This window comes from Triticum aestivum, chromosome 2A, assembly GCF_018294505.1.
Source record: "Triticum aestivum cultivar Chinese Spring chromosome 2A, IWGSC CS RefSeq v2.1, whole genome shotgun sequence".
Classification (NCBI taxonomy): domain Eukaryota; kingdom Viridiplantae; phylum Streptophyta; class Magnoliopsida; order Poales; family Poaceae; genus Triticum; species Triticum aestivum.
The window spans coordinates 548530970-548603058 of NC_057797.1; positions in this window are offsets into that span (position 1 = coordinate 548530970).

Below are 72089 nucleotides of genomic sequence, written 5' to 3' on the forward strand. Positions count from 1 at the left end.
CCGTGATGTAGAACCACTCCCGTTGCCTCAATTCAGACACCTCTGGAATGGAACCTTTGATCCATGGAGCTCCCGTCATCTTGCATATTGAGGCACCTCCACACGCTTCATGTTGCCCCCCGATCATCTTCGGCTTTACTTCAAAGGTCTTGAGCCACAGGCCAAAGTGAGGGGTAACCCAGAGGAAGGCCTCACACACGACAATAAATGTCGTGATATGAAGAAAGGAGTCCGGAGCTAGATCATGGAAATCTAGCCCATAATAAAACATCAAACCCCTGACAAAAGGATCCACAGCAAGGCCTAGACCTCGGAGGAAGTGGGAGACGAACACGACGTTCTCGTTGGGTTCGGGGGAGGGGACGGCCTGCCCTCGGGCAGGCAGCCGATGCAAAACCTTGGCGGTCAGATATCTGGCCTCCCTTAACTTTTTGATGTCTTCTTCCATGACGGAGGAGGGCACCCATCGGCCTGGAAGGATAGATCCGGACATGATTGAAGGTTCGGAGCACCTGACGTGAACTTTGGGTGTTTGAGCTTGAGGTGGGGGAAGGACTCGATTGAGCACAGGAGGGAATAAATAAAAGCCTTGTCCCTTTATAAAGAGGGTGAATATCAAGCGTCCTCTCCGTGGCCGTTTGGACTTGCCTACAGTCTAGGAGTCCTAGAAGTGGTTGGGTTACCCATGCCCGTATTGATGAGAATCCCAGAATAAGGGGACACGATCTCTGCTTCGACGAGACGTGCCAAGGAAACCGCCTTGCATGACACGCTGAGGTGGGACAATAAAACGATTTGAATAAAGGCTTGGCCGTGGTGCGATGTCACAACTACGAAATACATCAGCAGATTAGATTTGTGTAAATATTATTCTCTCTATGGCAATATGTGGAAACTTATGTTGCTGAGCCGGACACTATCTTTGTGTTCAAAATCTTCTATGAAGTACTTGTAGGAGGAACCCGCCTTGCAATGCCGAAAACAATCTGCGCGCCGGACTCGTCGTCATTGAAGCCTGGTTTAGGGGCTACTGAGGGAGTCCTGGATTAGGGGCTGTCCGGATGGCCGGACTATAACTTTAGCCGGACTCCTGGACTATGAAGATACAAGATTGAAGACTTCGTCCCGTGTCCGGAAGGGACTTTCCTTGGCGTCGAAGGCAAGCTTGGCGATACGGATATGTAGATCTCCTACCATTGTAACCGACTTTGTGTAACCCTAACCCTCTCCAATGTCTATATAAACCGGAGAGGTTCTAGTCCGTAGGACAACATAAAGAACAACAATCATACCATAGGCTAGCTTCTAGGGTTTAGCCTCTCCGATCCCGTGGTAGATCTACTCTTCTACTACCCATATCATCAATATTAATCAAGTAGGACGTAGGGTTTTACCTCCAGTAAGAGGGCCCGAACCTGGGTAAAACTTCGTGTCCCTTGCCTCCTGTTACCATCCGGCCTAGACGCACAGTTCGGGACCCCCTACCCAAGATCCGCCGGTTTTGACACCAACATTGCTATACAGAGTGAGAGAGATAGAACGGAGAAACTTCTGGCAGAGGCGGCGGAGAGGCAACGGGAGTTGGAGGAGAGGACGACAAAGATGTTGGAGGAGGAGAGGGCACGGAATGACATGTAGGCAAGGGCCATGTACGAGCTCCTTGTGGTAAGTTTCTTCTGTAGATTAGCCAAAACATTCATCTAGTGTTTGTCTCATTCCTAACTAGTATGACTGAGTTGTAAAAACCAAATGTGCAGTCTGTGTGTGAGAAGTCCGGTCAGACCGCTCCGCCGATGCGAGTGATTGCTCCTGGGACCACGGTGAGTTTAATTTGAATGGACATTACTTGCTAGTCTTAACATTTGAGTGTCATCATGCTAACGAGACATTGAAAAATGATCTTTGGTGCAACATAACTCTAGACAAGCATCGCAGGATCCTTCTCCAGCTACCGGCACGAGCCAGCCCGCTCCTACACCTCCATGATCACGGTAAGTTTCTCTAGTGTTTTGCTTAACAAATGCATAAAGACCTAGACTTAGATTTATTTCCTCCAATATGCTTACCATAATGACCTAGAGATAGCTTCTTTTCCTCCCAAATAACTTAATAAGCTTACTGACCTCCAAAACCATCCATTTTACCTAAGTTAGCTCTAAAATGATCTGTACTTAGCTTACTTATGTCAAAAATTGCATAATTAGCTTAGTTAGCTCATAAATGATCCATTTTACCTAAGTTAGCTCTAAAATGACCCATTTTACCTTAGTTAGCTTATAAATGATCCATTTTATCCAAGTTAGCTCTAAAATGACCCATTTTACCTAGATTAGCTCCTAAATGATCAATTTTACCTACGTTAGCTTTAAAATGACCCGTTTCACCTAGGTTAGCTCCAAAATGAACCATCTTACCTAGGTTACCTCCAAAATGACCCATCACACCTAGGTTAGCTCTAAAATGATGCTTTTTACTAAGTTAGGTCATAAACGATCAATTTCAACTAAGTTAGCTCATAAACGATCCATTTTACCTAAGTTAGCTAAAAAACGATCCATTTCTCCTAAATTAGCTCTTAAATGATCCATTTCACCTAAGTTAGCTCATAAACAATCAATTTGAACTAAGTTAGCTCATAAATGATCCATTTCACCTAAGTTAGCTAAAAACGATCGATTTCACCTTAGTTAGCTCATAAACAATCCATTTCACCTTAGTTAGCTCATAAACGATCCATTTCACCTTAGTTAGCTCATAAACGATCCATTTGAACTAAGTTAGCTCATAAACGATCCATTTCACCTAAGTTAGCTCATAAATGATCCATTTCACCTTAGTTAGCTCATAAACGATCCATTTCACCTAAGTTAGCTCATAAACGATCCATTTCACCTTAGTTAGCTCATAAATGATCGATTTCAACTAAGTTAGCTCATAAATGATCCAGTTCAACTAAGTTAGGTCATAAACGATCCATTTCACCTAAGTTAGCTCATAAATGATCCATTTCACCTTAGTTAGCTCATAAATGACCCATTGCAACTTAGTTAGCTCATATATGATCCATTTCACCTAAGTTAGCTCATAAATGACATATACTTCTTGTTCTAGTCTTCTTCTTGTTCTAGTCTTCTTCTTCTAGTCACCTTTTTCTAATTTTCTTATTTGCCATTTTGCAGATTTGATTCACTTCACGGAAGCTAGCTTGCTATGATGGAGTGCTTGTTTTTTCATTCTCTTCAAGTATTCTTCTAGCTTGCTATGATGGAACTTGCTATCTTGATGAAACTTTGCATTGTAATATGTATGGATGGAACAATGTGTATGTGCAACTTGATGGAACTTGCTATGTATGAATGGATGGAACTATATATGTATGTGTGATGAAACTTATGTGCTGGATATGTCATATGTTTGCTGTTAAGTAGCCCTGTGAAATATATATATATATGACATATATATTTGCTGTCAAAATTGTTGCATTTAAAAAAATAGAAAAATGAGGCAAAGCAGGATCTTTGCTGTCAGCCACTGATGGCAAAGCCACCTTTGCCTACAGCCGCGGACGGCAAAGCAGCCACGTGGCGGCCACCTGTGCCTCCTGGGAACTGACCCATTTGGCCAGTTTGCCTACAGCGGCGGATGGCAAAGGTTTTGCCTATAGTGGCTGACGGCAAAGGCCTGCCATGTAGTGACGTCCAGCTGACATCATTGGGCAGACGGCAAAGGCCGAACAAATTTTGCCGTCAGCGGCGGACGGCAAAGGCTGCCGTTAGCCACCTAACGGACTAACAGCGTAATTATTGCCGTCTGCTTTCTTCGCCGTCAGCTGCTGTTGGCAAAGGCCCCTTTGCCGTCAGCCGCCGAAAGTAGATGGCAAAGTAGCTCTTTGCCAATCCTTACTTTGCCGGAGCCTTTTGCCGTCAGCGGTAGACGGCAAAGACCTTTGCCGTCCGCCGTTCCTGCCTTTGCCGTCTGCCGTGGCTGATGGCAAAGTAGCTGATTCATGTAGTGTATCATCTTGAAGGGGTTCCACATCTTCTTGTCCACGCCACTCCATATGTTGAACTTATGTGAAATATACTAGATAAAAACATTAGTGCAACAAGAGATATGTTGACATTAATTACCAAAACCACCCAGGGAGCACTTGCGCTTCCAATCTCCCCATTTTTGGTAATTGATGACAACATACATCAAAGTTTTAGATAAAGATATAGAGAGTAGCAAGTAAAGCTTTGGAAAGACATGTAACATGCATGGACTCCCCCTACATGTATGCAATCATGTCAATATGGAAAGTAAGAGCATGTGAATGCATAAACATGACAGAGCAAGCAATGTGTTACATGTGTCTTGGCTATATGCATCAGAGCAAATGATGTGAGTATATGAAGTTGTAACTTCATGCCCATGATTCCTTCTTGCAAACAATATTTACATTAGCAAGAGATCCTCATGCACATGAGTGTGATGCATATACTTACCTTGTGGTCTTGAGCTAGCTTTGGAAGAGATGAACCTAGGTAAACAAGGTTAGATAACACAGATACATCTACTAGACAGAGCAAATGAAAGAACCACAGGAGTACCAAGACTGGGATGACATGTAGAGAGTGAGTACTAGGTACTCTATAGGTAGACATGTCCCCAAAGGATAAAGATATGCAATGAATTCAACAATTTCCTTCCCTTAGGTGTCTTGCTCCCCCTGAATCTTGTATGGGATACTGGGAGAACATAGGGAAAGAAAATCAGAGCAAAACAGATCATAAACAAAACATAGACATGTCTTTCCCCTCTTAAAGACATGTGACTTCTCTCCTCTTGAACACCAAGCATTTGGGGCCTTTGATGTGATTACCTCTCTCTCCCTTTTTTTCTCTCTCCCCTTTGAAGAGAATAAACTTTGATGTGATCTCTCTCCCCCTTTGACATCAATTTCCAAGAAGGGATCTTCTCGAGTGTGAGTCCAAATAGGTTTGGTCCTTGAGTCATAGAGCAAAGCAACATATAGATTGTTATGCTTGTAAAGGACAAGAATTGTCGAGTGGAGCTGGAACAAAAATACAAGAACAAGTGGCAAATTGTTTTCTCTACAGTGAAATTGGTGACACCGAGTTATATTTTTCGGTTGCACCAAAATGGTTTGGCGTGACCGAAAGAGACGAATCGATATGACCGAGTTCCAGACAGAGAGAACATTTGTCACCTTAGCTCACTAGGCAAATAAGATTTCACAAAGATATGCAAGGAATCAACTGAAGGATTTGCAATGAATTGGATGCAAGAGATGCAGAACAAAAACAAAGAAAAAGAAAAGAAATCTAGATGAAGGGAAATAAATATGCAAGAGACAAATGCAAGAAAAACATAGAAACACTAGAGAACTTCATCTAGAATTGGTCAGCGATAAAGTCACCTATGTTAGAGTATATTGAATGAGGAGTCAAGTGAGAACACTTGATCATAGGTCATACTCATTTTTAAGCTCAAAATGGGGTTACCATTTATCGTTTAAGCTTTTGATGTATTAACATCTTGTTGAGTTTCTTTGACCCATGACTCGGGGTAAAGCTTCTCTAAGATGGAATAACATACCTTGGGTGGTGGTGTTGAACTTGATCATCTAGTTGAACTTGTATGGGTTGCTCAAGGTTGATGTAGCTCATCAAGAGTTGGGAGCACCACTTGTAATTGGAGTTCATCTACCTACATGGGTTAGTATTTCAAGGAAGAGCACTTGTGTATCCAAGATGACAATCATGAAATTTGATATAGAATTTTTTCAAATGATACGTTGAAGGATTTCATGATCCCTTTTCTTCAACCACCATGGAGTAGAGACTTGGTGTTGTAAAGATTGCTCAAGATGTGAGTGAGTTGCAATCTCATGGATTTAGATTCATCCAAGTACCTACAAGGGTTAGATAGCATGCAAGGGTGCAAATATATCCAAGACATATGATCGTCATCATACGAGAACAAGTCAAGGATTAGTCAAAGGCTTATGCCTTGCATGTATCCGATTGGGGTTTCTACTCCAAGTTTGAAGCAGCAATGATGTTCAATTCACCTCTCAAACAACAAAAGGATTTCTCATCAAGTGGTTTGGTGAAGATATCCGCGAATTGCTTATCGGTACGAATATGCTTAAGATCAATGTCTCCTTTAGCAACATGATCTCGAATGAAATGATGATGAACTTCAATATGCTTAGTTCGAGAATGTTGCACGGGGTTGTGAGCAATCTTAATGGCACTTTCATTGTCACAAAGCAAAGGAACATGTTTCACATATATCCCATAATATTTAAGAGTTTGAGTCATCCAAAGTAATTGAGCACAACATGAACCAGCGGCAATGTATTCCGCTTCGGCAGTGGATAAGGATACCGAGTTTTGTTTCTTGGAAGACCAAGACACAAGAGATCTACCAAGAAATTGACAAGTACCCGAAGTGGACTTTCTATCAACCTTGTCTCCCGCATAGTCCGAATCGGAGTAGCCAACAAGATCAAAAGGAGACCTCTTAGGATATCAAATGCCAAAAATTGGTTTATGTATTAAGTATCTCACTATCCTTTTCACAGCCTTAAGATGACATTCTTTGGGGTCCGCTTGATATCGTGCACACATGCACACACTTAGCATAATATCAAGACGGGACACACATAGATATAACAATGAACCAATCATAGAGCGATAAACCTTTTGGTCAACCGGTTTGCCATCCTTGGTCAAGTCAAGATGTCCACTAGTAGGCATGGGAGTTTTCATACCTTTGCTTTCTTGCATGTTGAACTTCTTGAATAAGTCCTTGGTGTACTTTGTTTGAGAAACAAAGGTACCTTCCTTAGTTTGCTTGATTTGCAAACCAAGAAAGAACTTGAGTTCACTCATCATAGACATCTCAAACTTCTCCGACATAAGCTTTCCAAACTTCTCACTAAAATGAGGGTTAGTTGAACCAAATATGATATCATCAACATAAATTTGGCACACAAATAATTCACCATTAACCCTTTTAGTAAAAAGAGTAGAATCTATTTTTCCAATCACAAAGCCTTTTTCAATAAGGAACTTGGTCAAGCATTTATACCACGCTCTAGGAGCTTGTTTAAGACCAAAAATATCTTTGTGAAGTTTATAAACATGATTAGGTTTCTTAGGATTGACAAAGCCTGGAGGTTGCTTAACATAAACTTCCTCCTCAATTCACCATTTAAGAAAGAACTTTTAATGTCCATTTGGTACAAGGTGATATCATGGTGATTAGCATAGGCAAGTAAGATGCGGATGTACTCAAGTCTAGCAATGGGGGCATATGTCTCACCGTAGTCCATACATTTGACTTGAGTGTAGCCTTGGGCGACAAGACGTGCTTTGTTGTGGACGACTTGACCATCTTCGTCTTGCTTGTTGCGAAACACCCATTTGGTACCAATGATGTTGTGGTTGTTTTTGGGCTTCTCGACCAATGTGCACACTTGATTTCTCTCAAAGTTGTGTAGCTCTTCATGCATGGCATTTATCCAATCCGGATCTTCCAGTGCTTCTTCAACCTTCATAGGTTCAATGCTAGAGATGAATGAATAATGTTCACAAAAATTAGCCAAACGAGATTTAGAGCGACTGATTCTCCCGGTTTGGATATCATTGTAGATTTGCACGACGGGATGGTCTCTGGCGACTCTTGCTCAAACTCGTGAGAGCTTTTGTTTTGTTCTGGGTGGAACATTTTCTTCATCATCTTGTCCTTCTTCATTGTTGAGAAAGCATGAGGAGTTCCGCAATATCAAGCAAGGAAGCATCTCCGTGTACCAATACAACATCCAGTTTGAGAAACTTGCTCACTTCGCAAGGCAGGATGTTCCTGATGAAAAGAGCATGATCTATCACCTTAGAGGTGGCCTCAAAGAAGATCTACAGTTAGCTCTCGTGCTTCTTGAGCGTACTAAGTTTGGTCAATTCTATAACATGGCCCTCAAGCAAGAGGGTGCTCAACTCAAGTGTGAGGCATCAAAGAAGAGAATCAGGGATGCAGTTCAGTCTTCTTCTTCCTCACAAGTGGCAGCTAAGCAACCTAAGTTCTGGCTTCCTCCTGCTCCATTTCGTCAGCCCTACCAGCAGAAGAGCAAAGGTGGCCACGGATCTTCCCACCCACCCAACCCAGGCTATCAGAATAAGTCTCAGACTCAAGCTCCAAGGTCAAGTGCTCCTTATCATCGTCCACTCTCAGAGGTGACTTGCAACAAGTGTCAGCAGAAAGGTCACTATGCAAACAAGTGCTTCAACCAAAGGCGCCTTCCACCTCCTCCTACCGTGAGATCTTCTAGCAGTGTAGTGGTCAAGCATAGTCCCAAGGTCAACATGATGAATGCAGCTCAGGCAAAGGATTCTTCATATGTGATCATGGGTAATCTTCCAGTTAATGATATTCCTGCAAAAGTATTGTTTGATTCTGGTGCATCACATTGTTTCATGTCAAGACCATTTTTTGCCAAGCATGAATTCACTTCTTCACATTTGGGTAGACCTTTGGCTGTCATTTCTCTAGGTAAAATGATTGAGCTCTAGTTTGATAGCTCATGATGTTTCTACCAAGATGGGAAACTATAAATTTCTGTCTTCTCCAATTGCTCTTGGTGACTCCGATATTGATCTAATTCTTGGCATGGACTGGCTTTCTAAGCACAGGGCTCAACTTGATTGTGCTGCCCGGGAGATTCGATTAGCACACTCTTCTGATGATGTGATCATCTATGCCGCTCGGGATGAAACCATTAAACTGTTTTCTCTCTATGAGAGGGCGAGTTGGATGCAATTTCATAGATTCCAATTGTTTGTGAGTACCAAGACGTCTTTCCAAAAGAGCTTTCGGGAATGCCTCCTCATCGGCCAGTTGAATTCGTTATCGATCTTGAGCCTGGCACTGAACCCGTTTCCAAGCGTCCATACATTCTTGGACCAAAGGAGCTGAAGGAATTGAAGAAGCAGCTCGATGAACAAGAGTGTCTGGGTTTGATCAGACCGAGTTCATCTCCGGGGGGTTGTGGTGTTCTTTTTGTCCAGAAGATGGATGGCACGGACCGACTATGCGTCGACTACCGTCCATTGAACAAGAAGATTATCAAGAACACGTATCCACTTCCCGACATCAATGAGCTATTTGAGCAACTTAAAGCTTCAAAAGTATTCTCCAACCTTGACCTCCGTATGGGTTATCATCAGATTCACATTCGTGAACAAGATATTCCCAAGACAACATTCAGAACAAGTTTTGGTTCTTATGAATATACTGTCATGTCTTTCGGCCTTGTCAATGCTCCTCCAATGTTCTCTCGCATGATGAACTTCATCTTCAACCCTTACACAAATGAATTCATCCTAGTGTATCTCTATGATATCTTGGTTTTCTCCAAGAATAAGAATGATCATGCCAAGCATTTGCGATTGGTGCTCGACAAGCTCAGAGAGTATCAATTCTATGTGAAGTTTTCCAAATGTGAGTTTTGGTTTAATGAAGTTCTTTACCTTTGGCATATCATCTCCGCCAAGGGCATTGCTGTTAACCCTGAGAAGGTTTCTGCAATTGTGAATTGGGAGCCTCCTCAGAAGGTCAAGCAGCTCTGCAGTTTTCTTGGTCTTGCAAGCTATTACCGAAGATACGTTGAGAATTTCTCTAAGATTGCAAAACCTCTTTCCAACCTCCTCCGGAAGCATGTCAAGTATGTCTGGACACCTGAGTGTGACATTGCTTTCAACACCCTCAAAGAGAAGCTAGTCTCAACTTCTGTCTTGACTCCTCCTGATGAATCCAAGCCATTCGAAGTTTTCTGTGATGCCTCGTTGCAAGGTCTCGGCGCTGTGTTAATGCAAGAGAAGAAAGTTGTGGCTTATACCTCTCGCCAGTTGAAGCCCAATGAAAGAAACTACCCCACTCACGATCTTGAGTTGGTGGTAGTTGTCCATGCATTAATAACATGGAGACATCTCTTGTTGGGAAGTCAAGTGGATATTTTCACCGATCACAAGAGCCTCAAGTATATCTTCACTCAACCCAACCTGAACCTTAGGCAAACTCGTTGGGTCGAAATGATTCTAGAGTACAACCCAAGTATTGAATATACTCCAGGCAAGGCCAATTTCATTGCAGATGCTTTGAGCAGAAAGGCTTATTGCAACAGTTTAATTCTCAATCCATTCCAACCGAATCTTTGTGAAGCTTTCCACAAACTCAACCCCCAAGTTGTTCCTCAAGGTTTTCTTGCCAACCTCCAAGTCACTCCAACTTTGGAAGACCAAATTCGTGAGGCACAACTCCATGATACCATGGTGAAGAAGGTGAAATGCGGTATTGCCAAGGGCCAACCCAAATACAAGTGCTATTGCATTGATGACAAAGACACTTCATTCTTTGAGGACCGGATTGTAGTTCCTAAAGGTGATCTAAGCAAGGTCATAATGAATGAGGCACACAATTCTCTTCTGTCCATTCATCCAGGCAGTTCGAAGATGTACCATGGCCTCAAGCAGTCGTATTGGTGGACTCGAATGAAGCGAGAGATTGCTCAATTCGTGAATGAATGTGATGCTGGCTGAAGGGTGAAAGCAGAACACCAACGACCAGCTGGTCTCCTCCAATCTCTTGCTATTCCAGAATGGAAGTTTGACCATATCGAAATGGACTTTGTCACTGGATTTTCCAAGTCCAAGCATGGGAATGTGTAGCGCCCCGTGACTGATGTGCCAGGTGTCTTCCAGTTATTCGCTGTTGTTGCCTTGACATTGCTTGCGTGTCATGCATCTCATATCATTTCATCATGTGCATTGCATTTGCATACATGTTTGTCTGATGCATCCGAGCATTTTCCCCGTTGTCTGTTTTGCAATTCGGCGCTCCTATGTCCTCCGGTGTCCCTTTCTACCTCTTTTCGTGTGCGGGTGTTAAACGTTTTCGGATTGGACCGATACTTGTCATGCGGCCTTGGTTTACTACCGGTAGACCGCTTGTCAAGTTTCGTGTCATTTGGACTTCGTTTGATACTCCAACGGTTAACTGAGGGAACGAAAAGGCCTCGTGTGTGTTGCAGCCCAACACCTCTCCAAAGTGGCCCAAAACCCACCTAAACCTCTCCCATCACCTAGGCCGTTCGATCATGATCGCGTGGCCGCAAACCGCACCTCATTTGGACTCTCCTAGCTCCCTCTACCTCTATATATAGGTCCCTCTTCCCCAAATTCGCGATCTAACCCTAGTCTTCCTCTACCTCGCGCCACCGGACGCATCTCCGTCACCGCCGGACATGTCCGCGTCGCCCTCCTCAGCCAATCCCCCACCGCCACGTCATCCTGCCGCCCTCTCTCTCCTCCCGCACCCCGCCCGGCCCGCCGGGGCCCGGATCGGGCCCCCGAGCCCATCTCCCGCGCCGCCACGCTGCTCGCTTCCTGTTTCGCCGGCTCTCTCCTCCGCCGCACTCGCCCGCCGTCTTCGCGCCGTCGCCGGCGACCCACTCCGGCGACCGAAGCCCGTCGTCCTGCGCCGCCGTTCGCCGCGTGGAGCTCAGATCCGGCCGTCCCCGCATCTCCCGTCGTCGCATGGCCCCGGATCTAGCCCCGCCGGACCGGATCCGGCCATCCCCGCATCTCCCGGCGCTGTCCCCTCGCTGGCTCGTCGCCCAGCCTCGCCGGCGTCACGCCGGAGTTGCCACCCTTGCCCCGATCCAGGCGGGATCGGGAGGACGGCGCTGTCCGCCGTTGACCACGCCTGCGCCTCCACTGTGGGCCACGCATCCAGGCCCAGCATCACCGGCCCGCCTCGGCCTGCCTCTCCGTCCTTCTGGGCTCGGCCCAGTGGTGAGCACCCTCTATACCCCGCCCTGAGCATGCTTTAGTTATTCAGCGCCCGCCTGTTTTTAAAAAAAAAATCGACTATGTCCTGAGATTTCCTGATTCATATGCCTCTGTTCATCGCATAATAACTTCCTCACCGCTGCTCCGATTCGTGCGTGTGGCATATCAAAATGTTTGTCTCAAAGAGTACATCATTTCATCTTATTGCATCATTTTAATTTGAGCTCATCTTGATGCCCGAAATGCTGTTGGAAGAGGGATATGTGATGATAGTTTCAGATCTGTTTCAGCAAATGCACTTTTGTCATTTTTGCCATGATTAATGTGTGCATGCTATGATCCTGAGCTCTACATGTGTTTCGAAGTATGCCATGCCATCTTTACAGGGGTGCATGCCATGTATTTTTTTGATCTTTGTGGTGACTAGCACAAGCATGCAAAGTAGCTTACTCAATGATGCTGATTTTAGGGACTTAGAATTTCACTAAGTCCTTGCCCTGTCATTATTTTTATGCCATATGTTCATGTTCTTTCCTAGTGATCCGTGCCTCTTTTGGGCATGATCAGTAAGGATGTTTTGTAGACAATGTTGTGCTCTATCCAAACACGTCTTTGTTTGCATTTATGGAGCACCCTAGCTTGAGTCAATCAAGCTCTACTTTTGCTATAAAATGTTCCTGGCAGATTGTTAACATGTTTAGCAATTTTGCCGAGCTTATTGTTGTTGATCCGTGCATGCTATGTTGTCGTTCTTGCCATGTATAGCTTCTATTCCATGTCTACTTGCTGGTTGTATGCTTAGTTTGTCATGCAATGCCTTGTGGTGAGTGCATCGAGCTCGTAAACATGCCTACTTGTTATCTGTTTTGCATGCTCCAGTTTTTCACTAAGTCTGAATCTGTTTATGTTTTTGCTATGTTGACATGCTTGCAATTGTATTTTCCGATCCCTTTTGACTCATGGTCACTAAGGGACTTTTGTTGTATGCTTTGAGTAGCTTCATGCCATGACTTGCTTTGCCATGATATGTTCCTGTAGCATGTATTTTTATGCTCTAAAGATTGCTTCCTGATGATAAATTCCTGACTTGTTATTTTCAGCAAGTCTGAAACCTGTCATCGTTTGCTCTTTTGCCATGATTGTTTGAGCCTGCTATTGATTGAATTAGTCGTAGCTCAGTGTTCATCTTTTGTCAAGCATCATGACTGGATCCCTGCCATGTATTTTGTTGTCATGTTTGATTGCAGTAGCTTATTTATGTTGATGCATTTAGAAGGCTACTTGTTGTTAATCGCAGACCGGTGCTATATTTGTTTTGCTTGCCATTTCCAAACCGTGCATCCGATTCCGGTGAGCTTTATATCGATTTCAACCGAAATCACCTCCTCTTTCCAGCGGCACTCTTGGATTTCCAAGTTAAGGCCAGGTTCAATCATTCCTTTCGACATCATGCATATGCATCACATATCGCATCCCACTTATCATGCCATGTTCATGTGTTGGTTGTTTACTATGTTGTGTGCTTCTTTCCGGTATTGCTTCTTCGGGTTAGTTCTGTTAACGTCGCGTTTGTGAGGATCCATTCGACTTCGTCCGTTTGTCTTCTTCATGGACTTGTTCTTCTTCCTTGCGAGATTTTAGGCAAGATGACCATACCCTCGAAATCACTTCTATCTTTGCTTGCTTGTTGCTCGCTCTTTTGCTATGCCTATGTTGCGATACCTACCACTTGGTTATCATGCCTCCCATATTGTTAAGCCAAGCCCCTAACCACCTTGTCCTAGCAAACTATTTTTGGGCTATGTTACCGCTTTGCTCAGCCCCTCTTATAGCATTGTTAGTTGCAGGTGAAGATTGGAGTTTGTTCCTTGTTGGAACATGGATATTTTGTTGGGATATCACAATATCTCTTATTTAATTAATGCAGCTATATACTTGGTAAAGGGTGGAAGGCTCGGCCTTATGCCTGGTGTTTTGTTCCACTCTTGCCACCCTAGTTTCCGTCATATTGGTGTTATGTTCCCGGATTTTGCGTTCCTTACACGGTTGGGTTATAATGGGAACCCCTTGATAGTTCGCTTTGAATAAAACTCCTCCAGCAAGGCCCAACCTTGGTTTTACCATTTGCCTCAGCACCACCTACTTTTCCCTTGAGAGTCGCGCTCCCGAGGGTCATCTTTATTTTAACAGCCCCCCCCCTGGGCCAGTGCTCCTCTGAGTGTTGGTCCGAACTGAGCTGCCTGCGGGGCCACCTCGGGGAAACTTGAGGGTTGGTTTTACTCGTAGTTAGTCTCATCTGAGTGTGCCCTGAGAATGAGATATGTGCAGCTCCTATCAGGATTTGTCGGCACATTCGGGCGGCTTTGCTGGACTTGTTTTACCATTGTCGAGGATGTCTTGTAACCGGGATGCCGAGTCTGTTCCGATTGTCTTGGGAGAAGGAATATCCTTCGTTGACCATGAGAGCTTGTGATGGGCTAAGTTGGGACACCCCTGCAGGGATTGAACTTTCGAAAGCCGTGCCCGCGGTTATGGGCAGATGGGAATTTGTTAATGTCCGGTTGTAGAAAACCTGAAGTTTATCTTAATTAAAATACATCAACCACGTGTGTAGCCGTGATGGTCTCTTCTCAGCGGGGTCCGGGAAGTGAACACGGTGTTGGAGTTATGCTTGACGTAGGTTGTTCTAGGATCACTTCTTGATCATAGTTATTCGACCGTGCTTTTGCCTTCTCTTCTCGCTCTCATTTACGTATGTTAGCCACCAAATATGCTAGTTGCTTGCTGCAGCTCCACCTCATACCTTTTACCCTACCTACAAGCTTAAATAGTCTTGATTGCGAGGGTGTGAGATTGCTGAGTCCCCGTGACTCACAGATACTTCCAAAACCAGTTTGCAGGTGCCGATGAAATCGTGCAGGTGACGCAACCGAGCTCAAGGAGGAGCTAGTTGAAGACCTTATTCGTTTTGTTGTTCCATTTCCAGTTGATCAGATGTGGAGCCCAGTTCGGATGATCGGGGATCTGTGTAGCATTTGGGGTGGTCTTCTTTTATTTTGGTTCCATACTCGGACCTTGATTGTATCTGGATGATGTAATTCTTTATTCATGTATTGTGTGAAGTGGCGATTGTAAGCCAACTATGTATCTCTTTCCCTTATGTATTACATGGGTTGTGTGAAGATTACCTCACTTGCGACATTGCTATCAATGCGGTTATGCCTCTAAGTCATGCTTCGACACGTGGGAGATATAGCCGCATCAAGGGCGTTACAGAATCATGCTATTTTCATTGTCATTGACAAGCTGGCAAAAGTGGCTCATTTCATTCCAATCAAAGAATCTATCATGGCAGCTCCGTTGGTAGAGCTATACACCTCTAGAATTGTCTCCTTGCCCGGTATTCCGCAATTGATCTCTTCAGACTGTGGAAGCATTTTCACTTCTAAGTTCTGGGACTCCTTCTAGAAGGCCATGGGCACCAACATTCGCTTCAGCATAGCTTTCCATCCTCAAACAAGTGGGCAAGTCGAGCGAGTCAATCAAATCCTCGAAGACATGCTCAGGGCTTGTGTCATCTCTTTCGGTATGAAGTGGGAAGATTGTCTCCTGATGACCCACAAGTATAGGGGATCTATCATAGTCCTTTCGATAAGTAAGAGTGTCGAATCCAACGAGGAGCAGAAGGAAATGATAAGCGGTTTCCAGCAAGGTATTCTCTGCAAGTACTGAAATAAGTGGTAACAGATAGTTTTGTGATAAGATAATTTGTAACGAGCAACAAGTAACAAAAGTAAATAAGGTGCAACAAGGTGGCCCAATCCTTTTTGTAGAAAAGGACAAGCCTAGACAAACTCTTATAAGATGTAAAGCGCTCCTGAGGACACATGGGAATATCGTCAAGATAGTTTTCATCACGTTCATATGATTCGCGTTCGGTACTTGATAATTTGGTATGTTGGTGGATCGGTGCTTGGGTACTGCCCTTACTTGGACAAGCATCCCACTTATGATTAACCTCTATTGCAAGCATCCGCAACTACAACAAAAGTATTAAGGTAAACCTAAACATAGCATGAAACATGTGGATCCAAATCAGCCCCTTACGAAGCAACGCATAAACTAGGGTTTAAGCTTCTGTCACTCTAGCAACCCATCATCTATTTATTACTCCCCAATGCCTTCCTCTAGGCTCAAATAATAGTGAAGTGTCATGTAGTCGACATTCACATAAAACCACTAGAGGGGAGACAACATACAGCTCATCAAAATATCGAACGAATACCAAATTCACATGAATACTAATAGCAAGACTTCTCCCATGTCCTCAGGAACAAAAGTAACTACTCACAAAGCATAAACATGTTCATAATCAGAGGGGTATTAATATGCATATAGGATCTGAACATATGATCTTCCACCAATTAAACCAACTAGCATCAACTACAAGGAGTAATTAACACTACTAGCAACCTACTAGCACCAATCCCGGACTTGAAGACAAGAATTGGATACAAGAGATGAACTAGGGTTTTGAGATGAGATGGTGCTGATGAAGATGTTGATGGAGATTGCCCTCTCCCGATGAGAGGAGTGTTGGTGATGACGATGGCGATGATTTCCCCCTTCGGGAGGGAAGTTTCCCCAGCAGAACAGCTCCGCCAGAGCCCTACATTGGTTCCGCCAAGGTTCCGCCTCATGGAGGCAGAGTTTCGTCCGAGAAGATGGCTTATCATTTTTTCCCATCAAAAGACTCCATATAGCAGAAGATGGCCACCGGAGGGCCACCAGGGGCCCCACGAGGTAGGGGGCGCGCCCTGGGGGGTAGGGCGTGCCCCCCACCCTCGTGGGAAGGGTGTGGCCCCCTGGTGAAGTTCTTGCTCTCAGTATTTTTTATATATTTGGAGAACATCTTCCGTGAAGTTTCAGGACTTTTGGAGTTGTGCAGAATAGGTCTCTAATATTTGCTCCTTTTCCAGCCCAGAATCCCAGCTGCCGGCATTGTCCCTCTTTGTGTAAACCTTGTAAAGTAAGAGAGAATAGGCATAAGTATTGTGACATAATGTGTAATAACATCCCATAATGCAATAAATATCGATATAAAAGCATGATACAAAATGGACTTATCAACTCCTCCAAGCTTGGACCTCGCTTGTCATCAAGCGAAAAGCCAAAATCGAAAAATATGTCCACATGTTTAGAGATAGAGGTGTCGATAAAAATAAAATACGGACATGAGGGCATCATGGTCATTCTTAGAACATCAACTTATATAATTCTTGTCATATAATCTCTAATGCTAGAGTAATAATTCAATCGCAATATCAAGTATGAATCGTAAACTTCATTGAAAACTAACAAACTACAATATCAGTCATTGAAGCAATTTTAATTTATCATAACATAGGAAAGAGTCAATGTATAAGAGCTTTTCAGCAAGTCCACATACTCAACTATCATATAATCTTCCACAATTGCTGACACTCATGCAATACTTATGGGTATGGAGTTTTAATCGGACACAGAGAAAGATAGGGTCTTATAGTTTTGCCTCCCAACATTTTAACTCAAGGGTAATGTCAACAATAATAGTTCATGAAAACTCACATCCAATTAGCCATATATACCAGGATCTTTCCAATATATTGTGCTTGCCAAATGATAAAGTGTAAAAAGGAAGGGTGAAAATCACCATGACTCTTATGCAAGGTAGGAGATAAAAGTAAAAGATAGGCCCTTCGCAGAGGGAAGCAGAGGTTGTCATGCGCTTCTATGGTTGGATGCACAAAATCTTAATGTGAAAGAACATCACTTTATAATGCCCCTTGTGATATGGACCTTTATTATGCAGTCTGTTGGTTTTATTACTTTCATATCACATGATCGTATAAAGCTTATTTCCTCCACACCAATCAATCATACATATTTAGAGAGCAATTTTTTAATTGCTTGCACCGATGACAACTTACTTGATGGATCTTACTCAATCCATAGGTAGATATGGTGGACTCTTATGGCAAGACTGGTTTAAGGGTGTTTGGAAGCACAAGTAGTATCTCTACTTGGTGCAATGAATTTGTCTAGCATGAGGGGGAAAGGAAAGCTCATCATGTTGGAAAATACAAGACAATATAATTCATCTCAGATGTAAGAAAACATAACCCATTATGTTGCCTTCCTTGTCCAATGTGAACTCTTTAGCATGTCATATTTTAATGAGTGCTCACAATCATAAAAGATGTCCAAGATAGTATATTTATATGTGAAGACCTATCTTTATTTATTACTTCCTATTAATTGCAAAGATGACCAAACTGTGTTTGTCAACCCTAAACAACTTTTATTCATCATACTCTTTCTATGTGAGCTCATTACTCTCCATAAGACTCACATGATCTCTTTGTTTCTTTTTATTTCTTTCTCTTTTCTTTTATTCACTTAGGATCATGGCAAAATAATCAAGCCCTCGACTCAACACTAATCTTTATTATATAGCTCATGGACTCGATTACATAGAAGGATAATAAAGCAAAACTCACAACTATATCATACTAAGAACTTCTATTCTACTAGATCAAGATATTACCAAAAGGATCGAATTAAGAAAAACGGTAAAGATAAAAGTGATGGTGATACGGTACCGGGGCACTCCCCCAAGCTTGGTAGTTGCCAAGTGGAGTGCCCATACCAGATACTCAATTCTTTTTTGTTGGTGAAGAAGGTGAAGTTGTTGATGATGGATAGTCGCACATCGTCTTCTAACTTGCGGATAATGCCCTTGAGTGCGATGATATGCTCCTTCAACAAAATATTTTCATGTGTGAGATACTTATTTTGTATACAAGCTAACTCAATCATCTTGAGAGCTTCCATTTCTATTGGGGTAAGAAGATTGTGATCCAGTTGAAGGGTGTCTTCTGTTGCCAGAACTTGGTCTTCCATGGCCTTCTTGATCCCTTCATCCTTGTTGATCTCCATAGGTTCTTCTCTCTTCAGCTCTATCTTCATTAGCCAAGCATCATTGCCCTCATGGTTGGAGGAGGAGGGAGACGACATAGTGCCTGGCCTTGACAACCCTGACAGAAAACAGCTCGAAACAAAGACAGGAGATTTTTGCATGATACGGGAGTCAAAACCCACAAGCTAGGGGCCGCGCCCAGTAGGGTAGGGCGCGCCCTCCACCCTCATGGAGCCCTCGTGTCCTTCCCGGACTACTGCTTATTTTTCTATTTTTCTAAATATTCCAAAACAGAGAAATATAGCCATAAAACTGTTTTGGAGTCGGTTTACTTACCGTACCACATACCTATTCCTTTTCTGTGTCTGAAATGTTCCGGAAAGTGTCCCTTATGTATTCCTCTGGGGTTACGGTTTCAATAACATTGGTTTCAACATTTATGGGATTACCTGAGATATAATGTTTCATTCTTTGACCGTTCACCACCTTCGGATTTGTGCCTTCGAAGTTGTTAATTTTTATGGCACCGGAACGGTAGACCTCCTCGATAATGTAAGGACCTACCCATTTAGAGAGAAATTTTCCTCCAAAAAATCTTAAACGAGAGTTGTATAGCAATACATAGTCACCTATATTAAACTAACGCTTTTGTATCCTTTTGTCATGCCATCTTTTAACTTTTTCTTTAAACAACTTGGCATTTTCATAGGCTTGAGTTCTCCATTCATCAAGTGAGCTAATATCAAATAACCTATTCTCACCGACAAGTTTAAAATCATAATTAAGTTCTTTAACAGCCCAATAAGCCTTGTGTTCTAGTTTGAGAGGTAAGTGACATGCTTTTCCATAGACCATTTTATACGGAGACATACCCATAGGATTTTTATATGCAGTTCTATAGGCCCATAATGCATCATCAAGTTTCTTGGACCAATTCTTTCTAAACCTATTAACAGTCATTTGCAGAATTAATTTGAGATCTCTATTACTCAATTCTACTTGCCCACTGGACTGAGGGTGATAAGGAGATGCAATTCTATGATTAACATCATATTTAGCAAGCATTTTACGGAAAGCACCATGAATAAAATGTGAACCACCATCAGTCATTAAATATCTAGGGACTCCAAATCTTGGAAAAATAACTTCTTTAAGCATTTTAATAGAAGTGTTATGATCAGCACTACTAGATGGAATAGCTTCTACCCACTTAGTAACGTAATCAACAGCAACTAAAATATGTGTATAACCATTAGAGGAAGGAAAAAGTCCCATATAGTCAAAGCCCCAAACATCAAATGGTTCAATAACAAGTGAATAATTTATAGGCATTTCTTGACGTCTACTAATATTACCAATTCTTTGACATTCATCACAAGATAAGACAAACTTACGGGCATCCTTGAAGAGAGTAGGCCAATAAAAACCAGATTGTAGTACCTTATGTGCAGTTTTATCTCCAGCATGGTGTCCTCCATAAGCTTCGGAGTGACACTTGCGTAGGATCTGTTCCTGTTCATGCTCAGGTACACAATGTCTAATAGCACCATCTAATCCTTCTTTATAAAGATGTGGGTCATCCCAAAAGTAATGCCTCAAATCATAGAAGAACTTTTTCTTTTGCTGGTATGTGAAAGTAGGTGGTATAAACTTAGCAACAATGTAATTAGCATAATCAGCATACCATGGAGCAGTATGAGAAGCATCTATGACATTTAATTCCTCATCAGGAAAGCTATCATCAATAGGTAGTGGGTCATCAAGCGCATTTTCTAACCTAGACAAGTTATCTGCAACGCGGTTCTCAGCTCCTTTTCTATCAACAATATGCAAATCAAATTCTTGTAGCAAGAGAACCCATCTAATAAGTCTAGGTATAGCATCTTTCTTTTCCATAAGATATTTAACAGCAGCATGATCAATGTGAATAGTTACTTTAGAATCAACAATATAAGGTCTAAACTTATCACAAGCAAATACAGCTACTAAGAATTCTTTTTCAGTAGTAGCATTATTTCTTTGAGCATTGTCTAAAGTTTTACTAGCATATTGTAGCGACCTGACCCGAATGGATCAAGTCTACTGTGCTCCGGTGTCATCCCTGGATCAGTAATGCTGACACCACACATTACATCGAAGGACTTATAGCAGAGTGGCAATCACACACTTATTACATCGCTGTATCAGAAGAGAACTTATTACAATAAATATGGCTTAAGGCCATCTAGTGTCGATAACAGCGGAAGACTTGGAAGATAAATGGGTCCATCAACTCCAACGGCATCACTGAGTATAGAACCACGACCTAAAAACACCTTAATCATCGTCTGAAAAGTCTGCAACATGAGAAGTTGCAGCCCGAAAACGGGTCAGCACATGGAATATGCTGGCAATGTAACACATAGAGAGTAATGGAATGAAACAGCTATACTATATGCATATTTGGCTGGTGGAAAGCTCTATGGTCACAGTTTTGTGTAAAGCCAGTTTTTCCCTACTGCAAAGGAATAAATTTATTTAACTATCATGGTAGTTGTTGAACATCGAGAATGGTTGACAGCATTCCGATCCCAATTAAGTGAACAATTAAAACCCATCAATATTAATTAGAGTAACATGTTGAGATTCACACAATATTCAAGTACTAGATACTCAAGTTGTCCATAACTGGGGACACGGCTAATCATGATTAGTTTATACACTCTGCAGAGGTTTGCGCACTTTTCCCCACAAGACTCGATCGCCTCCGTTTGGTTTCTCGCACTACATGGTGTTTGAGAAGACGGATGACCGAGACACAGTCTTTCAGAAGCGCTAGTACCTTACGTCCGGGTAGACCGGTACACCTACTTTCCCCTACATCTGCTAGTCTACCACTATAAGAGTTCGCACGACTTAGTCAACTATGCCAGAGCCCATAATGGCTTGTGGCTGCACACGGAAGTTTCTAGCATGAAAGATCTTATGATCCCTTTGAGCCTGGGTGGCGGTCCAAAATAAAACAGGCAAGTCCTGATAGACATCAGGTGCCTCAATCCACCCAGATGTGTGTTTAAGTTGCCACCTTATATAAACCATTAAAATTATCAAATCACATCTGTCATGGATATCACTCACCCAATCCACGTCTACTAGCATAGCATGGCAATATAAGCAAACGTAGAAGTAACTCCCAAAGGTTTCATAATAATACAGGTCATAGGTACTACCTCATCTACTTCCCATCCCACAAATTAATTAGATCCTAATCATGCAATGTGAGAGGATTGATCTAATGCAATAAAACATGGGTTGTAGAAAAGGTATGATCAAAGTGTTACTTTCCTTGCTGATGATCCGCGAGTCCTAGGGTTTCGAAGTAACAAGCGGCGCAATCCGGGTAATCTATCGCAGACAAACAACAAGCACACAATAAGTACTCAACTAATGCATAGGTAAAACTAGAACAAGAGAACGAACCAGAAAGTTCAACTTAAGAACTCCGGTTGAAAAGAAAGAACGAACCGAACAAACGACGGAAAACGGCGGAAGAAAACAACTCGGTTCTAGCAAGTTGAAACTAGGTCAAATTTTACTGTGGAAAAAGCTTGTTCAAGTTGATTAGACGGAACGGCGGTTTCGAGACGAAACTCCAGGCGCTTGAATCACCTGATTCTGATAAATGAGCGAGAAGAAAGACTAGAACAAAGATCGGATCTGAGATCGCGATCGCGGAATAAATCCGACGAAAAGAAAGAGACGAACGGTTAAACGAACGGGCGTCGTTAACCCAGGATAATCGGTGATCACGTTTGTTGAGACGAAGGGTCCGAAGAAGAATGAAAACCGATCTAGGGTTTTCGGAGAAAAAGACCGAAAAGAAAACGGAAAACCGATCTAGGGTTTTCGGAGAAATACCGAAACAAAGAACGAAAGAAAACCGGAACGGTTAAGAAAAGAACCGGAACGGTTTAGAAGAAAACTGAACCGAGGGGAGAAAAAAAAAGACGCGGCGCGGGGCAACCTTGGCGAGGGGCTCCGGCGAACGGCGGCGTAAGGCGGTGGCGGCGGCGATGTAGGGCGGCGGCGGCGGCGGTGTAGGGCGGCGGCGGCGACTTGGGCGCGGGGTGAGGCGCGGCTTGGGCTGCGTGCTGCTGCTTTTGCGGATTGGGGATTGATGTGGAGAGAGGGGGGGTTTGGGGTGTATTTATATTGGTGAGGGGAGAGGAGACTTGGGGTACGGGGCAAGAAAAAGAGTAGGAAAAGGAATCCTAAAAAAAAGGCAAACCTAGTCCTACTAGGACTCTAGGCGGCGGCGGCTCCCTCCTGCGCCAGGCGCGGCGCGCGCGGTGGCCTGGCCTTGGCCGGCCGGCTGCTGGGCCTTGGCCCAGGCGCGCTGCAGAATTTTTTTAAACGGGTTTCGCGCGCAGAAAAACACAGAAAAGAAAATCTAAACGGGCTCCAAAACTCCCAAAGTAAATTTTCCCCGACTCGTAAAAATGAGTCGAACAAAATGAACTTTACTCCGGACCTAAAATGCAATTTTCGAAAACGCGCATTTTTCCCTATCCAAAGAAAAAGCAAACAAAACTCCGGCAAAACCAAAATTTGATCTATTCATTAGATCTTCATTTTTTCCTAACTTTGGGAAAGTCATATTATTCCCTCTCATATTTTGATATCGGAAAAATAATTGAAGCTAAAATAAATAAACCAAATGATCCTCTTTTCAAAATTTGAGAAAACTCTCAAATATGAAAATAATGAAATCTCCAACTCTCTCCTTGCCTATCTTATCCCACTTCCATTCGGGTATCGGCAATGGTTGTAACAATCCTGCTGGCTTCTGATGCTCTGCCTTTACTCCCTGACATACGTCACAAACTGCTACATATGCTGCAATATCCTTCTTCATTCCGGTCCACCAGAATATTTCCTTCAAATCCAAATACATCTTGGTATTCCCTGGGTGAATCGAATACGGCGAATCATGTGCCTCTTGCAAAATCAACTTCCTGATCTTCGGGTCATTTGGCACATAAACACGGTCCTCAAACCATAGGGTATCGTGCTCATCCTCACGAAATCCCTTTGCTTTTCCTTCGCTCAATTTCTCTTTTATAGCAGCAATCTCCTTGTCTGATTTCTGAGCCTCTCTGATTTTATCCATCAATGTTGACTGAATTTCCAATGCTGCTACATAGCCTCTCGGAACTATTTCCAAACATAGCTCCCGAAGGTTTTCTGCTAACTCTTTGGGTATTTCTCCCGTCATTAACGTATTGACATGGCTCTTACGGCTCAATGCGTCAGCTACTACATTAGCTTTTCCGGGATGTTAATGCAATCTCATGTCATAATCCTTGATGAGTTCCAACCATCTCCTTTGTCTGAGGTTCAACTCCTTCTGCGTGAAAATGTACTTCAAACTCTTGTGATCCGTGTACACCTCACAATGATTTCCAATGAGGAAATGTCTCCACGTCTTCAATGCATGCACTACGGCTGCTAACTCCAAATCATGTGTGGCATAATTCAACTCATGAGGCTTCAGTTGTCGTGAAGCATACGAAACAACTCTTCCTTCCTGCATAAGCACTGCTCCAAGTCCTCGACGTGAAGCGTCACAATACACCTCATAATCCTTGGCCTGATCTGCCAAAATCAATACTGGTGAGGTAATCAAGCATTTCTTCAACTCCTGGAAACTAGCCTCACACTCCTCAGTCCATTTGAACTTAGTATCCTTCTTCAACAATTCAGTCATAGGCTTTGCAATCTTTGAAAAATTCTCAATAAATCTCCGGTAGTATCCTGCGAGTCCAAGAAAACTCCGGATCTCTCCAACTATCGTTGGTGCTTCCCATTCGGTTACGGTCTCAAGCTTTGTGGGGTCAACTACTGCTATACCTTCTCCGGATATAACGTGTCCGAGGAATCCTACTTCCTTCAACCAAAACTCACATTTGCTGAATTTGGCGTATAACTAATGTTCCCTTAGTTTCTCCAAAACCAAACGCAAATGTTCCTTATGCTCCTCTTCATTCTTTGAATAAACCAAAATGCCATCAATGAACACTACGACGAACTTATCCAAAAACTCCATAAACACTTTGTTCATCAGGTTCATAAAATAGGTAGGCGCGTTAGTCAATCCAAATGACATAACGGTATACTCATACAGTCCGTATCTTGTGGTGAATGTTGTGTTAGGTATGTCCTGCTCTCGAATCTTCAACTGATGGTACCCTGATCGCAAATCGATCTTGGAAAACACTTTAGCTCCTTGCAAACGATCAAACAGATCATTAATCATTGGCAGTGGGTACTTGTTCTTGATGGTTACTTCATTCAATCCTCGGTAATCAACAACCATCCTTAATGATCCATCCTTCTTTTCCACTAGAAGCACGGGTGATCCCCAAGGCGAAGAACTTGGGCGAATGTAACCTTTATCCAATAACTCCTTAATCCGATTCTTAATTTCCACCAAATCCTTTGATGGCATCCGGTACGGTCGCTTCGATATTGGGCCTGTACCTGGCAATAACTCAATCAAAAACTCAATGTCTCTATCCGGTGGCATGCCTGGCAATTCCTCAGGAAATACATCAGGAAAATCCTTTACCACTGGTACTTCCTCTTGCACAACTCCTATTAGGCAGTTTACTTGTGTCCTGTTTGGCACATGCCGGGATACATACTTGATCCTTCTTCCTTCTGGTGTGGTAAGCAAAATTGTCTTACTGGCGCAATCGATGTTTCCTCCATACATCGACAGCCAATCCATTCCAAGAATCACATCCAGACCTTGGGATTCCAGAATAATTAAATCCGTTGGGAAAACATGCCTTGCTATACTTAATGGCACTTGAAAACATCCTTGACTGGCCATGTACTCTGCTCCGGCGAGCTTACTAGCATAGGTGTTTTAAGAATCCTAGTGGGCAGGCTATACTTTTCCACAAATCCCCTTGATATGTATGAATGCGATGCACCAGTATCGAAAAGAACGAGTGCGGTAAATGACTTAACCAAAAACTTACCGATTACTGCATCGGGCTGATCTTCAACCTCCTCCACATTAACGTGGTTCACCTGTCCCCTATTGAAAGGGTTCGGCTTCTTCCCAGAGCTTCCATTGCCATTTCCATTCTGGCCTTCGGGACATTCATTGGCATAATGTCCGGTCTTGGAACACTTGAAACAGGTGACTTGACTCAGATCTCTCTTGGTTGGGGTCGATGGGGTGGTCCGGTTCTGGCCGTTGCTTCCTCCATTCCCATTACCATTCTTGTGGCCATTATGGTTGTGCGAGCTACCTCCTCCATGGGTATGCTGAAACTGAAATCCCGGTTTAGGGGCAAAACGGGGCTTCTGCTGGGCTCCAGAGTTATACTTCCCCTGTCCATACTTCCTCTTACGGTTTTCAATCTGCTGTTGCTTCCCTTCAATCATGATGGCACGATCTACCAACTCCTGGTAGTTGTTGAAACTCGCTACCATCAACTGCATGCTTAGTTCATCATTCAGTCCTTCCAGAAACTTCTCCTGCTTAGCTGCATCCGTAGCAACGTCATCTGGGGCATAACGTGCTAACTTGCTGAAATCGTCAACGTACTGGCCAACTGTCCTTCCTCCTTGGCGTAAGTTGCGAAACTCACGCTTCTTCATGGCCATAGCTCCTGCTGAAACATGGGCAGTGCGGAAAGCTTGCTGAAACTGATCCCATGTGACAGTGTCAACTGGGTAAGTGGCTGTGAAATTCTCCCACCATGCTGCCGCGGGTCCGTCAAGCTGGTGAGCGGCAAACTTCACTTTCTCACCATCCGTGCATCCTGCAGTGGTCAACTCCCTTCCTATCTTGCGGAGCCAATCGTCTGCTACTATGGCTCGGTGCTACTGGAAAACACCGGCGGATTCAGCCTAAGGAAACGGGCTAAGTGGTCAACAGGTGGTGGTGGTGGTGGGTTGTTGTTGTTGTTCTGCTGGTTCTGGACTAACATCTGCATCAATTGATTCTGCTGCTGGATCAACTGAGTGAGCTCCGGTGGAAATCCATTGTCACGTCTCGGAGGCATCTGAGGGTTTAGAAAAGACGAGAATTAAGAATAGAGTGAGGTCTAAAGGGAAAACACTACCCAATGCACATGAGCAAATGCACACAAAATCACTTCATTCAATCAAACAAGGGCTTACAATCGGTCTAAACTATCGCAAAAGTGCTCGACTATAATGTTTACATGGGGGAATACTACTACTATCTGGTGGTCATCTAGAAATTTGAACCGGTGGAAGACTCCATGATATCTGCTCCAGCTTCGTCTTCAAAGTCGGGTTCACTTGGATCCGAATCGGTGTCGTCGATGATGATGTAGTTGTCCGGACATGCGACGTACTCGTCTTCCTCCTTGGATGCTAACTTCCTCTTGAGTTCTTCAATCTCCTGCTTAAGATCGCCATTGTGTCTTGCTAGAGCTACGATCTCGTCCATGTAGTCCTTGCGTGTAGACTTCAGTTCTCCTTCTAGCTCGATGATCCTTGCCTTTGCATTCTTCAACTCTATCATATCATTGCACATCTGGTTCTCGTGGCGTCGAATGTGCTGGTTTAACTCCTGGATGAAAGATGCAATGGATCTATCCTTCTTGGTGCTGACTAACTCCCATTGTTCATCTCGGCGTCCGCAAATCTGGTAGATAGTGTCCTTGAGGTCTTCTTGATAAACTTCTCCAATGCGTCCTATGGTGATATGAGCTGCCATGCTCCTTCCCAGACTCCAGGTTGGTGCATTGAAAACACTATCTATGGGCTTCGTGATTGGCGCGAATGTCCTTCCCGGAACGTGAGCTTGAATCTTCCAGCGCTCCTCTTCAGGCAGAGTGGCGTTGAAGGTTCCCGTGAAGCTTGGTAATCCAATGTTCAGGTACTTGGTGACTTCCTTCAGGTGAAATCCAAAGGTGTGCCTTCATCCGGTTGAGCGTACTTAATCTTCGCGTTCGTCATCCTAAAAGAGTAGAAAAGATGAGGAGTTAGAAAATGAGAAGAGAATGGTGATCTATGGCTTTAACTTAGTGGTCGTGTCCTACAGTCAGCGTGTGCTCTGATACCATCTCTGTAGCGACCCGACCCGAATGGATCAAGTGCTCTGTGCTCCGGTGTCATCCCTGGATCAGTAATGCTGACACCACACAGTACATCGAAGGATTTATAGCAGAGTGGCAATCACACACTTATTACATCGTTGTCTCAAAGAGAACTTATTACAATAAATATGGCTTAAGGCCATCTAGTGTCGATAACAGCGGAAGACTTGGAAGATAAATGGGTCCATCAACTCCAACGGCATCACTGAGTATAGAACCACGACCTAAAAGCACCTTACTCGTCGTCTGAAAAGTCTGCAACATGAGAAGTTGCAGCCCGAAAACGGGTCAGCACATGGAATATGCTGGCAATGTAACACATAGAGAGTAATGGAATGAAACAGCTATACTATATGCATATATGGCTGGTGGAAAGCTCTATGGTTACAGTTTTGCGTAAAGCCAGTTTTTCCCTACTGCAAAGGAATAAATTTATTTAACTATCATGGTAGTTGTTAAACATCGAGAATGGTTGACAGCATTCCGATCCCAATTAAGTGAACAATTAAAACCCAACAAATTAATTAGAGTAACATGTTGAGATTCACATGATATTCAAGTACTAGATACTCAAGTTGTCCATAACCGGGGACACGGCTAATCATGATTAGTTTGTACACTCTGCAGAGGTTTGCGCACTTTTCCCCACAAGACTCGATCGCCTCCGTTTGGTTTCTCGCACTACATGGTGTTTGAGAAGACGGATGACCGAGACACAGTCTTTCAGAAGCGCTAGCACCTTACATGTGGGTAGACCGGTACACCTACTTCCCCTACATCTGCTAGTCTACCCCGTAAGAGTTCGCACGACTTAGTCAACTATGCCAGAGCCCATAATGGCTTGTGGCTGCACACGGAAGTTTCTAGCATGAAAGATCTTATGATCCCTTTGAGCCTGGGTGGCGGTCCAAAATAAAACAGGCAAGTCCTGATAGACATCAGGTGCCTCAATCCACCCAGATGTGTGTTTAAGTTGCCACCTTAGATAAACCATTAAAATTATCAACTCACATCTGTCATGGATATCACTCACCCAATCCACGTCTACTAGCATAGCATGGCATAATAAGCAAACGTAGAAGTAACTCCCAAAGGTTTCATAATAATACAGGTATAGGTACTACCTCATCTACTTCCCATCCCACAATTTAATTAGATCCTAATCATGCAATGTGAGAGGATTGATCTAATGCAATAAAACATGGGTTGTAGAAAAGGTATGATCAAAGTGTTACTTGCCTTGCTGATGATCCGCGAGACCTAGGGTTTCGAAGTAACAAGCGGCGCAATCCGGGTGATCTATCGCAGACAAACAACAAGCACACAATAAGTACTCATCTAATGCACAGGTAAAACTCGAACAAGAGAACGAACCAGAAAGTTCAACTTAAGAACTCCGGTTGCAAAGAAAGAACGAACCGAACAAAGACGGAAAACAAACGGCGGAAGAAAACAACTCGGTTCTAGCAAGTTGAAACTAGGTCAAATTTTACCGGGCAAAAACTTGTTTAAGTTGATTAGACGGAAACGGCGGTTTCGAAACGAAACTCCAGGCGCTTGAATCACCTGATTCCGATAAACGAGCGAGAAGAAAGACTAGAACGAAGATCGGATCTGAGATCGCGATCGCGGAATAAATCCGACGAAAAGAAAGAGACGAAGGTTAAACGAACGGGCGTCGTTAACCGGGAAATCGGTGATCACGTTCGTTGAGACGAACGGTCCGAAAGAAGAACGAAAACCGATCTAGGGTTTTCGGAAAAAACCGAAAAGAAAAGGAAAACCGATCTAGGGTTTCGGAGAAAAAACCGAAACAAAACGAGAAAAGAATCGGAGAAAAACGGAACGGTTTAGAAAAAACCGAACCGAGGGAGAAAAAGAGCGGCGCGGCTACCTCGGCGAGGGGCCGGGCGAGGCGGCGGCGGCGGGGGGCGGCGGCGGCGTGAGGGGGCGGCGCGGTGGGCGCGGGTGGGCGCGGCTGGCTGCTGCTGCTGCTTGGAGGCTTGGGATTTGATGTGGGAGAGGGGGGGTTGGGGTATTTATATTGGTGAGGGGAGGGGACTTGGGGTAGGGGACAAGAAAAGAGTAGGAAAAGGAACAAAAAAAAAGGGCTACTAGTCCTACTAGGACTCTAGGCGGCGGCGGCTCCTCCTGCGCCTGGCGCGGCGCGCTGGGCTGGCCTGGCCGGCCGGCTGGCTGGGCCTTGGCCCGGCGCGCTCGGATTTTTTTAAATCGGTTTCGCGCGCAGAAAAACAAGAAAGAAAATCTAAACGAACTCCAAAACTAAAGTAAATTTTCCCCGACTCCTAAAAATGAGTCGAACAAAATGAACTTTACTCCGGACCTAAAATGCAATTTTTGAAAACGCGCATTTTTCCCTATCCAAATAAAAGCAAACAAACTCCGGCAAAACCAAAATTTGATCTATTCATTAAATCTTCATTTTTCCTAATTTGGGAAAGTCATATTATTCCCTCTCTCATATTTTTGATATCGGAAAAATAATTGAAGATGAAATAAATAAATCAAATGATCCTCTTTTCAAATTTGAGAAAACTCTCAAATATGAAAATAACGAAATCTCCAACTCTCTCCGAGGGTCCTTGAGTTGCGTGAAATTTCTAGGATCAACCAAAATGCAAGAAAATATGATATGCATGATGATCTAGTGTATAACATTCCAAATTGAAAATTTGGGATGTTACAAACCTACCCCCCTTAAGATGAATCTCGCCCTCGAGATTCGGGTTGGCTAGAAAATAGGTGAGGGTGGTCCTTGAGCAAATCTTCTTCTCTCTCCCAGGTGGCTTCATCCTCTGAGTGGTGGTTCCACTGAACTTTGCAAAACTTGATAACCTTGCTGCGAGTAACTCTGCTGGCATAATCGAGAATCTTGACTGGCTTCTCCTCATATGTTAAGTCGTCCTTCAACTGAATCGCTTCGAGTGGCACGGTATCTCTTAGCGGTACCTCCGCCATCTCGGCGTGACATTTCTTCAGCTGAGAAACATGGAATACATCATGAACTCCTGACAGTCCCTCTGGTAATTCCAACTTATAAGCGACTTCTCCCATACGTTGCAAAATCTTATATGGTCCAACGAAACGCGGTGCTAACTTTCCCTTAACTCCAAAGCGCTTAACTCCTCGAAGTGGGGATACTCGGAGATAAACTCGGTCTCCGGTTTCGTAAACTGTCTCCTTGCGTTTAGAATCTGCGTAGCTCTTCTGCCTGGACTGGGCTACCTTGAGCCTATCGCGAATCAACTTAACTTTCCGTTCAGACTCCTTAATCAAATCTGGTCCAAAGAATTGACGGTCTCCAACTTCGTCCCATGACAACGGTGTCCTGCACCTCCTTCCGTATAAAGCTTCGAAAGGTGCCATCTTCAAACTGGTTTGGTAACTGTTGTTATAAGAAAACTCTGCATACGGCAAGTTATCGTCCCAGCTAGATCCATAATCTAGTGCACAAGCTCTCAGCATATCTTCCAAAATCTGATTGACTCTCTCGGTCTGTCCATCCGTCTGTGGGTGAAAAGCTGTGCTGAACTCTAGTCTGGTTCCTAAAGTTTCATGCAACTGATTCCAAAACTTTGAGGTAAATTGGGTTCCTCTATCTGATACGATACTCCTCGGAACTCCATGCAAACAAATGATCCTAGTCATGTATATCTTTGCCAACTTAGCACTGGTGTAAGTGGTCTTAACTGGAATGAAAATGTGCTACCTTCGTCAAACGATCAACTACTACCCATATCGAGTCATAGCCTGCTTTCGTCCTGGGTAGTCCTGTGATAAAATCCATGCCTATCTTATCCCACTTCCATTCGGGTATCGGCAATGGTTGTAACAATCCTGCTGGCTTCTGATGCTCTGCCTTTACTCTCTGACATACGTCACAAACTGCTACATATGCTGCAATATCCTTCTTCATTCCGGTCCACCAGAATGTTTCCTTCAAATCCAAATACATCTTGGTATTCCCTGGGTGAATCGAATACGGTGAATCATGTGCCTCTTGCAAAATCAACTTCCTGATCTCCGGGTCATTTGGCACATAAACACGGTCCTCAAACCATAGGGTATCGTGCTCATCCTCACGAAATCCCTTTGCTTTTCCTTCGCTCAATTTCTCTTTTATAGCAGCAATCTCCTTGTCAGATTTCTGAGCTTCTCTGATTTTATCCATCAATGTTGACTGAATCTCCAATGCTGCTACATAGCCTCTCGGAACTATTTCCAAACATAGCTCACGAAGGTTTTCTGCTAACTCCTTTGGGTATTTCTCCCGTCATTAGAGTATTGACATGGCTCTTACGGCTCAATGCGTCAGCTACTACATTAGCTTTTCCGGGATGGTAATGCAATCTCATGTCATAATCCTTGATGAGCTCCAACCATCTCCTTTGTCTGAGGTTCAACTCCTTCTGCGTGAAAATGTACTTCAAACTCTTGTGATCCGTGTACACCTCACAATGATTTCCAATGAGGAAATGTCTCCACGTCTTCAATGCATGCACTACGGCTGCTAACTCCAAATCATGCGTGGCATAATTCAACTCATGAGGCTTCAGTTGTCGTGAAGCATACGAAACAACTCTTCCTTCCTGCATAAGCACTGCTCCAAGTCCTCGATGTGAAGCGTCACAATACACCTCATAATCCTTGGCCTGATCTGGCAAAATCAATACTGGTGAGGTAACCAAACGTTTCTTCAACTCCTGGAAACTAGCCTCACACTCCTCAGTCCATTTGAACTTAGTATCCTTCTTCAACAATTCAGTCATAGGCTTTGCAATCTTTGAAAATTCTCAATAAATCTCCGGTAGTATCCTGCGAGTCCAAGAAAACTCCAGATCTCTCCAACTGTCATTGGTGCTTCCCATTCGGTTATAGTCTCAACCTTTGTGGGGTCAACTGCTATACCTTCTCCGGATATAATGTGTCCGAGGAATCCTACTTCCTTCAACCAAAACTCACATTTGCTGAATTTGGCGTATAACTGATGTTCCCTTAGTTTCTCCAAAACCAAACGCAAATGTTCCTTATGCTCCTCTTCATTCTTTGAATAAACCAAAATGTCATCAATGAACACTACGACGAACTTATCCAAAAACTCCATAAACACTTTGTTCATCAGGTTCATAAAATAGGCAGGCGCGTTAGTCAATCCAAATGACATAACGGTATACTCATACAGTCTGTATCTTGTGGTGAATGTTGTCTTAGGTATGTCTTGCTCTTGAATCTTCAACTGATGGTACCCTGATCGCAAATCAATCTTGGAAAACACTTTAGCTCCTTGCAAACGATCAAACAGATCATTAATCATTGGCAGTGGGTACTTGTTCTTGATGGTTACTTCATTCAATCCTCGGTAATCAACAACCATCCTTAATGATCCATCCTTCTTTTCCACTAGAAGCATGGGTGATCCCCAAGGCGAAGAACTTGGGCGAATGTAACCTTTATCCAATAACTCCTTAATCTGATTCTTAATTTCCACCAAATCCTTTGCTGGCATCCGGTACGGTCGCTTCGATATTGGGCCTGTACCTGGCAATAACTCAATCAAAAACTCAATGTCTCTATCCGGTGGCATGCCTGGCAATTCCTCAGGAAATACATCAGGAAAATCCTTTACCACTAGTACTTCCTCTTGCACAACTCCTGTTAGGAAGTTTACTTGTGTCCTGTTTGGCACATGCCGGGATACATACTTGATCCTTCTTCCTTCTGGTGTGGTAAGCAAAATTGTCTTACTGGCGCAATCGATGTTTCCTCCATACATCGACAGCCAATCCATTCCAAGAATCACATCCAGACCTTGGGATTCCAGAATAATTAAATCCGTTGGGAAAACATGCCTTCCTATACTTAATGGCACTTGAAAACATCCTTGACTGGCCATGTACTCTGCTCCTGGCGAGCTTACTAGCATAGGTGTTTTAAGAATCCTAGTGGGCAGGCTATACTTTTCCACAAATCCCCTTGATATGTATGAATGCGATGCACCAGTATCAAAAAGAACGAGTGCGGTAAATGACTTAACCAAAAACTTACCGATTACTGCATTAGGCTGATCTTCAACCTCCTCCACGCTAACGTGGTTCACCTGTCCCCTATTGAAAGGGTTCGGCTTCTTCCCAGAACTTCCATTGCCATTTCCATTCTGGCCTTCAGGACATTCATTGGCATAATGTCCGGTCTTCTGGCACTTGAAACAAGTGACTTGACTCAGATCTCTCTTGGTTGGGGTCGATGGGGTGGTCCGGTTCTGGCCGTTGCTTCCTCCATTCCCATTACCATTCTTGTGGCCATTATGGTTGTGCGAGCTACCTCCTCCATGGGTATGCTGAAACTGAAATCCCAGGTTAGGGGTAAAACGGGGCTTCTGCTTGGCTCCAGAGTTATACTTCCCCTGTCCATACTTCCTCTTACGGTTCTCAATCTGCTGTTGCTTCCCTTCAATCATGATGGCACGATCTACCAACTCCTGGTAGTTGTTGAAACTCGCTACCATCAACTGCATGCTTAGTTCATCATTCAGTCCTTCCAGAAACTTCTCCTGCTTAGCTGCATCCGTAGCAACATCATCTGGGGCATAACGTGCTAACTTGCTGAAGTCGTCAACGTACTGGCCAACTGTCCTTCCTCCTTGGCGTAAGTTGCGAAACTCACGCTTCTTTATGGCCATAGCTCCTGTTGAAACATGGGCAGTATGGAAAGCTTGCTGAAACTGATCCCATGTGACAGTGTCAACTAGATAAGTGGCTGTGAAATTTTCCCACCATGCTGCCGCGGGTCCGTCTAGCTGATGTGCGGCAAACTTCACTTTCTCTCCATCCGTGCATCCTGCAGTGGTTAACTCCCTTCCTATCTTGCGGAGCCAATCGTCTGCTACTATGGGCTCGGTGCTACTGGAAAACACCGGCGGATTTAGCCTAAGGAAACGGGCTAAGTGGTCAACAGGTGGTGGTGGTGGTGGCGGGTTGTTGTTGTTGTTCTGCTGGTTCTGGACTAACATCTGCATCAATTGATTCTGCTGTTGGATCAACTGAGTGAGCTCCGGTGGAAATCCATTGTCACGTCTCGGAGGCATCTGAGGGTTTAGAAAAGATGAGAAATAAAAATAGAGTGAGGTCTAAAGGGAAAACACTACCCATATGCACATGAGCAAATGCACACAAAATCACTTCATTCAATCAAACAAGGGCTTACAAACGGTCTAACTATCGCAAAAGTGCTCGACTAATATGTTTACAGGGGGGAAATACTACTACTATCTGGTGGTCATCTAGAAATTTGAACCGGTGGAAGACTCCATGATATCTGCCCCAGCTTCGTCTTCAAAGTCGGGTTCACTTGGATCCGAATCGGTGTCGTCGATGATGATGTAGTTGTCCGGACATGCGACGTACTCGTCTTCCTCCTGGGATGCTAACTTCCTCTTGAGTTCTTCAATCTCCTGCTTAAGATCGCAATTGTGTCTTGCTAGAGCTACGATCTCGTCCATGTAGTCCTTGCGTGTAGACTTCAGTTCTCCTTCTAGCTCGATGATCCTTGCCTTTGCATTCTTCAACTCTATCATATCATTGCACATCTGGTTTTCGTGGCGTCGAATGTGTTGGTTTAACTCCTGGATGAAAGATGCAATGGATCTATCCTTCTTGGTCCTGACTAACTCCCATTGCTCATCTCGGCGTCCGCAAATCTGGTAGATAGTGTCCTTGAGGTCTTCTTGATAAACTTCTCCAATGCGTCCCATGGTGATATGAGCTGCCATGCTCCTTCCTAGACTCCAGGTTGGTGCATTGAAAACACTATCTATGGGCTTGGTGATTGGCGCGAATGTCCTTCCCGGAACGTGAGCTTGAATCTTCCAGCGCTCCTCTTCAGGCAGAGTGGCGTTGAAGGTTCCCGTGAAGCTTGGTAATCCAATGTTCAGGTACTTGGTGACTTCCTTCAAGTGAAATCCAAAAGGTGTGCCTTCATCCGGTTGAGCGTACTTAATCTTCGCGTTCGTCATCCTAAAAGAGTAGAAAAGATGAGGAGTTAGAAAATGAGAGGAGAATGGTGACCTATGGCTTTAACTTAGTGGTCGTGTCCTACAGTCAGCGTGTGCTCTGATACCATCTCTGTAGCGACCCGACCCGAATGGATCAAGTGCTCTGTGCTCCGGTGTCATCCCTGGATCAGTAATGCTGACACCACACAGTACATCGAAGGATTTATAGCAGAGTGGCAATCACACACTTATTACATCGTTGTCTCAAAGAGAACTTATTACAATAAATATGGCTTAAGGCCATCTAGTGTCGATAACAGCGGAAGACTTGGAAGATAAATGGGTCCATCAACTCCAACGGCATCACTGAGTATAGAACCACGACCTAAAACACCTTACTCGTCGTCTGAAAAGTCTGCAACATGAGAAGTTGCAGCCCGAAAACGGGTCAGCACATGGAATATGCTGGCAATGTAACACATAGAGAGTAATGGAATGAAACAGCTATACTATATGCATATATGGCTGGTGGAAAGCTCTATGGTTACAGTTTTGCGTAAAGCCAGTTTTTCCCTACTGCAAAGGAATAAATTTATTTAACTATCATGGTAGTTGTTAAACATCGAGAATGGTTGACAGCATTCCGATCCCAATTAAGTGAACAATTAAAACCCATCAATATTAATTAGAGTAACATGTTGAGATTCACATGATATTCAAGTACTAGATACTCAAGTTGTCCATAACCGGGGACACGGCTAATCATGATTAGTTTATACACTCTGCAGAGGTTTGCGCACTTTTCCCCACAAGACTCGATCGCCTCCGTTTGGTTTCTCACACTACATGGTGTTTGAGAAGACAGATGACCGAGACACAGTCTTTCAGAAGAGCTAGCACCTTACGTCCGGGTAGACCGGTACACCTACTTTCCCCTACATCTGCTAGTCTACCACTGTAAGAGTTCGCACGACTTAGTCAACTATGCCAGAGCCCATAATGGCTTGTGGCTGCACACGGAAGTTTCTAGCATGAAAGATCTTATGATCCCTTTGAGCCTGGGTGGCGGTCCAAAATAAAACAGGCAAGTCCTGATAGACATCAGGTGCCTCAATCCACCCAGATGTGTGTTTAAGTTGCCACCTTAGATAAGCCATTAAAATTATCAACTCACATCTGTCATGGATATCACTCACCCAATGCACGTCTACTAGCATAGCATGGCAATATAAGCAAACGTAGAAGTAACTCCCAAAGGTTTCATAATAATACAGGTCATAGGTACTACCTCATCTACTTCCCATCCCACAAATTAATTAGATCCTAATCATGCAATGTGAGAGGATTGATCTAATGCAATAAAACATGGGTTGTAGAAAAGGTATGATCAAAGCGTTACTTGCCTTGCTGATGATCCGTGAGTCCTAGGGTTTCGAAGTAACAAGCGGCGCAATCCGGGTAATCTATCGCAGACAAACAACAAGCACACCATAAGTACTCAACTAATGCACAGGTAAAACTCGAACAAGAGAACGAACCAGAAAGTTCAACTTAAGAACTCCGGTTGAAAAGAAAGAACGAACCGAACAAACGACGGAAGAAAACAACTCAGTTCTAGCTAGTTGAAACTATGTCAAATTTTACTGTGGCAAAAGCTTGTTCAAGTTGATTAGACGGAACGGCTGTTTCGAGACGGAACTCCAGGCGCTTGAATCACCTGATTCCGATAAACGAGCGAGAAGAAAGACTAGAACGAAGATCGGATCTGAGATCGCGATCGCGGAATAAATCCGACGAAAAGAAAGAGACGAACGGTTAAACGAACGGGCGTCGTTAACCGGGGATAATCGGTGATCACGTTCGTTGAGACGAACAGTCCGAAGAAGAACGAAAACCGATCTAGGGTTTTCGGAGAAAAAGACTGAAAAGAAAACGGAAAACCGATCTAGGATTTTCGGAGAAAAACCAAAACAAAGAACGAAAGAAAACCGGAACGGTTAAGAAAAGAACCGGAACGGTTTAGAAGAAAACTAAACCGAGGGGAGAAAAAAACAAGACGCGGCGCCGGGCAACCTTGGCGAGGGGCTCCGGTGAACGCCGGTGTAAGGCGGCGGCGGCGGCGATGTAGGGCGGCGGCGGCGGCTTGGGCGCGTGGTGAGGCGCGGCTTGGGCTGCGAGCTGCTGCTTTTGCGGCTTGGGGATTGATGTGGAGAGAGGGGGGGTTTGGGGTGTATTTATATTGGTGAGGGGAGAGAAGACTTGGGGTAGGGGGCAAGAAAAAGTGTAGGAAAAGGAATCCTAAAAAAAGGCAAACCTAGTCCTACTAGGATTCTAGGCGGCGGCGGCTCCCTCCTGCGCCAGGCGCGGCGCACACGGTGGCCTGGCCTTGGCTGGCCGGCTGCTGGGCCTTGGTCCAGGCGCGCTGCGGAATTTTTTTGAAACGGGTTTCGCACGCAGAAAAACACAGAAAAGAAAATCTAAACGGGCTCCAAAACTCCCAAAGTAAATTTTCCCCGACTCCTAAAAATGAGTCAAACAAAATGAACTTTACTCCGGACCTAAAATGCAATTTTCGAAAACGCGCATTTTTCCCTATCCAAAGAAAAAGCAAACAAAACTCCGGCAAAACCAAAATTTGATCTATTCATTAGATCTTCATTTTTTCCTAACTTTGGGAAAGTCATATTATTCCCTCTCATATTTTGATATCGGAAAAATAATTGAAGATAAAATAAATAAACCAAATGATCCTCTTTTCAAAATTTGAGAAAACTCTCAAATCTGAAAATAACGAAATCTCCAACTCTCTCCGAGGGTCCTTGAGTTGCGTGAAATTTCTAGGATCAACCAAAATGCAAGAAAATATGATATGCATGATGATCTATGTATAACATTCCAAATTGAAAATTTGGGATGTTACACATATTGAATAACATTTAGTTTCTTATCAACTCTTTGTCCTAGAACATCACCTACAGCATAATCACTAGCATCACACATAATTTCAAAGGGTAAATTCCAATCAGGTGGATGAACAATAGGTGCAGAGATCAATGCTTTCTTAAGTATTTCAAATGCTTCTACACAGTCATCATCAAAGAGAAATGGTATATGTTTTTGTAATAAATTAGCCAGAGGCCGAGAGATTTTTGAGAAGTCCTTAATGAACCTCCTATAAAAACCAGCTTGACCAAGGAAACTTCTTATACCTTTGATGTCCTTGGGACATGGCAACTTTTCAATATCATCAACCTTGGCTTTATCAACTTCAATACTTCTTTCAGAAACTTTATGCCCCAAGACAATACCTTCATTAACCATAAAGTGGCACTTTTCCCAATTCAATAAAAGATTAGTTTCTTCACATCTCTGGAAAACTCGATCAAGGTTGCTCAAGCAATCATCAAAAGAAGATCCATAGACGGAAAAGCCGTCTATGAAAACCTCACAAATCTTTTCACAAAAGTCAGAGAATATGGCCATCATGCATCTTTGAAAGGTAGTAGGTGCATTAAATAAACCAAAGGGCATAAGTCTATAAGCAAAAGTACCAAAAGGGCATGTAAAAGTAGTCTTTGATTGTTTTTTGGCTGACACAGGTATTTGAGAGAAACCAGAATAACCATCTAGAAAGCAAAAATGTGTATGTTTGGATAATCTTTCTAGCATTTGATCGATAAAAGGTAAGGGGTAATGATCTTTTTAGTAGCCTTATTTAATTTGTGGAAATCAATTACCATCCTATAACCTGTAATGATTCTTTAAGGAATCAATTCATCTCTATCACTAGGAACAATAGTAATACCTCCCTTCTTAGGGACACAATGGACATGGCTTACCCACTGACTATCAGCAACGGAATAAATTATACCTGCCTCAAGGAGCTTTAGTATCTCCTTTCTTACCACTTCTTTCATTTTAGGATTCAGTCGGCATTAATGATCATGAACTGGTGTAACATCTTCTTCCAAATTAATTTTATGTTGACATAGAGTGGGACTAATGCCCTTAAGATCATCAAGAGTATACCCAATAGCAGCACGATGCTTCTTCAGAGTTTTCAATAATCTCTCTTCTTCATGTTCTGAAAGGTTAGCACTAATAATAACAAGATATATCTTTTTCTCATCAAGATAAGCATATTTAAGAGTATCAGGTAACGGTTTTAGCTCAAACACGGGATCACCCTTGGGTGGAGGAGGATCCCCTAGGATTTCAACAGGTAAATTGTTTTTCAGAATAGGCTCCTGTTTAAAGAATACTTCATCTACTTCCCTTCTTTCATTCATAAACATGTCATTTTCATGGTCTAGCAAGTATTGTTCTAAAGGATTACTAGGAGGTACGACAATAGAAGCAAGACCAATAATTTCATCCTTACTAGGTAATTCTTCTTCTCGGTGTTGTCTACTAAATTTAGAAAAATTAATTCATGAGTCATATCATCTAAACCGATAGTAACAACATCTCTTTTGCAATCTATGGTAGCATTAACAGTATTTAAGAAGGGTCTACCAAATATAATGGGACAAAAGCTATCTTGTGGGGAACCAAGAACAAGAAAATCATCAGTATATTTAGTTTTCCCACACAAGACTTCAACATCTCTAACGACTCCCATTGGTGAAATAGTATCTCTATTGGCAAGTTTAATTGTGACATCAATACCTTCCATCTCAGCAGGTGCAATATCATGGATAACTTCTTGGTATAAGGAATAAGGTATTGCACTAGCACTAGCACCCATATCACATAAGCCATGATAACAATTATCTCCTATTTTAACAGAAATAACATGCATGCCTACCACAGGTCTAGGTTTATCTTTATCACGCGGTTTAGCAATTCTAGCAGTTTCATTACAAAAATAAATAACATGCCCATCTATATTATCAGACAAGAGATCTTTAACAATAGCAATAATAGGTTCAACTTTAACTTGCTCAGGAGGTGTATATGTTTTAATATTGCTTTTATGAACTACAGTTGAAGCTTTAGCATGATCGTTTATCCTAACAGGGAAAGGTGGTTTCTCAACATAAGAAGTAGGAACAATAGGATCATTATAAGTGATAGTCTTTTCTTCAACTTTAATAGGTGTAGCTACATTAACTTCTATGGGAGGATGATATTTAAACCACTTCTCCTTGGGGAGATCAACATAAGCAGCAAAAGATTCACAGAAAGAAGCTACTATCTCAGAGTCAAGTCCATATTTAGTGCTAAATTTACGAAAAATATTGGTATCCATAAAAGATTTAACACAATCAAAACTAGGTGTCATACCTGACTCCTTACCATTGTCGAGGTCCCAATCTTCAGAGTTGCGTTTAATTCTTTCCAATAAATACCATTGGAATTCAATAGTCTTCATCATAAAAGAGCCAGCACAACAAGTATCAAGCATGGTGCGATTGTTACCAGAAAGTCGAGCATATTTTTTTGAATAATCATTTCTCTTGAGAGCTCATGATTGGGGCATGAATATAACATTGATTTAAGCCTCGCCCAAGCTTGAGTGATGCTTTCTCCTTCGCGAGGCCAAAAATTATATATATAATTGCGATCATGATGAACAAGATTCATAGGATAAAACTTCTGATGAAATTCCAATTTCAATCTTTTGTAATTCCAAGACCTCATATCATCACATAGCCTATACCATGTCGATGCATCTCCCCTCAAATATAAAGGGAAGACCTTCTTCTTAACAACATCTCCGGGTACACCTGCAAGCTTAAATAATCCACAAACTTCATCCAAATACATTAGATGTTCATCAGGATGTTTTGTTCCATCTCCTAAAAAGGGATTAGCTAGCAGTTTTTCTATCATACCCGAAGGAACTTCAAAGATAGAATTTTCATTTTCATTTTCATTTCAGTAGGTTCAGTAGGTTGAGGAGCAACTCTTTGCTCTACTTGTCGGGGTTAAGATACCCCGAACAAGCCCATTAGAGGGTTACTTTCCATAGTAACAAGTAACAGTAAATTTTAGCACACTATATAAATTTTTCCTTACCAAATTCCACCTACCAAAGGCGCTTCACTCCCAGGCAACAGCGCCACAAAAGAGTCTTGATGACCCACAAGTATAGGGGATCTATCATAGTCCTTTCGATAAGTAAGAGTGTCGAACCCAACGAGGAGCAGAAGGAAATGATAAGCGGTTTCCAACAAGGTATTCTCTGCAAGTACTGAAATAAGTGGTAATAGATAGTTTTGTGATAAGATAATTTGTAACGAGCAACAAGTAACAAAAGTAAATAAGGTGCAGCAAGGTGGACCAATCCTTTTTGTAGCAAAGGACAAGCCTGGACAAACTCTTATAAGATGTAAAGCGCTCCCGAGGACACATGGGAATATTGTCAAGCTAGTTTTCATCACGTTCATATGATTCGCGTTCGGTACTTTGATAATTTGGTATGTAGGTGGACCGGTGCTTGGGTACTGCCCTTACTTGGACAAGCATCCCACTTATGATTAACCTCTATTGCAAGCATCTGCAACTACAACAAAAGTATTAAGGTAAACCTAACCATAGCATGAAACATATGGATCCAAATCAGCCCCTTACGAAGCAACACATAAACTAGGGTTTAAGCTTCTGTCACTCTAGTAACCCATCATCTACTTATTACTCCTCAATGCCTTCCTATAGGCCCAAATAAGGGTGAAGTGTCATGTAGTCGACGTTCACATAACACCACTAGAGGGGAGACAACATACAACTCATCAAAATATCGAACGAATACCAAATTCACATGACTACTAATAGCAAGACTTCTCCCATGTCCTTAGGAACAAAAGTAACTACTCACAAAGCATAAACATGTTCATAATCAGAGGGGTATTAATATGCATATAGGATCTGAACATATGATCTTCCACCAATTAAACCAACTAGCATCAATTACAAGGAGTAATTAACACTACTAGCAACCTACAAGCACCAATCCCGGACTTGAAGACAAGAATTGGATACAAGAGATGAACTAGGGTTTTGAGATGAGATGGTGTTGATGAAGCTGTTGATGGATATTGCCCTCTCCCGATGAGAGGAGCGTTGGTGATGGCGATGGCGATGATTTCCCCCTCCGGGAGGGAAGTTTCCCCGACAGAACAGCTCCGCCAGAGCCCTAGATTGGTTCCGCCAAGGTTCCGCCTCGTGGCGGCGGAGTTTCATCCGAGAAGATGGCTTATGCTTTTTTCCCATCGAAAGACTCCATATAGCAGAAGATGGCCACCGGAGGGACACTAGGGGGCCCACGAGGTAGGGGGCGCGCCTTGGGGGGTAGGGCGTGCACCCCACTCTCGTGGGAAGGGTGTGCCCCCTCATGAAGTTCTTGCTCTCAGTATTTTTTATATATTTGGAAAACATCTTCTGTGAAGTTTCAGGACTTTTGGAGTTGTGCAGAATAGGTCTCTAATATTTGCTCCTTTTCCAGCCTAGAATCCCAGCTGCCGGCATTCTCCCTCTTTATGTAAACCTTGTAAAATAAGAGAGAATAGGCATAAGTATTTTGACATAATGTGTAATAACAGCCCATAATGCAATAAATATCGACATAAAAGCATGATGCAAAATGGATGTATCATCTCCCATATGTCGAATTCTCCAACAACAACAGCTTCCAAGCATGTTCGTGCAAGGCCCCTTTCGAAATTCTATATGGCCGAAAGTGTTGTACTCCTTTCAATTGGTCCGAGGCTGGTGAACGCCAACTTCTTGGCAACGACTTGATCACAGAAGTTGAAGAAATGTGTAAAGTCATCCGTGAAAATCTCAAAGCAGCGCAATCACGCGAGAAGAGTTACTATGATAGCAAGCATCATGACTTGGCTTTCGAGAACGGAGACCATGTCTACCTCCGCATCTCTACAATGAAACACACTTGTCGCTTCGGTATCAAAGGGAAGCTTGCCCCGAGATACGTGGGTCCTTTAAAGATCATTGGCAAAAGAGGTGACCTCGCCTATCAACTCGAGCTTCCATCCAACTTCGCAAATGTGCATGATGTGTTTCACGTGTCACAGCTTCGCAAGTGCTTCAAGACTCCCGAGCGCACTATCAACTTCGAAGACATTGATCTCCAAGAAGATTGGTCTTATCATGAGCATCCTGTTGCTATTCTAGAAGCAACCGAGTGCAAGACTCGCAACAAGTCAATCAAATTCCTGAAAGTGAAGTGGTCACACCATTCCGACCAAGAAGCTACCTGGGAATGCGAGGATCACCTCCATTCTGAATATCTGAAGTTCTTTCAGTCGTAGATCTCGGGACAAGATCCTCTTGTAGTGGTGGAGTGTTGTAACACCCCTGATGTAACTTTCCATATTTGTAACTCCGAATCTTGCCATTTTCGGCTATGTGATATGATATTCCCTTCATGGTTGGGTTTTTGTCTTCGTTTTAATTTTTTTTTCATGTCATGCATTTCATATCATGTCATCATGTGCATCTCATTTGCGTTCGTGTTCGTCTCATGCATCTGGTCATTTTCCCCGTTGTCCGTTTCGCAATCTGACACTCTCTCATGCACCCGTAGTACCCCTCTATTCTTGTTTCATGAATGGGAGGAAAACGTTCTCGGAATGCGTCGAGATTTGTCGAGTGTCCTTGGTACATCACCGGTATGACGCCTGTCAAACTTTGCTCCATTTGGAGGTCGTTTGATGCCCCAACGGTTAACCGGGTAACCAAAAACATGTCTTGTTGCAGCCCAACACCCCTCCGAAACAGCCCACTGGCCCATCTAAACCCCGTCCATGCTCTCTGTCGTTGGATCATGATTGTGTGGGCGAAAACCGCACCTCATCTGGACTCTCCTAGCTCCCTCTACCTATAAATATGCCTCCCCCTCCAAATTCATGGATGAAACCCTAAAAATATTCCCTCTCCGCGCCGAACGTATCCACCGCCGCCCCCCGCCGCGAATCCCCGCGGACCATGTGGCCCGCCGCCGCTGTCCATCGCGCCAGCCTGGTCGGCCCGTGTCAGGACCCCGACTCAATGCCACATCGATCTAGCATGTAACACCTCATATCACTTTGCGGCCTCACGCACGGTATTCCCACGGGTGTCGCCTTACCTTTGCCAGGGACCGTTTGAGCCTTTTGGCACATGTATATGACAGTGTCTCTAGCATCCATATGACAAGGAGCCCGGGCTGACATGGCTAGTCGTAAACCCAAAGTGGCACAGACTTACAGGGACAGTCATCCATGACCCAGCATCGAACGTGTCGGTCATCAGCGAGTGAATCCAGGCTGTAGCACTGGGCTAGCAGGACTCCGGTGAACCAGGCTGTAGCGGGCTAACAGGACTCTGGTATTCATCACGTGACATTTCCCCGAAGGGACAGACACAGGAACGAAGAAGGACACATGCCGGCCAGCCTAAGTGTTCCGGAGCAGTAGCAAGCTACCATGGCTCAGTGGAAGCACTAGGAGACATTTCCCGGTAAGAGAGGCTACTAAGGATAAACAACTAGATAGTCAGATCCCACACATACCAAGCATTTCAATAACATACACACAATATGCTCGATATGTGCAAATACAACATGGCATCACAACATGACTCTACGACTCAAGTATTTATTCAATAGGCTCCGAGGAGCGAGATATTACAAACAGGGGTCTCATGACCCAACATTCAGAGCATACAATCAAAGCACAGCGGAAGCTATCATGTCTGAGTACAGACATCTATAAATGAAAAAGGCTGAGAAGCCTGACTATCTACCAGATCCTGCCGAGGGCACAAGATCGTAGCTGAGGTAACAAGCTAAACGTCGAAGTCCACGCGGTACTACTAGCGAGACTGAAGTCTCTCTGCAAAACCATAAATTAAGCAACGTGAGTACAAATGTACCCAGCAAGACTTACATCAGATCTAACTACATATGCATCATTATCAACAAGGGGATGGTGGAGTTTGACTGCAGCAAGCCAGCTTTGACTCGGTGGCTATCCTGAACTACGACTGCAAGTAACTCTTTTGAGGTGACGCACACGAGTCCACATATTCACCATATCAATGCACCACTATGGATCCGCTCCGGTCTCCCTATGAGAACGCCATCCATAGCACTCACGCTTATCTTGCGTATTTTAGAGTATCCACTTTCACTTGTCTATGAACTGTACAGGCAATCCAGAAGTCCTTTACCGCGGACACGGCTATTCGAATTGATCATATTAACCCTGCAGGGGTGTACTTCTTCACACACGCTCTCACCACTTACCGCCGTTTACACGACATGTACTCGGCAACCTTCAAGCGGAAGCCCAGCGAGGGTGTCGACCACGAGCTGACTAACCACACAAGTCTCTCTTCCAGGTTTATCGCCTATTCGGGTTCCATCCGCAAGGAGATCCGGCCGGGGTGTCGCTCACGGCCCCAAACGATGTGAGCAGGGTTCCCAAGCCCACCATCCGGGTGCCACTTGGTACACCGGGCCACTGTGCCTAGTCTGTCCCAAGCCCACCTGTACCGGGTGCCACTTGGTAGACTACTAACACTACCTACAAACACCAGAAACTAGTTGCAACTCCTGGACAGAGATCGAGTTGATTAATAAGTCGAGAGAGCTTGGAGCGCCTGGAGCCCAATGTCTGGTAGTAACTGTTCATGGATCACAAACACAGAATTCAGTTCCTGAGGACTGCTGCAATGAGACAACCCACCATGTACTCCTACATGGCCTCTCACCGCTACCTTTACCAAATCGTGTTCACACACTTAGCTCTCAACAGTAGGACATGTTTATACACCTCCGATTCATTCCCGATGAATCAGACCTGACTCAACTCTAAGCAATGGCAGGCATGACAACCAAGCATGAATGAGTAGGCACATCAGGGCTCAAACAACTCCTACTCATGCTAGTGGGTTTCATCTATTTACTATGGCAATGACAGGTCATGCAGAGGATAAAGGGGTTCAACTACCGCAGCAAGTAATAGTTGTATCGTTGTTGTCCTAATGCAGTAAAATAGAGCAGGAGCGAGAGAGTAAGATTGTATCGGAATGAACAAGGGGGTTTTGCTTGCCTGGCACTTCTGAAGATAATATAGCTCTTCATCGGTGTCATCGGTGTCATCGATCTCATCGTCGAAACCACGTCTACGAAGAGGGAACAATTACCGGCAACAGAGAGAAACACAATCAATGCAATGCACATTATGATGCATGATCATGACATGGCAACATGCTGGTGTTTTGAGCTAGTGCAGCTAGCAACAAAGTTAAATGAAGTTGGTTTGAACCCTAAGTTCAAATCCAAACTCCATATGTGAAATTCAAATGCCATTTATATGATTTGTGCTAAACAGCAGTTATAAGTTGTTCTAACATGCATGAAAATGATACAGATGGATAGATTGGATTTTTCTGATCATTTTTCATATATAAATTATTTAGTTCTGAGCTACGGTTGAATTTCTATGAATTTTAGAAGTTTAGCTATTTTCTGAAATTAAATAAATCATTTCTGATTTATTTAAAACTCCAGAAAACATTTACTGCGTCAGCATGACGTTGGCATGACGTCGGCAGGTCAACAGGGGCTGGTCCGGGTCAAACCTGACCAGTGGGGCCCACTGGTCAGTGACTCAGGTGATTAACAGAGTTAATTAATTCTAACTAATCAAATTAATAGCCACGGGGCCCACTGTCAGTGTCAGCAGGGGTAATTAGTTTAACTAATTCAATTAGTACTAATCCTAATTAACTAACAGAGCTGGGCCCCACCTGTCATTGACCCAAGGGGTCAAACTGGGCCCACATGGTCAGTAGTCAACGGGGTCAAACCCCTGGTCAGTAGGGTCAATCCCGCCGGCGGTTCGTCGCCGGTGGCAACAGGCGCGGCGGAGGGCTCGGGCTCGCTCCTCCGGCGTCCAAATGGACGGAGGAGAGCGGCTACGGAGAGCTGGAGCTCACCCGCGCCCGTTTCAGCTAGCAGCAGCAGCTAGGGCGGCCGGAGATGATGGCCTCGAGCTCGGCAGTGGCGGCTGGAGCTCGGGCGTGCTCGGGTTCGGCGTTACACGGCACGGCGAGATCAGCTGAGGGGCTCTACGGGTTACTGGGGTCATCAGGAGCACTCGGAGGCAACGAGCGCAGGTGGAGGAGCTCAGGAGCACGAAGCTCACCGTCCATGGCGGCGGCCGGAGCTCGGGTTTGGCGGGGCAGCTAGCTAGGGGACGAAATCAAGTGCACGGAGTGAGGGGAAGAGAAGAGGAGCTCACGAGGAGTCGATTGGGGCAGACGGCGAGCTCGGGGAGGCACCGGAGGCAGCAAATCGACGACGACGATCTCCGGTGGCCGACGAGGGGAGCGGCGGTGCTTGCGTCGTCCAGGGGCTTCCGGCGTCGGGCGGCTCGGTGAGGAGGAAGAGAGGGACGAGGCGGAGCTCGTGGGCATGTCGGAGAGGCTCGAGGATGGCTACGGCTACGGCTATGGCGAACGGCGGCGGCGGCGTTCGACCGTACATGTGAGAGCGAGCAGAGGGGGATAGGGATGGAGGGAGAGATACGGGAGAGTGAGAGAGGGTCGAGGGGGGCCGCGTGGCGTCTCCAGGGAGTAGCGGAGGCAAGCAGGGAGGCAGGAGGTGGCCGAGCGCGTGCCGGCGTGCGTCGGCCACGCGCGCTGCCTACTGGCGCGAGGAAGACGACAGGGGGGGAGTGGAGATGGGCTGGGCCGGCTTCTGCAGCAGGCCGCACAAGTAGGCGCCAGGTAGGTCTTCTGCTCTTTTTTATTTCCTGTTTGTTTTATTTTTAAATTTATTTTGCCACTGTTTTGAATTTAAAATAATTCAAACAATGCCAAAAACTCCTCTGAATATTTTTATTTTGCTAGATGGACTATTTCAAAAGCTCATAAAATATTTCAGGGGTATTTGAAATTATATTCTAGTTATATGAATATAATTCAAATTCAAATAGCTAATGATTTAAATTCAAAGTCCCAAGATTAAGTCCTTAAAAATGTTCAATATTTTGGTTGGGACCAGAACCCTTTGCCAAAAGTATCAAACATTTAAGAAGAGCATTTTGGAACAATGAATGAGATTTTAGGGTTTTTGCCCTTCTTTTATTTAAGTTTTTGAGGCTTCCAAATTTCCTCAGTTCAAGTTTCAAAAATTTAAACATGATGCAAACACTAGGCAGCACCAGAGGCTAGGGATGTGACAACTCACCCCCACTAAACAAGAATCTCGTCTCGAGATTCAAGCGTAGGGTAAGATGAAGGGGGAACGCAAACTAGTACAACCTTCACGATCCAGGTTGCACTTCAACTGAACGTTGATTCGTTCACCATCATTGTCTCGAAGTCTTGCTCTGAGAACTCCAACTATCATGACAACGAGAGGAAGGAAAGACCCTAAAAGAATCGTTCTTCTCGAAGGTCGAACAACTCAGGATTAACTCACGGAATGAGACATAGAAGCATCTCTTGAGCTGAGAGACGAAGCACACATCTAGAGGGATGGAGTGAAACGGATGACGAAGGTTTACTAGGTAGGCAACAATTCCACACCTAAGAGGGTGGTGAACGGTTATCAACGTAGCGAGGAGTTAAGTTGACATGACACCATAATGATGCACCTTAGGGAAGGTGACTCGTAGATATATCCCCTTATGTGGCAAAAAGAATTACCTTTGGTTCAGAGATCATTGAAACTCTTTAAACCAGCCTAAGGCAATTCTTGAGCGATCGTTTGGAGGGGGTCGGTAGAATGGCATACTCGGACTTGGATGATGTGGATTACCTTGTTGAAGACAACGTAATGGATGAATTTGCTTACCACCGGAAATGGAAGAGACCCATGGTAGAATGGCACATTGGTGGTGCAAGCTGGGAACAAAAATGCAATTGATGGGAATGATTCTGGTAACTAGGGAAGAACCCAACAACAGAGAGTGAATTCACTGTTTGAAAAGGTCATAGCATTGCCGAGGAAACTGAGAGCATCCCAATTAGTGTCGATGATAACACCTAGCGCTTGTGCGTGCTCTCAAGAACTTGAGCATTTCCATAATCATCAAGATTTTACCAATATCCGTGTCAAGGATCCTGGCAACACAACTTGCTACCATGATGAATGATGATGGATGATGCAGATGCAAAGGAAGATAACACTTTCTCAGATTTCACCCTTGGCGGGGCCAAGGAAATAAAATCTGGATGATCGACCGAGAGACATTTAGCACTCCGCCTCTAATGTTCTCCTTGATGTGCTAGCGTATCCCATTCCTTGAAATGGTCTGGTATCTAGAACATCAAGTAAAGGTCGGACTTCGGAAACACAAAAATCATAAGGCATAACTAGGGAGTAAATCCTACGAAGTCCTTATGGGGAGGTGGCCAACTTCCTCAAACAAGATACTACAATAATAGGTCTTCCGGCTGGGTGTGTTGGCCACGACATCCACTTTACCGGTTATCGAGGGACCAATATTATAGTTCTTGGGAAATGTTCCAACCATCATATCTGCCTGAGATTCAGATCTGGTTGGTGTCAGGATATTCCAGACTCATCGAGTCTAGGAAGAAAAATGAAAGTTTGCAACACAAATCGACGAAATGACGTTGTGAGATTCTCGGGAAATGAACTACGATAGCAAGCTCCAAAACATGAGCCGGTTCTGCTACACATTTGTGAATACGCTGCCTCAGACAAACATGATCACATGGTAGTCTTACAATAAAACACTACCGAGTTCTGGTAGGGAACCATCATGGAGGATATAGGAATCTTGTGCATGAACTAGTATTTGCACAACAACTCCTTTTCCTTGAACAAATCAATCAGTGGCTTGGTGTGCTAGGGATACATAGGGAATGAAGATGATCAGTCTATCAGACCATAGAATACTTCGCACATGCATGACTGACCTGGGATGATTCCAGAGGAGCAAAAACAAACTTTCTCGAATTCACGACGGCAAATTACATCAAATGCACGTGAATCAAAGGAAGTCACTTCTTTCATCCAAACATATACTTCATAAATGGGGCATGAAGAAAATGCTTACACAAGTTTCCGACACTAGCTTAATGTTCAACAAAATCATGGAGGAGATAAGGATGTTGTCAATGGGCTCAACAACAATTCATCCGGGTTTCCTTTTAAAGGGAATTCCATAGTTAGGTGAACAAGGTGATAGCATTGGTCAGACCAAAGAATATAATGGTGTATGCTCGAGGAAAAACCACGAGTAAGACAACATTACGAATATTGTTGGTTCTGATTTGATTTGACGATAGCCCATACTCAATCAAAGGTTTGGGTAAGATAATAGATCCAACAATTGATCACAAGGACCAATTGATGAAGATATCATCTTTCTTCAACACACACACACACACACAAAAAGATATCCCTTAACATGAACTAAGTCGGACAAGCTTTTATCTTCCAACTCTCCAAGTTGTTGTTTAGCTTGACCAACTAGCTCAGGGTATCCCACACAGATTCTTGGAGAAGGGGTGGTTTACAGGAAACCATCTTGATCACGAACTCAACATAGCGGTCAGGTGGCAACCTGGTAATACTTCCGAGAAGATATTCGGAAAATTACAAACCACCGATATGTTACTAAGCTCGAGAACAATCTTGATTTTCAGGGCAAGACGATATGATCAAAGAGCGAGGGATTGACGAAATCCTAACTCACCGATCGAAAAGTGCACCAACAATAAGGACTAGGTAGCACAATCTATCTTAGAATGATGATTCAAGAACCAACACACTAAGAATGAAATTATTGTCCTTTAACTACCAAGCAACGAAGTTGCTAGCAGTATTGATTTCACACATCACGACTCACTTGTCGACATTCCGGTTGCAACAACACGGGAACCGAGAAATGAATAATGATGGAGAGAAGTATCACTGTGTCAAGAGTTCATAGGATGGTGTGCAATTCCCATGACATTCTTGATATAAAGATGGTAATACTCCAAGGTAGAACAGAACAAAAACTGGATTAGTATTTTGATCTGCAGAGTACAACTGTTAAGACCCAATCCTGGGTATGGATGAGGTACTGGAGTTTGTTTCTCCTAGTCATTCCAGAATAGAATGGCTCGACGGACCACAAGAATAATAAGCATCGATAACACGAATGCACAATTACTCTTGACTATCAACGGATAGATGAAGACTGGAATACAACTAAAGAGGGACAACTCAGTGGAACATACAATTTTCTGAGTTGTGGATACATGGATTAGTATGCCGAACAAATTCAGCATATTTCTTCCGGATAACCCATGCTGAAAAGGAAGGACATGCAGATTCACAATGTGGAATGGAGAACTCCTCAAGAGTACTCTAATTGTGATCTTTTGATCCAATAAACATCTGCCATAAAGTGGTTCATAGTATTTGGAAGAAGGAAATACCACGAACTTCGAGGACTATTGCAAAGGTTACTAATATCCTAAAGGCACTAGCAATTACTATCAACATGAAGTAAGTAGGGTGAATCTTGGGCTCAGAAACCCAGGAGTAGAATACCTGCTACTAACTGGCATCACGTGATGCTTTCGAGAATGATAGCCAGAACCATCACACTGGAAACACAGAACATGGCTAGATTACTAGATGATCCCCTAAGACAGCTAGGGTCATAATAATAGCTCCAACATATACGTCGAGGCAATAGAGTACCTCAACTCACCGAATAGTGTGGTTAATCTGGCCCAAAGGAACATCAGAAACAGGAGGAAGGGATTTGCAAATGCATCAGACTATTTAGAAACCTGGGATGACTCGGACAGCATAACGGCTGTAAATGCTCGAAAGATTTGAGACATTCACAAAAATGGTGGCATAACCACTCAGATCACAATATCAAGGTTTGGAGATCAACAGTTAACATAAAGAGGTAGGAACTGGACTGAGGCTTAAGTCCAACAATTCTATAAGTCTACGGATTAGTAACACGTGATCCTGATAGAAAGAAGAGATAGCCCAGTTCTTACTCCGGTAGGAAAGATAAGATGACTCAGATCAGAAGGCATGAGGTATAAGGAGTAAAAAGAGCCTTACGTTCCATCCCACAATCAATTCCCTTACATAACTAAAGCATTTCTAGACACAACTTCGACCAGTTTGGCTTGATAATCCTACAGGCAGTCAAGCTCTGATACCAAAGCTGTCAGGACCCTGACTCAATGCCACATCGATCTAGCATGTAACACCTCATATCACTTTGCGGCCTCACGCACGGTATTCCCACGGGTGTCGCCTTACCTTTGCCCGGGACCGTTTGCGCCTTTTGGCACACGTATATGATAGTGTCGCTAGCATCCATATGATAAGGAGCCCGGGCTGACATGGCTAGTCATAAACCCAAAGTGGCACAAACTTACAGGGACAGGCATCCATGACCCAGCATCGAACGTGTCGGTCATCAGCGAGTGAATCCAGGCTGTAGCACTGGGCTAGCAGGACTCCGGTGAACCGGGCTGTAGCGGGCTAACAGGACTCCGGTATTCATCGCGTGACATTTCCCCGAAGGGACAGACACAGGAACAAAGAAGGACACATGCCGGCCAGCCTAAGTGTTCCGGAGCAGTAGCAAGCTACCATGGCTCAGTGGAAGCACTAGGAGACATTTCCCGGTAAGAGAGGCTACTAAGGATAAACAACTAGATAGTCAGATCCCACACATACCAAGCATTTCAATAACATACACACAATATGCTCGATATGTGCAAATACAACATGGCATCACAACATGACTCTACGACTCAAGTATTTATTCAATAGGCTCCGAGGAGCGAGATATTACAAACATGGGTCTCATGACCCAACATTCAGAGCATACAAGTCAAAGCACAGCGGAAGCTTAACATGTCTGAGTACAGACATCTATAAATGAAAAAGGCTGAGAAGCCTGACTATCTACCAGATCCTGCCGAGGGCACAAGATCGTAGCTGAGGTAACAAGCTAAACGTCGAAGTCCACGCGGTACTACTAGCGAGACTGAAGTCTCTCTGCAAAAACATAAATTAAGCAACGTGAGTACAAATGTACCCAGCAAGACTTACATCAGATCTACTACATATGCATCATTATCAACAAGGGGGTGGTGGGGTTTGACTGCAGCAAGCCAGCTTTGACTCGGTGGCTATCCTGAACTACGACTGCAAGTAACTCTTTTGAGGTGGCGCACACGAGTCCACATATTCACCATATCAATACACCACTATGGATCCGCTCCCGTCTCCCTACGAGAACGCCATCCATAGCACTCACGCTTATCTTGCGTATTTTAGAGTATCCACTTTCACTTGTCTATGAACTGTACAGGCAACCCAGAAGTCCTTTACCGCGGACACGGCTATTCGAATAGATCATATTAACCCTGCAGGGGTGTACTTCTTCACACACGCTCTCACCACTTACCGCCGTTTACACGACATGTACTCGGCAACCTTCAAGCGGAAGCCCAGCGAGGGTGTCGGCCACGACCTGACTAACCACACAAGTCTCTTGTCCAGGTTTATCGCCTATTCGGGTTCCATCCGCAAGGAGATCCGGCCGGGGTGTCGCTCACGGCCCCAAACGATGTGAGTAGGGTTCCCAAGCCCACCATCCGGGTGCCACTTGGCAGACCAGGCCACTGTGCCTAGTCTGTCCCAAGCCCACCTGTACCGGGTGCCACTTGGTAGACTACTAACACTACCTACAAACACCAGAAACTAGTTGCAACTCCTGGACAGAGATCGAGTTGATTAATAAGTCGAGAGAGCTTGGAGCGCCCGGAGCCCAATGTGTGGTAGTAACTGTTCATGGATCACAAACACAGAACTCAGTTCCTGAGGATGGCTGCAATGAGACAACCCACCATGTACTCCTACATGGCCTCTCACCGCTACCTTTACCAAATCGTGTTCACACACTTAGCTCTCAACAGTAGGACATGTTTATACACCTCCGATTCATTCCCAATGAATCAGACCTGACTCAACTCTAAGCAATGGTAGGCATGACAAACAAGCATGAATGAGTAGGCACATCAGGGCTCAAACAACTCCTACTCATGCTAGTGCGTTTCATCTATTTACTGTGGCAATGACAGGTCATGCAAAGGATAAAGGGGTTCAGCTACCGCAGCAAGTAACAATGACTCGTTGTTGTCCTAATGCAGTAAAAGAGAGCAGGGCGAGAGAGTAGGATTGTATCAGAATGAACAAGGGGGTTTTGCTTGCCTGGCACTTCTTAAGATAATATAGCTCTTCATCGGTGTCATCGATCTCATCATCGAAACCACGTCTACGGAGAGGGAACAATTACCGGCAACAGAGAGAAACACAATCAATGCAATGCACATTATGATGCATGATCATGACATGGCAACATGCTGGTGTTTTGAGCTAGTGCAGCTAGCAACAAAGTTAAATGAAGTTGGTTTGAACCCTAAGTTCAAATCCAAACTCCATATGTGAAATTCAAATGCCATTTATATGATTTGTGCTAAACAGCAGTTATAAGTTGTTCTAACATGCATGAAAATGATACAGATGGATAGATTGGATTTTTCTGATCATTTTTCATATATAAATTATTTAATTCTGAGCTACGGTTGAATTTCTATGAATTTTAGAAGTTTAGCTATTTTCTGAAATTAAATAAATCATTTCTGATTTATTTAAAACTCCAGAAAACATTTACTGCGTCAGCATGACGTTGGCATGATGTTAGCAGGTCAACAGGGGCTGGTCCGGGTCAAACCTGACCAGTGGGGCCCACTGGTCAGTGACTCAGGTGATTAACAGAGTTAATTAATTCTAACTAATCAAATTAATAGCCACAGGGCCCACTCTCAGTGTCAGCAGGGGTAATTAGTTTAACTAATTCAATTAGTACTAATCCTAATTAACTAACAGAGCTGGGCCCCACCTGTCATTGACCCAAGGGGTCAAACTGGGCCCACATGGTCAGTAGTCAACGGGGTCAAACCCCTGGTCAGTAGGGTCAATCCCGCCGGCGGTTCGTCGCCGGTGGCAACAGGCGCAGCAGAGGGCTCGGGCTCGCTCCTCCGGCGTCCAAATGGACGGAGGAGAGCGGCTACGGAGAGCTGGAGCTCACCCGCGCCCGTTTCAGCAAGCAGCAGCAGCTAGGGCGGCCGGAGACGATGGCCTCGAGCTCGGCAGTGGCGGCCGGAGCTCGGGCGTGCTCGGGTTCGGCGTTACACGGCACGGCGAGATCAGCTGAGGGGCTCTACGGGTTACTGGGGTCATCAGGAGCACTCGGAGGCAACGAGCGCAGGTGGAGGAGCTCGGGAGCACGAAGCTCACCGTCCATGGCGGCAGCCGGAGCTCGGGTTCGGCGGGGCAGCTAGCTAGGGGACGAAATCAAGTGCACGGAGTGAGGGGAAGAGAAGAGGAGCTCACGAGGAGTCGATTGGAGCAGACGGCGAGCTCGGGGAGGCACCGGAGGCAGCAAATCGACGGCGACGATCTCCGGTGGCCGACGAGGGGAACGGCGGTGCTTGTGACATCCAGGGGCTTCCGGCGTCGGGCGGCTCGGTGAGGAGGAAGAGAGGGACGAGGCGGAGCTCGTGGGCGTGTCGGAGAGGCTCGAGGATGGCTACGGCTATGGCTATGGCGAACGGCGGCGGCGGTGTTCGGCCGTGCGTGTGAGAGCGAGCAGAGGGGGATAGGGACGGAGGGAGAGATACGGGAGAGTGAGAGAGGGTCGAGGGGGGCCGCATGGCGTCTCCAGGGAGTAGCGGAGGCAAGCAGGGAGGCAGGAGGTGGCCGAGCGCGTGCCGGCGTGCGTCGGCCACGCGCGCTGCCTACTGGCGCGAGGAAGACGACAGGGGGGAGTGGAGATGGGCTGGGCCGGCTTCTGCAGCAGGCCGCACAGGTAGGCGCCAGGTAGGTCTTCTGTTCTTTTTTATTTCCTGTTTGTTTTATTTTTAAACTTATTTTGCCACTGTTTTGAATTTAAAATAATTCAGACAATGCCAAAAACTCCTCTGAATATTTTTATTTTGCTAGATGGACTATTTCAAAAGCTCATAAAATATTTCAGGGGTATTTGAAATTATATTCTAATTATATGAATATAATTCAAATTCAAATAGCTAATGATTTAAATTCAAAGTCCCAAGATTAAGTCCTTAAAAATGTTCAATATTTTGGTTGGGACCAGAACCCTTTGCCAAAAGTATGAAACATTTAAGAAGAGCATTTTGGAACAATGAATGAGATTTTAGGGTTTTTGCCCTTCTTTTATTTAAGTTTTTGAGGCTTCCAAATTTCCTCAGTTCAAGTTTCAAAAATTTAATCATGATGCAAACACTAGGCAGCACCAAAGGCTAGGGATGTGACAGCCCGCCCCGGCCCCCCGCAGGCCCATCCGCCGCCGCCGCCGCCCGAGGGTCCGCGCCGCCCGCGCCCGCTCCTCCTCGCGCCGCCCGCCGCCTGTCTTCGCATCGTTGCAGGATCACTTCTTGATCACTTCTAGCTTCAGGACTGTTGCGTAGCTTCTCATCTTACTCTTATTTGCGTATGTTAGCCACCAAATTTGCTTAGTGCTTATTGCAGCTCCACCTCATAACCTTATCCTACCCATAAGCTTAAATAGTCTTGATCTTGCGGGTGTGAGATTGCTGAGTACTCGTGACTCATGGATACTTCCAAAGCAGTTGCAGGTGCCGATGATACCAGTGAAGGTGATGCTACCGAACTCATGTGGGAGTTTGACGAGGACCTTGGTTGTTACTACGTGTCTTTTCCTGATGATCAGTAGTGGTGCCCAGTTGGGACGATCGGGGATCTAGCATTTGGGGTTTATCTTCCTTTTATTTGGCTTTCCGTAGTCGGACTATGAGCGTACTCTGATGTTGTATGACTTATTTGAATATTTTGTGACATGGCGAGTGTAAGCCAACTCTATTTATCCCTTTCTTGTTCATTACATGGGATGTTGTGAAAATGACCCTTCTTGCAACAAAACCACTATGCGGTTATGCCTCTAAGTCATGCCTCGACACGTGGGAGCTATAGCCGCATCGTAGGCATTATAGGCGGTGAGCCACCCCGAAACCACTCCCCACCGCCGGTCCGCCGCTGCGCCAGCCATCCCTCTAGCCCCCCTCCCCCCCCCCATGCAGAGCTTTTTCTCCGATGATCCCCACGCCACCGCAGGCGATCACCACCCCACCCTGAACCCTAAGATAGATAGTGGGGTACCTCTCCGGCGAGCCCCCCTCCCTGCTACGGCTGGTTCTTCCGTAACTCCGGCGAGCCCCCTCACCCCCTGAAAATTGATTGACCCAAAAGTCGATTCAGTCGACTGAAGTGTAGCCAAATTGGAGCAGTATCACAAGCAAGAGCAAGAGCAGTAGCGCGAGCAAGAGCAAGAGCAGACCAGTCAGGGGACCGAGAGCAAGAGTAGTGTCGGATCACGGGTTCTGGCAAAACCCTTGAGGTTCGAACACTAGGGTGCGCGCGAAGGTTTTCTCCATATCGATCCACGCCCTAGCTCTCTAAGATCTCGCGGACGAACTCGACGAACTCACAAGACAAAGACACAATATTTATACTAGTTCGGGCCACCATTGTGGTGTAATATCCTACTCCAGTGTGGTGGTGGTGGATTGCCTCTTGGGCTGATGATGAACAGTACAAGGGGAAGAAGAGCCTCCTGAGGTTGAGGTGCTCTTGTGTTTTCTTTTCGTTGTTCTCTATTGTGGTGGCTATTTCTACTTATATAGGCCCTAGTTCTGTCCCCAAATATTGAGCGAGAAGGTAGCCAACAACGACGAGTTTGAAATGGGACAGCTAGTACAGCTTATCATGACAAAAGTAGTCTTCGCCTGCCAGCCCAGCCACGCCGTGGGCCGCAGGCAGGCAAGTCTGGGGACCCCCGTTCCCAGAACGCCCCTGGGCCCAAGGTGCGCTCGGGCTTGGCTTCGAGGCGAAGCCAAATGTGAAGCGCAGAGCACCGCGGACCCCAAAAGACTGCAGCCTCGGTTGACGCGTGGCGGTTGATTGGACATGGGCGTCTCCGCTTCCACACATTGCCTCGCCAACTGCCCGACTTGACAAGTCCCTGCGACATGCAAGGAAAACCATCATTATGTGTGATCGTGGGGGCGCTGGTTGGCCTTCTCTTGCTATAAATGAGGAAGGGGGCAGAGCCCTCGTCCACTACTTCCCATTCTGCCTGCTTCTTCATCCTCTGCTCCACCACCAACTGCAATGGCGCCGTCGAAGAGGTTCTCCGCCTTAGAGAAAGGAAAGGCCCCCCGCGAGGGGCCCGGCTCCCCGACGCGCAAGCGGGGACGCGGCCGTCCCCGCAAGCACACCACAACTCCCGCCATGACCCCCCGCTCCCGTGGTGGCGCCGCTGCGCGTGGTGCGGGTTGCTCCGGTCGCGGCAGCGCCTTGATGAGGTGAGACGTGCCGTGGTTGCGCAGCCTCCCTGGCCACGCTTCCACTCGGTAGAGGTGATGTCGGAGTTCGTTGTCTGGTCGGAGGATCCGGCTGGTAACTGGCTTCAGCTTCCGTGATTCTTCGTCGACTAGCTGTCGGCCTCTGTTCTAGGCGGGCTCTGGCTGCAGGCGGATGGCTGCTGCAGCAGGGCTTCCTGGGTCGCGGTTGAAGTCTTCACCGCGGGAAACATAGCTCTGGTCCGCGGTTGGCAGACGTTCGCCCGCGCGCGCGGCCTGGGCATGCGATGCACCCTCCATTTCAAGTATGACGGTGATGCAACCCTCTATGTGAGGGTGTTTGGGGAAGATGGTCATCGTTCCGGGTGCTGCCCCAAGACGAACGACGGCGAGGAGGTGCTCTGTCTCGGCGATGGCCGCGACGAGGGCGAGCCCGCCGGCCGCACCTCGTCCAGCTACGGTGGCTCTTCTCTCGGCGAAAGCTCCAGTAGCGGCGGCTATGACCAGCCGCCACGCTCGCTTCGGAGGTGGTAGCAGGTCGTCTCGTCACCACGCCTCCGTGAAGTGCGAGGAGGGATCTAGCTAAGCTTGGGACATTGCTGGAGGCCTACCCCCGTGGTTCGCTGCGACACCGCTTTTGTTTTGTTCCTCTTTTCTTGCCTGCATCAAAATGAGACCAGTATGGGCCCGAAGGGGCATGTATCGAACTGTGATCCCTCAATCATTACTCTATGCTTGTTATTTCTGTGTTGTGTCATTATATTGTGCGGAGATAACTTAGCTTGGCGTGTTCGGGGCAGCCTCTTCTTGATGAGGCACTTGTTTCCTCGTGCCTGTCTTGGCTTAGTGGTTGTTCGGGAACTACAAAAAAAATTAGGAAGCTCGCTAGGAGACTTATTGTTCACCCGAGCCTGGACCCAGCGCTTCATATCGCGGTACCCGAGGGGCACGGATTAGGAGAGATGTGCCGGTTTGTGGGCTCGAGCGAGGGTGCCTCACGAGAAAGCAGACTTAAGGCCGAGAGAGGGACCAACACAGTAGGAAGAAACCCTCGCGAAGGCCCCTGCCAAGCCCCCTCACGAGGTATGCGAGAGAGAGAACACAAGCGAAATGGATTCGGAAAAGGCGGCAAAAGGCGACAGAACCAAATCAGCAAGGAACACCAGAAGCAAACTTCGATTAAGAGAAGGCAAGCCAACTACGGAAAGCAAATGAAAAGCCGCGTCCGGCACCTAGTCTAGTCTTCAAGTCTTCTCACCAGCGCAAAGCTAAGTGCTACCACTAGGCATGGGAGAGAGGCCCTGAGACCCGAGGGCGGCACTCCTGAGACTCCGGGGCGTGTACCACCCAACTCATTATTACGTGAGGGTGTCACGAGCAGCGATTCTTAATAGGCACCGGGCCTTCTTCACAGGCACTGGGCCTTTCTTCACAGCACTAGGCCTTGCTTCACAGGCACTGGGCCATTCTTCATAGGCACTGGGCCTTGCTTCACAGGCACTGGGCCTTGCTTCATGGGTAGAACTTCCGGAGGTGCTGGATGTTCCAGGCGTTCTGGATGGGCATCCTGTCCTACGTCTCCAGGCGCGCGGCGCCAAGGCTGGAGATATGGACGACCCTGAACGGGCCCTCCCACATGGGTGAGAGCTTGTGCAGCCCTTCCCTGGAGAGGACACGCCTCAGGACGAGGTCGCCTGCCTCGAGCGTCCTGGAGCAAATGCTAAGGCAGTGGTACCGCCACAGCGCCTGCTGGTACCTTGCCGCCCTCAATGCAGCTTCGCGGCGTCGTTCCTCCCCCAGTACGAGGTCCATCCCCCGCGTGGCGTCCTGCTGCCTTTCATCAAACGCCAGGACCCATGCGGAGCGATGCTTGACCTCGTGAGGGAGGACCGCTTCAGCTCCGTAGACAAGGAAGAATGGGGTCTCGCCCATCAGCTTAGTGGTGGTGGTGCGGATGGACCACCGCACGGACTAGAGCTCGTCGTGCCAGCCCCTGCCGCAGGCCTCGAGTTTCTTCTTGAAGGTCCTAGTCTTGAGGCCTCTCAGGACCTCTGCGTTGGCGCGTTCAGCCTGGCCATTGCTCCTGGTGAATTGCAAGCCGTTGTCGGTGATGATGCAGTTGGGGACCCCGAAACAGCTCACGAGGCCCTTGATGAACTTAACCGCGGAACCAGCTGGGATGGTGCGGACGGCTTCCACTTCCACCCACTTGGTGAACTTGTCGATGGCGACATAGAGGTAGCGGTAGCCCCCTGGCGCTCGAGGGAATGGGCCCAAGATATCCAGCCCCCAGACCACGAACGGCCATGTGAGCGGTATAGTCTGGAGGCCTTGAGCTGGCTGATGGATCTGCTTGGCGTGGAACTGGCAAGCTTCGTAGGACTTCACCAGCTCAGTTGCATCATTGAGCGCCGTGGGCTAGTAGAATCCACTGTGGAACACCTTGCCAATGAGAGTCCATGACGACGAGTGGTGCCCGCAGTCCCCACCATGTATGTCAATCAGCAACTCCTTCCCTGGTCCCTGGAAATGCAATGCAACGAAACATCATTTGGTTGCTTCCTGTACAACTCACTATCCTGGATGCAGTATGCCATGACCTGCCGGTCCACGCGCTCTGCGTCCTCTTCCTTCTCCGGTAGCGCCCCTGGCATCAGATATTCCTTGAATCCAACATCCCTCTTGAGGCTCGAGCGCCAAGAGCAAGCAAGCTCCTGAGGTTGGGCCACAAGCTGGGGCTCCCGTGGCAGGCGGTTGTGGGAGCTCCTCCCGAGGCCGTGCCGTGCTTGAAAGTTGTGGCGCCGCTGACGGCTTGAAGAGTCGCTCCTCGAAGACGCCATGTTCTTGGGGTTGCCGCTTGGATGCCCTTGTGGCGATGTCATCGGCTTCCTTGTTGGTGCCACGGGGCACATGCTGCACCTCCAGGCTTAGGAACTGCTTTTCCATCATACGTACTTCCGCGAGGTACGCCTCTATGTGCTCGTCCTTTAGCTCGTACAGTTTGTTGGAGAAGTTGACGAGGAGCTGTGAGTCGCCCCTAATGGTAAGGCGCTTCACCCATAGAGTTGTCCCGGCCTTCAGGCCAGCTATGAGGCGTGCGTATTCTGCGATGTTGTTGGAGACCTTCTCGCCCTGCTGAAAGCAGAGCTGCACAGCGTAGTAGAGTTTGTCCTACGTGGGCGAGATGAGTACAGCTCCAGCCCTCGCGCCCTGGTGTGGGAAGGCACTATCGAAATACATGACCCATCCGTCGGGCGCCTCACTTCCTAGCGAGGTGGACCAGTCCTCGCCTACTTCGAGCGCCGGGGCATCCGTCCATTCTGCCATGAAGTCAGCGAGTGCGGCTCCCTTGATGACCCTAGTGGTGCTGAACTCCAACTAGAATGCCTACAGCTCGATGTTCCACTCGGCGACCCTTCCGGCAGAGTTGGGGCTCCTGAGCACCCTCTCCAACTTGTAGGCCTTGACGACTTTGATGGGGTGGCCCTGGAAGTAGTGCCACAACTTGCGCGAGGCCACCAGGAGCACAAGCAGGAGCTTCTAAGGCATGGGATAGCGTGCCCTCGTGTCCCGCAACACCGTGTTGATGAAGTACACCGGGTGCTCGACGAGGACTGGCGTGTTGATGAGGCTCGCGCCTTGTGCAAGTTGGGGTGCTTCCTGAGGTGGGGGGACCCCTGGCGCTTGGTCGCTTGCGGGAATCTCTACAGGGTCATCCTGCCGAGCTTGGTCTTCTGTTGCTACCGCTATGGCTCTTGCCGCGCCTTCCTGATCTTGTGTCATCTTGGCTGGCGACGTAGCTTCGCGCGGCGCACTCTTGGCCTGGTGCTCCTCCCGAACCACCACTAGCGCAGTGCTGGCGGAGTATGGGGTGGCGGCAAGATAAAGTACTAGAGGCTCGAGTGGCCGTGGCGCCACCAACACCGATGGGCTGGTCAGGTATCTCTTGAGGTCCTAGAAGGCTCAGTCGGCCTCCTGAGTCCACTCGAATGGGCCCTTCTTCTTCATTAGCTTGAAAAAGGGTAAGGCGCGCTCTCCCAGCTTGGAGATGAAGCTCCCCAATGCAGTCACCCGACCAGCCAACTTCTGCATTTCCTTGAGGGTCTGCGGTGGGCTCATGCCCTCAATGGCCTTGATCTTATCTGGGTTCGCCTCGATCCTTCTGTGTGACACGAGGAATCTCAGCAGCTTGCCGGAAGGGACACCGAACACACACTTTTTTGGGTCAAGCCGCAAGTTCACCTAGCGCTAGCTTTCGAAGGTATCCTCCAGGTCTTGGGTCAGGGTTCTCTCCTCTCGAGACTTCACCACAATGTCGTCGACGTAGGCCTCCGTGTTCCTCCTGAGTTGCCGCCCTAAAGCGATGTGCATCAGCCGCTGAAAGGTCGCACCCGCATTGCATAGTCCAAAGGGCATACAGGTGTAGCAGTACACCCCACACGGGGTCAGGAAGGCTATCTTCTCTACATCTTCCACCGCCATCTTGATTTGGTGATACCGTAAAAACGCATCCAGGAAGCACAGTAGGTCACACTCGGCGGTGGGGTCGACGATCTGGTCAATGTGCGGGAGAGGGAACGGATCTTGAGGGCACGCCTTGTTGAGGTTGGTGAAGTCGACACACATTCGCTCCTTCCTGCCTTTCTTTGGCACCATGTCTGGGTTCGCCAGCCATTCGGGGTACCTAACCTCACGAACGGCACCTGCCGCCTCCAACTTGCGGGTCTCTTGGACGACGAAGGCCTGCTTCTCAATGGACTGCCGCCTGATAACCCACAACTATAGGGGATCGCAACAGTTTTCGATAAGTAAGAGTGTTGAACCCAACGAGGAGCTAAAGGTAGAATAAATATTCCCTCAAGTTCTATCGACCACCGATACAACTCTACGCATGCTTGACGTTCGCTTTACCTAGAACAAGTATGAAACTAGAAGTACTTTGTAGGTGTTGTTGGATAGGTTTGCAAGATAATAAAGAGTACGTAAATAAAAAGTAGGGGCTGTTTACATAAAGACACAACTAAGTTAGGTTTAGTAGAGAGTTTGTTGTTACGAGAAAGTTATTTGTCCCTAGCAGGCAATCGATAACTAGACCGGTAATTATTATTACAATTTTATTTGAGGGAGAGGCATAAGCTAACATACTTTCTCTACTTGGATCATATGCACTTATGATTGGAACTATAGCAAGCATCCGCAACTACTAAAGATTCATTAAGGAAAAACCCAACCATAGCATTAAAGCATCAAGTCCCCTTTATCCCATACGCAACAACCCCCTTACTCGGGTTTGTGTTTCAGTCACTCACGCAACCCACTATAAGAGAATCATGAACGTATTGCAACACCCTACAGCGGGGATCCCTCACGCTTGCGCGACACGGAGAGCACCATAGGACAACTCCAATAATAAAACATGCAACTCAAACTAATCTTGATCATCAAATAGCCATTAGGACAAAACGGATCTACTCAAACATCATAGGATAGCCATACATCATAGGGAAATAATATATAGCGTTGAGCACCATGTTTATGTAGAGATTACAACGGGTAAGAGAGAGGTTACACCGCTGCATAGAGGGGGGAATAGTTGGTGGTGAAGGCGGTGAAGTTGTTGGTGAAGATGACAGTGATGATGATGGCCCCCGGTGGCACTTCGGCGCCACCGGAAGCAAGGGGGAGAGGCCCCCCTTCTTATTCTTCTTCTTCCTTGACCTCCTCCCTAGATGGGAGAAGGGTTTCCCCTCTGGTCCTTAGCCTCCATGGCGTGGGAGGGGCGAGAGACCCTCCGAGATTGGATCTGTCTCTCTCTGTTTTTGCGTCCCCAGATTCTTCCCTTTCACCGTTTCTTATATTCCCGGAGATCCGTAACTCCGATTGGGATGAAATTTTGACACGATCTCTATCCGGAAATTAGCTTTCTTGCGGCGAAAGAAGGGCATCAACCACCTTACGGGGTGGCCACGAGTGCCAGGGGCGCGCCTGCCTCCGCAGGGCGCGCCCCCTACCTCGTGGGCCCCTCGAGCATCGTCTCGCGTGGATTCTTCTTCCCAAAAATCATATATATTCCAAAAAAATCTCCGTCAGTTTTTATTCCGTTTGGACTCCGTTTGATATGGATATTGTAAGTGCATCTAGTGCCACCCCTAGTTGGTTTTGGAGTACTGACGACAAACCTGGTTGAGGGACTAATGTGTTTGTTAGAATTGTAGGATAGCACAGGTAGAAGTCCCTCATTGATTCGGTTTTCCTACCAGAGATGACCCCTAAAAATGTATGAAGACATTGAAGTCAAAGGTGGTATGTGAAGACATTCACATTGAAAACTATGACAATAGAAGACATTGCGTGAAGACTATGGAGCGCGAAGACTTAGTTGTTTAGTCGTTCTTTTTCTTCTTTGTTGAGTCATAGGAACCACTGTACTGTTAAGTGGGGTCCAAGTGAACCAGTCAGAATGACTGAAGTGATGCTTATCCAAAAACCTATGTCTTCGAGCGAAGACAATGAGAGCAAATCTTATCCAGAGCTGGATAAGTTAGCTTTGCTTGTAGCCCAAGTAAACTTGCCGTGTGTGTTTGAAATTTGACCGTTGGAACACATGTCAGGTCCTTAGTGACCCAGGGTCATTTCGGACAAATCAGGTCGGGTTGCCTAGTGGCTATAAATAGCCCACCCCCTACAACCATAAATGGTTGGCTGCTCAGAGTTAGTGTACCGCTTTTGTCGTTTGAGAGAAACCCACCTCGAAGCCTTTGAGAGAGAATTCCTTGCGAGGACAAAGCCCTAAACACCCAGAGCCAAAGAGTGTTAGGCATCACTTAAGTCTTCCTGTCTGTGTGATCTGAAGACTTATTACACTTGAGGACTGTGAATCCTCCAGCCGGTTAGGCGTCGCGTTCTGAGCATCCAAGAGTCATTGTGGATCGTCGGTGAACGAAGTCTGTGAAGATTTGGAAGTCTACCTTGAAGACTTACCAGAGTGATTGGGCGATGACTGGGTGTCGTTAGCTCAAGAGGAATAAGGTGAAGACACGGTCTTCTGAGTTGAATCTCAGCCTCCCTAACCAGACGTACAGTTGTCACAGCAACTGGAACTGGTCCACCAAATCATTGTCTTCAACGAGCCACTGGTTCCATCCTTCCCATCTCTTTATGTGCTGATTGGTCCTTGTGAAGTCATTGCCTGTTTGCATTAGCTATTTGTCTTCACTTTGTAACTGCTTGTTCTGATTGGCTTCATACTATCTTCCATCCTGATCTATACTGCCTAGCTGCTATTAGTCTTTATGCTTTCATTTCATTGAACACTTGACTATGGCTAGCTTAGTGTAGTCTACCTTCCGCTGCATGATAATAGGCTTATTTCTATCGTTTGTCTTCGAAACTTCCATGTTTTGAAGACTTCCATAAAAATCGCCTATTCACCCCCCTCTAGTCGATCACTAGCACTTTCAATTGGTATCAAAGCGAGGTACTCCCTTGTTCTGTGTGATTCGGTTTAACCACGTGGAGTTTTAGCTATGTCGACTGCAGGGATAATCAAAGACTCCGCTACGTGCCCAGTGTTCGATGGAACTGAATATCCCTACTAGAAGAATAAGATGCACATGCATCTTGAAGCCATTGATGTCGAACTCTGGTATGTCGTCAAGAATGGCGTCCCCAAGGCTGGTGAAGGTGTCACCGCTGCTGATGTCAAGAAGATCGTTCAACTGGACTCCACTGCCAAGAACATCATCTATGGTCATCTGGCCAAAGGGCAGTATGGCCGTGTGAGTGCTCTGGAAACATCTAAGCTAGTCTGGGATTGGCTCTCCAAGGTCAACGAAGGTGTCTCAACCCAGAGAGATCAAAGAATCAGTGTCCTCCACAACCTCTTCAACCGCTTCAAGAGAAACGACAATGAGAATGTTCAGCTCACGTTTGATCGACTCACTGACATCACAAATGAGCTTCAAGCCCTCGGCGCTACTGAGATCACCAAGCATGAAGTCGTCAACATACTCCTGAGATCACTTGACATCTCGTTTGACACCCTAGCCCTAATGATTCAAGAACGCCCTGACTTCAAGACACTTGATCCGTCTGACATACTTGAAAGGCTCAACACACATGAGTTTCAGCTTTCTGAGAAAAGAGACATCTACGGTCCCAACTATGGGCGAGCTCGTGCCTTGAAGGCAAAAGTTATTTCATCATCTGAAGAAGAATCTGAGTGCAGTTCAGATGATCCTGAAGACAATGGAAAGGAGCTTGCTATGCTTGTGAAGAAGTTTCATAAATTCACCGAGAAGAAAGGCTTCAGAAAGTCCTCACGATCCAGCTCAAGAAATGATGAAGCTTCTTCTCATGACTACAAGAAGAGAACATGTCACAAGTGCAAGAAACCTAGTCACTACATCTCTGAGTGTCCGCAGTGGGACAATGAGAACAAGAAGAAGAAGAAGAGCAAGGAATATGATTCTAATGACAAGAAGAAGAAGAAATACTCAAAGTCTTGTTCCAAGTCTTCGTCAAAGTCTTCATCACACATTAAGAGCTCATCTGGCAAGGCTCGTGCGTTTGTTGGCAAGGAAATGGATTCAGAGGAGGAGTCCACTTCTGAGGAGGCGGAGGTGGAGTCTGAGGAGGAGTCCGATTCTGGCGTTGCAAGTCTGGCTACAGCATACGTTTCCAAGTCCATCTTCAACACTGAAGACAATGACTTCATCACCGACACCGATACAAATGACAAGGAAAACTCTGCTCCCACCTATTGCTTCATGGCACGCGGTGCGAAGGTAAACACACGCACTACTCACTATCAAACATCTAGTGAAGATGACTCTGATTGTGGTTCCAAACCCAGCTACAAAACACTTGCTAAAATTGCAACTGAACAACAGAAAGCTATGGAACATATTCAAAAACTGTTAGACAAAAGCGATGATCTGTTAGACGCTGAAATGAGTCGATCTCAGTCCTTAATTGAAGACATAAAAACTCTTCCTGTTAAGTATGAGGAACTTTAAAGTCGTCATGAAACGCTCTCAACAACTCATGAAAAGCTTTCCTATGATTATGTTCAAAGGAAGCAAGATCTTGAGAAATTGAGAGCGGCTCATGAAGATCTTCAAAAGGAAAACGAGTCACTTTGCGCCAAACAGATCAGTTCCGCTCAGGAAGCATTTGAACCACCATGTCTTAAATGCATTGAGCGTGACAACGCTACTTCTATTGCTGGATGTTCTACTGCTGCTACTATTGCAATATCTTCAACTGTTGATGTTGTAACTAACCCCTCTGCTGAGGATACCACTGCTATTGCTGATGAAAATACTAGGTTGAAGACATTTCTTGAAACATGGATGTACAAAAGTCTCAAAAGGCATCAGACACTATGTGATGTCCTCAAAATGCAGATTCTGAACCGAAACCCTAGGAAAGAGGGTGTTGGGTTCGAAAGGAAAATGAATGCTGATGACTCTTACTGGAAACCTGAGGAGTACCCCAAAACCACATGGGTTGCTGCAAAGGAACCTTCAGTGGATCCATTCACCCTATCTGGCTTCACTTGTGCTAATCCCATTGTTATTGATGAATCCTTTGATGCAAACTATAAACTGTTTAAGAATCAGAATGGTGAAGTGTTTGCCAGGTATATTGGTACTAACTGCAGGAATGGGTGACCTATGAAGAAAGTCTGGGTGCCGAAAAAGTGTTTGGAGAATCTTCTTGTGAATGTCGTCATGACACCACAAGTGAAGAAGACAAACCCCAGACCACAGTCTTCATATGGTCCAAAGGCTTCATACAGACAAAGGACTCACCTGAGTCGCACTAACGCAAATGTTTTGTAGGGAAACCATACTCATGCCTATGAATATGAGCGTGTTTCATCGAACCGCCATGTTCATAAGACCAAGAACTTCTCTGCTTAATCTTATGAGTACTATTGTCCACCTGCAAGACTATTTGCTAGGGCTCCAAAGCCAAAGTTCTCAGATGCTGCACTTAGACTCATTGCTTCGAAGCCATCCTTGAAGATTTGAGTGGCTAAGAAAGCTTAACTCTCTTTTGCAGGGAAAGGTCTCCAGCCGAAAATCAAATGCGTCTAAAGCTATTGCTAGGGACCTTAAACATCTTGTAGGGCGCAAGATCAAATGCCCAAATGGTCTTATTATGTATTTTGTTCCTGAGTTGCTTGCTACTTGCCCTATTAGTCATAACCTCGATCTAAGCTTTCATAATCCACTTGCTCGTCAAATGTTTATGCTTCACAATTCACTTCGTGAAGCCTATCCCCCTAACTGCACTGTAGGGTATGACACCAGCTGCTTCAGAATGGATTATTGATAGTGGGTGTACTAATCACATGACTGGCAAGCGAAGTCTTCTCATGGACTCAACTTTACATCCATCTGACAAGAGTCACATCACATTTGCTGATACTGGTAAAAGCAAGGTATTGGGTCTAGGTAGAGTTGCAATCTCAAGGGATCAACACATGGATAAAGTGATGCTTGTTGAATCCCTTTAAGGGAGTCCTGGATTAGGGGGTGTCCGGATGGCCGGACTATACCTTCAACCGGACTCCTGGACTATGAAGATACAAGATTGAAGACTCCGTCCCGTGTCCGGAAGGGACTTTCCTTGGCGTGGAAGGCAAGCTTGGCGATACGGATATGTGGATCTCCTACCATTGTAACCGACTCTATGTAACCCTAACCCCATCCGGTGTCTATATAAACCGGAGGGTTTTAGTCCATAGGACAGCATACACATCAACAATCATACCATAGGCTAGCTTCTAGGGTTTAGCCTCTTCGATCTCGTGGTAGATCTACTCTTGTACTACCCATATCATCAATATTAATCAAGCAGGACGTAGGGTTTTACCTCCATCGAGAGGGCCCGAACCTGGGTAAAACTTCGTGTCCCTTGTCTCCTGTTACCATCTGGCCTAGACGCACAGTTCGGGATCCCCTACCCGAGATCCGCCGGTTTTGACACCAACATTGGTGCTTTCATTGAGAGTTCCTCTGTGTCATCACCGTCAGGCTCGATGGCTCCTACGATCACCAATAACGATGCAGTCCTGGGTGAGACCTTCCTCCCCGGACAGATCTTCGTCTTCGACGGCTTCGCAATGCGGGCCAATTCACTTGGCCATCTGGAGCAGATCGAAAGATACGCCCCTGGCCGTCAGGTCAGATTTGGAAGTTTAAACTACATGGTTGACATCCATGGGGACTTGATCTTCGATGGATTCGAGCCACTGCCGAGCGCGCCGCACTGTCCCGACGAGCATGATCTAGCTCTGCCGTCGAACAGTGCCCTGGAGGCCGCACCCGCATCGGCTTCGACCCTTAATTCGGAGCCAACCGCACCGATCGAGGATGGGTGGTTGGACGCCGCCTCGGGGGCTGCGATCCCAACGGCGATTGAGCCGAACACCAGCCCCGCACTCCGCGAGACTCGTGACTCCAAGGAGCCGGACTCCTCTCCGGACCCCGAACCCTCCGCGCCCCTGCTGATCGAATCCGATTGGGCGCCGATCATGGAGTTTACTGCCGTGAACATCTTCCAGCACTCACCTTTCGGCGATATTCTGAAGACACTAAAGTCTCTCTCTTTATCAGGAGAGCCCTGGCCGAACTATGGTCAACCAGGTTGTGGTACGGACGATGAAGAAATTCAAAGCCCACCCACCACCCACTTTGTAGCCACTGTCAACGATTTAACCGACATGCTCGACCTCGACTCCGAAGACATCGACGGTATGGACGCCGATGAAGGAGACGACGAAGAACCAGCGCCTATTGGGCCCTACAATGCCACCTCGTCATATGACGTATACATGGTGGACGCACCAAAAGATGACGACGAGGAGCGGATGGACACACCGAAGGCTTGTTCCCTCGAAAAGCAGTAAAAGCGGTGATGCAAGCGCCGCCCCAAATCCCGCCTCGACAGAAATAGCGATCACACAGACCCAACGCTGGAGCAGGGCGAACTGCTGCAGTACAATGGCAATCCGGATAATCAAACCAAACAAACAAATCCTATCAAGGATAATGGTCCGGACGACATAACGTCGGACAGGTACCGGGAGCAGTAGACTGCCCGTAAAAGGCTTGTTGCCACCGCAAGGAGTCTGAAAAAACAGAAGCAAAGGCTCAAGGCCGCGCAAGACACACTCCAAATCAGGTGGAGTAAAATACTCAACACAGCAGCAAGGTACGGTGACAATCTCCCCTACAAGAGCTACCCAAAGTGGAAGCTGCTACCCGAATTCGATGAGGAGGCCTCAGACCCCCCACAACCAAATATCAAAGCAGCCAGTTGGTCGGATAGACGACCCCTCTACCAACACAGAGCGGCATACAACGCCGCTCACCATGCAATACGCAACCAATGCGAGGGCTCGCACCCAAAGGAAGGTGCAACAAGATCCATCTATGGACCACGCAAGCGCGCCCCAGCATATAATGCAACACAACAAACATCCGAACAATGCGGTACACCCAGCTACAGGGGTGCCGCACACCCCCTATGTTTCACCAATTAGGTGCTGGACCACGAATTTCCAGAGGGATTCAAGCCCGTAAACATAGAGGCATACGACGGAAGAACAGACCCTGGGGGTCTGGATTGAGGAATACATCCTTCATATTCATATGGATCGAGGAGATGATCTCCACGCCATCAAGTACCTACCCCTCAAGCTC